The 72,089-nt window shown below is 41.2% G+C and overlaps 1 protein-coding gene across 1 annotated transcript; it reads left to right on the top strand.

Moving 5' to 3' along the window:
* The first annotated feature begins 48,733 nt into the window (after nucleotides 1–48,733).
* th (tyrosine hydroxylase) lies at nucleotides 48,734–71,806 on the top strand. Its single transcript, XM_021564247.3, has 13 exons — nucleotides 48,734–48,982; nucleotides 49,447–49,650; nucleotides 52,003–52,177; nucleotides 52,628–52,716; nucleotides 52,993–53,060; nucleotides 59,297–59,347; nucleotides 61,288–61,433; nucleotides 62,408–62,543; nucleotides 65,962–66,031; nucleotides 66,259–66,315; nucleotides 66,512–66,607; nucleotides 67,453–67,586; nucleotides 69,528–71,806. Exons 1-13 carry the CDS (start codon nucleotides 48,899–48,901, stop codon nucleotides 69,685–69,687), a joined length of 1,470 nt encoding a protein of 489 aa, XP_021419922.1. The 5' UTR covers nucleotides 48,734–48,898; the 3' UTR covers nucleotides 69,688–71,806.
* The last annotated feature ends 283 nt before the right edge of the window (nucleotides 71,807–72,089 follow it).

The following is a 72,089-nucleotide window of genomic DNA, read 5'->3' as shown; positions in this document are numbered from 1 at the left end:
TAACTTTCTAACCATGTGATGGCAGATTAATTTTTATCAGAACAAATTATCATAACGTATTATAATCAATAACATCAAAGGCTGCCCTGAAATCTAATAATACAGCTCCAACTATCATCTTATTGTCAATTTATTTTAGCCAGTCATCAAGTCATCTGTCAGTACAGATGCCCTTCCCTATATGTGTGCTGAAAGTCAGTACAAAAATAGCATTGTATTTGTTCAAACTAACATTTCTCCATCAATTTACTAAGAACAGGCAGCAAAGGGTGCTTTACTATTTTTAGGCAGTGAAATAAATTACTTTAGCTTCCTTTCACGCCTGTGAACACACACACTCCTTTCGGCTTTTGTTAAAGACATGGTAAATAGGGTCTGCTACCATTCTCAATAGTTTCCCATCTAGGTTGTCTATACCTGGTGGCTTATATTTTTTGATGGATAACAATAGCTTTTCCACCTCTTCCACACATACTTCACCAAATTCAGAACAGCAATCCTTCTTTCATTATTAGATCTTCAATACAAAAATACAGTATGATGGTTCACTGTTGAATGTTGTCATTTCACTTCTCAGTTTGTTCAATTTACCAGTGAAATAGTAATTTAAATAATTAGCTATATCAAAATGACCCATCAGCTTCAGTGAACAATGGATATTAATTGGCTTTTCTGCACATAATATAATTTAAGGTGCTCCAAAGTCTTTTTTTTTCCATAGTTTTTTCCATAATTTGTCTTGTTTTGGTAATATAATTTATTCCGTTTAATCACAATTTACAGTATGTCAACCAATCAGCTTTTTAAAATGTATTTTTTAAATAATAATTATACAAATCCTCTAAGTGCTGCATCTGGATTCTCCTCCTGATAAACATTAGACCAACATACATTTTTTACAGAGTCCTGAGAGAACATTTTGTATGATATCTTATAACTTTAATCCCTGCCTTTGATATTTTGGCTTTCCTTATAGATGATAACTAGTCAATGTTCAGGTCACTAGGAAAATACATTTCTCTGTTAGCATCAGAAACCTTATCCAGCATCACACACAGATGTTCCAGATAGTAACAGTTTGGACTTGGTGGCCTAAAGCAGCACCCTAAAAGAAGAGACTTCAGCTGAGGCAGGTGAACCTGCAACCAGAGCACTTCTACTTCATTTGTTATGAGATCCTCTCTGAGCTTTACAGGAATATTACTCGGAATATATACAGCAACATCTTCCCCTAGACATTCCTGTCTTTTCTATAGATGTTACATCCTTGTATTCCTACGCTGTATCATCAAAGGTGCTGTCTAAATGAGTCTCAGAAATGGCTAATATATGATCTAAGAATAGCAAATTACTAATCTCATTTTTAAAAATTCTGCAAGCTCAATTCTTTTTTAATTAGTATTTCTGTTTTTAATTTGGCGCTCTGCAATTTCACTGGATGTTGGCCAGGTGGGACGCTACCGTCCCACATACACTAGTTAGGTTAAGAGTGTTGGGCCAGTAACAGGACGGTTGCTGGTTCGAATCGTTAAGCCGATTTAGGGGAAAGATCTGTTGATGTGCCCTTGAGCAAGGCACTTTACCCTAATTGCTCCTGTAAGTCGCTCTGGATAAGAGTGTGTGCAAAATGACTAAAATATAAATATGGAATTGGTCCCCCCTTTGCTGCTACACTACATGGTCAAAAGTATGTGGAGGCTGCTGAGGGGAGAATGGTTCATAATAATGGCTGGAGTGGAGTAGATGGAATGGTATCAAACCAGCCATTATGATGAACTGTCCTCCGCTCAACAGTCTCCACTGGTGGACACATGCTTGTCGAACATCTCATTCCAAAATCATGGGCATTAAGATGGAGTTGGTCCGCCCATTGATGCTATAACAACTCTTGTGGGAAGACTTTCCACTAGATTTTGGAACATTGCTGCGGGATCTTGCTTCCATTCAGCCACAAGAGCATTAGTGAGGTCGGGCACTGATGTTGGGTGATTAGGCCTGGCTCGCAGTCAGCGATCCAATTCATCCCAAAGATGTTTGATGGGGTTGAGGTCAGGGCTCTGTGCGGGCCACTCAAGTTTTTCCACACCGATCTTGACAAACCATTTCTGTATAGACCTCACTTTGTGCACAGGGGCATTATCATGCTGAAACAGGAAAGGGCCCCCAAACTGTTGCCACAAAGTAGAAAAGCACAGATTCCTCTAGAGTGTCATTGTATGCTGTAGAGTTAAGGTTTCCCTTCACTGGAACTAAGGGGCTTAGCCCAAACTATGAAAACAGCCCCAGACCATTATTCCTCCGCCAACAAACTTTACAGTTGGCACTATGCATTGGGCCAGGTAGCATTCTACTGTCATTCGCAAAACCCAGATTCGTCTGTCGTACTGCAAGAGGGTGAAACATGATTCATCACTCCAGAGAACGCACTTCCACTGCTCCAGAGTCCAATGGCAGCGAGCTTTGCACCACTTCATCCGGTGCTTGGCATTGTGCATGTTGATCTTAGGCTTGTGTGCGGCTGCTCGGCCATGGAAACCCATTTCATAAAGCCCCCGACTAACAGTTATTGTGGTGACGTTGCTTCTAGATGAAGTTTGGAACTCGGTAGTGAGTGTTGCAACCGAGGACAGACGATTTTTACCAATTCACAATAGCATCACTTACAGTTGACCGGGGCATCTAGCATGGCAGAAATTTTATGAACTGACTTGTTGGAAAGGTGGCATCCTATGAAGGTGCCACATTGAAAGTCACTGAGCTCTTCAGTAAGGCCATTGTACTGCCAAAGTTTGTCTATGGAGAATGGAGATTTTATACACCTGTCAGCAACGGGTGTGGTTGAAATAGCAGAATCCACTAATGTAATGGGCTGTATACATACTTTTGTATATATAGTGTACATTAGCTCATTTATACCCTTTCCTGTGTAGCTTATCTAAAACTGAATTCAGAATGATAATCCGTTGTATTGCTGTCCTGTCAACATTAGGGGTAGTGGAGTGGGGTATTGAGGTTGGGCTCTCTGGGCCGAGTTCTGGTCTCTCTGGGGGATGTGTTGCTTTCTCTGGGTGGAGAACTGGGCTCTCTGGTTGAGGGATGGTCTCTCTGGGCTGAGTGCTGGTCTCTGGATGGAGTGCTGGTCTCTGGATGTTGTGCCGTTCTCTCTGGGCGGAGTGCTGGTCTCTCTAGGCGGAGTGCTGGTCTCTCTGGGCGGAGTGCTGGTCTCTCTAGGCGGAGTGCTGGTCTCTGGATGGAGTGCTGGTCTCTCTGAGCGGAGCGCTGGTCTCTCTGGGCGGAGTGCGGGTCTCTGGATGTTGAGCCGTTCTCTCTGGGTGGAGTGCTGGTCTCTCTGGGCGGAGTGTTGGTCTCTGGATGTTGTGCCATTCTCTCTGGGCGGAGTGCTGGTCTCTCTAGGCGGAGTGCTGGTCTCTCTGGGCGGAGTCTGGGTCTCTCTGGGCGGAGTGCTGGTCTCTCTGGGCGGAGTGCTGGACTCTGTATGGAGTGCTGGACTCTCTGGGCGGAGTGCTGGACTCTGGATGGAGTGCTGGTCTCTCTGGGCGGAGTGCTGGATTTTGGATTGAGTGCTGGTCTCTCTGGGCGGAGTGCTGGACTCTGGATGGAGTGCTGGTCTCTCTGGGCAGAATGCTGGGCCCTATGAGTGGAGTGCTGGACTCTCCATGGAGTGCTGGGGTTTCTGGGTGAGGTGATGGTTTCTCCTGGCTAGTTTTTATATATATTGTGTGTGTGTGTGTGTCTGTGTGTGATTCACAGGGGCATCACTAAAGAAGGGGATGTGTTTTTAATATGTTGGACTCGTTCATTGGCCTCAATGTGGTCAAGTTTACATTCATCTGTCAGAGACAGCAGATACTTTACTTTGAGAGGGGAGGAGAGCAAAGGAAATGAAACGAGGAGAGAAAAGAAGAGGAATCGTGGGCTGCGTCACAGAGTTCATAACCCTGTATGGTTCTTCTGCCTTTGCTGATATAATCCAGGGCCCATAGAGCCTGCAGGCATCTCCATTTTCTGCTTGACTTCAACCTGCAAAGGTTGAAAGACATTATCTCTCTCTGTCTGTTTCTCTCACACACACACATCTACACACACACGCACAAACACAAACACTATACAAACGGGGTGTTCAGGCTCACACACAGTTTCTTTCATATTTCCTGGCTCTCTTCCTCTCTCAAACACACACGCACACACACACCTACAAATAAATTCACCATTGGAGATGGTCAACACGTCTCTAGCCCCTTATCACCTTCCCTCCCTCGGCCACCTCAATCCCACTGGGGTATTGGCTTTGTGAATGAAGTGGCCAGACTCCCAGATGGCAGTATTGATATGACGAGGGGGACAGGTGCTGGGTTCCCTGGGCTGCCTGCCTACACATCCACAGCCTTCCATTAGGCTCCCTACTCATAACACGCTGGTAATGCTCTGTCTGTGCACTCTAATCAGAGACACACACTCTCCACGCAGGGTAATACAAAATACAAACACACACTGAAAGGCCATCAGACACACGCAGGTGCACACACACAATCTCTACAGTGGCACAGCCACGTCGGCCACATTTTCAGCCATTAGTCAGCTATCCACCACTAAGCAAGACATCATTCTGCACAAGATAAAAGAAGCACCCATTCACCTGCAGAGTTCAAACTAAAGGTTAGATCGCCCCAAAAGTCAGCTGGGGAAAATGTAGTCACTTTATCAGCTCCAATCCAATCTGCCCTCACAGCCCTTTGCAAATTAGATTGTGGTTGGGAAAAAAAGACACACACCAAACAAAAACCCTACAGGTTGATTTCTGTTCTGTCCCCCAACCAAAGCAGAAACATCAAGTGTTTTTTGTACCCCCAGCCGCTAACAGTTTAATGGCTAATATGATTAGGACGTGATGTATACTGCCCAGAGGCAGTGAGGGAAGTAAAGGGATTATCCATGTTGCTCGACTCCCATGCTGGCTGCCACAGCCAGAGTCCTGGTGCGGCTCGGGGCAAAGGGGTTAAGTCCTCCCCCCTGAACACACAGAATGGAAATGTTAAAGAGCAGCGCTGTGTAGCTAGAGGCGGAAGGAACGAAAGGCCTTTCCTTTATTTGGAGGGACAGATGAACGGAAGGAAAGAGATAAAACACAAATTGACATTAAGACATAAACCACAGAGATTTTCCACCCTGTTTGGGCTAATTTTCCACATGAAATTGGCATCTTGTTATTTCTTCTTCTTCTTGTTCCTTCCAAACCAGTATGGCATAAAAGGACGGGCAATAAAGAGGTTGACATTTACAGTGTTATACATGGGATCCATTTGTGGCTCCGGAGGCTGATATAATTCATTGATTAGTTCATTTGGAGAAGAACTGGAAGTCTACAAGGAGGTCTACAACAGAGTCTCAGCATATTTGATTAGCTATAAGTGCATGAACTCTGTATTCACTCTTCGATGAAGCTGTTAAATACAAGTTGTACAAGAAAACAAGAGAACACTGCAGTAGCCTAGTAGCCATTTACTGATCCTGACTGGAAATGGCCTCTGTGATTCAATCCCAGAAAATGAAAACAGCCTGTGTTTGATAGGGTTCAAAATAATTTTCTCTCTAAAGAAGACGCTGAATGAGAAATAAACTGATATTGGTCCATCCTCCCCCCATTTCTCTCCAACCAAAATCCATTACTAGAACTAGACAAAGATGACATTTTGAAACTGCTCAGAGAGAGCTTTAAATGTCCAGCCTACCTTTCCCATATACTAAGTAGGACCTCAGTAATACGAACAGTTCAGGAATGGAGGTCGTTATAATGTACATTACCAGTCACACACCTACTCATTCAAGGGTTTCTCTTTGTTTGTGTTAGAATAAGAGTGAAGAATTCAAAACTATGAAATAACACAAATGGAATCATGTTGTAATCAAAAAAATGATAAACAAATCAAAATATATTTTATACTGATGACAGCTTTGCCTTGATGACAGTTTTGCACACTCTTGGCATTCTCTCAACCAGCTTCACATAGAATGCTTGTCCAACAGTCTTAAAGAAGTTCCCACATATGCTGAGCACTTGTTGGCTGCTTTTCCTTCACTCTGCGGTCCAACTCATCCCAAACCATCTCAATTGGGAAGAGGTCTGGTGATTGTGGAGGCCATCACTCTCCTTCTTAGTAAAATAGCCCTTTCACAGCCTGAAGGTGGGTTGGGTCATTGTCCTGTTGAAAAACAAATGATAGTCCCACTAAGCGCAAACCAGATGTGATGGGGTGTCACTGCAGAATGCTGTGGTAGCCATGCTGGTTAAATGTGCCTTGAATTCTAAATAAATCACAGACAGTGTCACCAGCAAAGCACCCCCACAATATCAAACCTCCTCCTCCATGCTTCGCGGTGGGAACCACACATGCGGAAATCATCCATTCTGTGTCTCACAAAGACATGGCGGTTGGAACCAAAAATGTCAAATTTGGACTCATCAGACCAAAGGACGTATTTCCACTGGTCTAATGTCCATTTGTCGTGTTTACTGGCAAGTCAACTGGCAAGCAAGTCTCTTCTTCTTATTGGTGTCCTTTAGTAGTGGTTTCTTTGCAGCAATTTGACCACGAAGGCTTGATTCATGCAGTTTCTTTTGAACAGTGTATGTTGAGATGTGTTCTTTACTTGAACTTTGTGAAACATTTATTTGGGCTGCAATTTCTGAGGCTGGTAACTCTAATGAACTTATCCTCTGCATCAGAGGTAACTCTGGGTCTTCCTTTCCTGTGGCAGTCCTCATGAGAGCCAGTTTCATCACAGCTCTTGATGGCTTTTACAACTGCAGTTCTTGAAATTTTCCTGATTGACTGACCTTCATGTCTTAAAATAATGATTGACTGTCGTTTCTATTTGCTTATTGTAGAGTTTTTCTTGCCATGATGCAAAGGGTGGCTACTTTGAAGAATCTCAAATATGAAATATATTTGGATTTGATAAACACTTTTTTGGTTACTACATGATTCCATATGTTATTTCGTAGTTTTGATGTCTTCACTGTTATTCTACAATTTGAAAATAGTAAAAATAAAGGAAAACCCAGGAATGAGTAGGTGTGTCCAAACTTTAGACTGTTACTGTATGTGATCCAACTTAAATTGACTGTTTCTTCAATATGTACACACATAATGCTTGAGGGACATAAATGGCACTATTTGTGGAATGACCCAAGTCACAGGGATTCTACTGTACCATGGAGCTAGATTTTTGGTTCACTAGATATTTTTCATACTTTTACTAACAGTGCAAGTTGATAACCTATTCAACTGGACAATTAGAGAGAATTCTGAATACGGGACTGTTTGAATGGACTGAAATGAACAGCTTTGTGTGAGTAAAGAGAACAACATACTATGCTACTGGAGCTCCGTCCTGGTGGCACAGTGGACTAGTGGACCACTTCCATGGATAAAGAGTAGAAGATCACATGTTTGAATCTCACTGATGTCATTCTACAATACAACAATGAATGTGTTTGCATGATTAATGCCTAAGCGAATTCATTTCAATGTGTCCTCTGAAGAAAAACAACAACCTGGAAATGGTTCCAATAATTTTTTCACCATTCATTTTAGAGCTACATCATATGAGGTCTGTGTTTTGTGTAGGCTTACCCTGGCGTGACGTTTTGATAACTGTGTAAATCTTTCTCAGACAAGGTACACTGGCTACTTTGAAGAATCTCAAATATTAAATATAAAGTATGTGGACATCTGCTCGTTTAACATCTCATTCCAAAATCATGGGCATTAATATGGAGTTTGTCCCCCCCTTTGATGCTATAACAGCCTTCACTGTCCTGTGAAGGCTTTTCACGTTCTTCCATTCAGCCACAAGAGCATTAGAGAGGTCGGGCACTGATGTTGGGTGATTAGGCCTGGCTCGCAGTCGTTGTTCCACTTCATCCCAAAGGTGTTCGATGGGGTTGATTTCAAGGCTCTGTGCAGGCCAGTAAAGTTCTTCCACACTGATCTCGACAAACCATTTCTCCATGGACCTCGCTTTGTGCACAGGGTCATTGCCATGCTGAAACAGGAAAGGGCCTTTCCCAAACTGTTGTCACAAAGTTAGAAGCACAGAATTGTCAAAAATGTCATTGTATGCTGTAGCGTTAACATTTCCCTTTACTGGAACTAAGGGGCCTAACCCGAACCATGAATAACAGCCCCAGACCATTATTCCTCCTGCACCAAACTTTACAGTTGGCACTATGCATTGGGCAGGTAGCGTTCTCTTGGCATCCACCAAATCCAGATTCGTCCGTTGGCCTGCTAGATGGTGAAGAGGGATTCATCACTCCAGGAATGCGTTTCCACTGCTCTCTGAGTCCAATGGCGGCAAGGTTTACACCACATAGATAACTACCTTAGCATTTTTGTATAATTACTTTTTAAATTCCCCCTTACCTTTGTAGCAAACTTAGCTAACCTTAGGTCTCTCTGTCAATCAGAATCAAGGATGGTTCTGTGCAATGTACTGGATTGAAAACCCCTATTCCAATAAGCACATTTTATCATTTTCCAACCTCTGTGAGAGGCTTCTCTGTGGTCATGTGATAAGGTAAACTCTGTTTGCTAGCGGCTAACAATCAATTTAGGTTAGCTCAAATATATGTGGTTAACAAGGTGTTTATGAAAATGAGCTATATTACCACCAAATGTAATTACTTGTACAATACATGTTACCTTCCTTACAAGTAAAAAGAAAATCAGCATAGACTAGCACAATGACTATTGTGATCTTTTAATTGACATGTGTTTAGTGAGCTAGCCAGCTATTTTTTCATTAGGTGACATGCCAGCTAGCGTTAGCCCACCAGGGAAGGGATATTTAGCTAGCTAGTTGACATTAACTCACCGTTCGTGTAACCAGACTTGCTAGCTAAGATTAGGCCGGCACCATGGCAAGGGTAGTTGGTTAGCTAGCATGTCACCACTTAGAAAAGTTTGACTACACGAACGGTCTAGTTATCTAAATTAGCTAATATTGGCTAGCTAGCTCACAAAGGACTTGTGGGATCAATGTTTTCCCCATACAAAACACAGAAACGGTTTTGCTCCATGAGTGCTTTGTCATTTGACTAATCAAATGACCTGTGAAGTCAGTTAGAAATGTCAGCAGGGAAGGAAATTAAGCTAACCCGAGGCATTTACTTTTCAGACTGGGCTAGTAGACAGTGTGCCCAACTACCCTGACACAGCAGTGAAATTTTGCCTTTCCTAACATCGCCTGCCACAGATGTAGGACCTGAATGTAGAAATCGTGGTCTGCTGGTCAGTGCCCAAAATCCTTATGTTACATCCCTGCAGTCTAATCCCAGTCTATTATACCATTACTATAGTCAAGTCTGTGGGTTATGGTATTTTCATATAGATGTTACCATTTCAGTAATCAACTTAGCTAGCTAGCAACAGTAACTCTTACTAGCTACAGACCCGAGTGACAACACTTGGGTCTGTAGCTACCATTTTCCGGTGGGAAAGAGATATGGCCCTGTATTCACCAGAAAAGGTAGCTCATCCACCATGGCAGAATAGGAAGATCCAGACTGTTGATTGGGAAACGAGAACAAACAATGAGACATGAGGATTGGGTGTTGAGTATGATAACAAATGCGTTTTCTGTCCAGATAAAGATGGTGATCCAGGATGGAAAAAAGGATATACCACTGACCAAATGTCTCTTTGTTTTCCAGTACAATGGGTGTGCATCCCTTAGGCCATCCAGTGCATGGACATTCTGTGCCAATGTGTCAGACCAGCCTTTGTGATTGAAATTGCGTTTAACTACGTTAGTTGGCTGCTTGGAGCAAAACTTGAATGTAATATGTCCTATTCTGGGTGCCTATTGTTTGTGTATGATCTTTATTCATTGTTCACTTGTTTTTCAACAATGTCAGGGATGACTGGGGCCTTCAGCAAGTAAGACACAGGGGGTATGAAGCATAACATAACACATCTAAATAACATGTATATCTGTTATTTGAACATAACAGATCTACATTTCCACTGTGCCTATAATATAATGCGATGTGGATTGTGTTGTACTACTCAATGAAACTGAGGAGATGTACTCAGACCAGCCTTTGTGATTGAATTTACACTAACTACATTACTTTAGTTGGCTGCTTTGAGCCAAACTTGTATGCAATGTAACCTATTCTGGGAGTCTAGTGTGTGTGTGTATGAATATTTTTGGACCATTTCCTTTCCTGAAAAGAGGTACTGACAGGAGGAGCACTTTGAGTCTGTCAGAGGTCGTCACGCTGGATGGGGATGGTGAAGGAGGCTTTGGCGGTCCACACAACGAAGAAGCACATCTCCCTTCCAGTGATGTGGAACTAACCTTGGACCTGGTGCCAGTAAGGATGGTCTTCACGGAGGCTGTAAGACCCTCCCTCCTTGATATAGAAATTCTTTGACTTCATTGCCTCCTCCCCTCCTCTACACCATGGGGACACTTGACCTCCACCACTGCTGTGTTTTGTCCCTGACCATGACCCTGAGTCTGCCTGCCATCCTGTACCTTTGCCTTAACCTGGATTATTGACTCCTGCCTGCCTTGACCTGGCTTTGCCTGCCCCTGTTGCTACAATAAACACTGTTACTTTGAAAGTTTGCATCTGGGTCTTACCTTGATTCCTAATAAAATATATAAATATCTCTTACATCAGTCACAGTCAATTCATGAATTCTTATCTACCTCATCAATCTCATTCTGAACGTTGTAATATCCTATAAATCTGCACAAACCCTAGTCTCCATGATGAGTCAGCGATACACAAATTATTTATTTACTAACTAATGAAATAATCACACAGAAATACATAAACACACACACAGGAGAGGTTATACACTGAGTATTAACATGATGCAATGAAAAGTCCCTAGTGGACTAACCCAATATGACGGCTGGTTACACAATGAAAGGGGGTGGGGAATGAAAGAGCGGGAGGAGGAGAGACAAAGAAATGCAACTATCGTACATACAGTTGAATAATACGCTCATTGTAAATGTGGATATTTAGCACCCTAACAACCGCCTAATTTGGATTTAGAAGTGCAAAGTATATATTTATGCTTGTATGTCTTTGTCTTCTCGCTCTGTTGAAATCACCCGATCAGTCTGTGGTGAATAGATTGACAGAAAGTCTCTGGTTGTGTAAGTCTCCGGATGTTCACCAGAGGTCACCATGTCCTTTGTAGTCATAGCTTCTTGGTCTTGGAGTGTCTGTTATTACGTATCTCCCAGAGGTGTACCACGCGGTGTTCAGCAGGCCTTGTCCTTCTCTCTGTTTGTTTAGAATAGATATCCTAGAGATACCTATAGTGGTGAGAGGAAATTGTTCTTTGTCTCTCGTCTTCGGTCGAGTTTCCTAGGCTAACAGTGCATAAACAGCTGCAGACTGAGTGTTCCTGTGTAGTCTTCTTCTTCTTTCAGAGGGTCTTATCAGTTTTTGGTATTGTAGTTTCAAACCATTTTGCCATATCCAGCTTGTGCTGATTTTCTGCTGGTCTTTAGTTTTAAACCATTTCTCAGCCATGTAGCCACCGCTTCACACTGTCTGGTCCAATATGTTAATTCTTCAGCGAGTCCTTTTAAGCACTCGCCTTGGAGGGCAGTTCCATCCTGTTGCCATAACGTCTGTGCTCATGTGGGCGTGGTTACTGACTTATAAAAAGCATTATCTCATTTAGAAGGCCAAAATCCCAATTCATCTTCTTACAAATAGTTTCTTATTTAATCATATAAGTTCCACAACATTTAGGTGTAAATCTGATAACTGGGACGTATACATTTGTAGAGTTACCGTTATTTGGTTATACTGTCCTTAATGATATCACAAAACAACAACTTATTTGACATGATTATTGTTTAGAGCCCCACAAACCATTTACCACATTATTTACATTAGAAATGTTATTTCAATGTCCAACCTTTTTGATGTTACAGTGCTGCAAAATCTATTTCTGTTGTAACAAAGGGATTTTTAACTTCCATTTCTGCAGAGTGGGATAGAGAGTTCCTGCAAGGTATTTACGTCCGTCATAAAACTGTCCAACCTCCCCCTTCCTCTCTGATCCTCACCCAGGAGGGAAAGTCATGACACCGTCTACCTCCGTCTACCTGTGCTGTCCAACTGTTGCCTGCCATATAGCCTCCTGCTGCTCCACCAACAGCACCATGCCAGCCAGGATGCCGGCATGCCCCATGTGCCCTTGTTTTTAACAATGTCCGGTACTGACAGGGAGGGTAGCGGTTGTTCTGGCTCAGGTTCAAGGAGACATGCCATTCCGCTGAACCTGCACCAGAGATGGTTCCATAGCCACTGAAGATCCTTCTCTGTGGGCTCTCTGGACAGAGGGTTGTAGTCTTCGGCCGGGTACAAATCCTGCACTGACTGCACTTGGTTTTGCATGGCTGGCTTCTTCCACTCGCATTCCACATCTGTTCGGCCGATATTGTGAACCGCCAAAATAGGCTGTGTGGCTACACTTTTAAGCTCCAGGGAGACATTTTCATGTGGTAGAGAGAATCCCCGGGTCACCTATACAGACCTGCCAAGAGGGAGGAGGTTAAGTGACACATGCCTTTCAATGCATGACTTTGAACACCTCGAAATGCATTCATTGTAAGACATTTGCTATATAAATACAGTTTGATTGATGACAATACATGTCACACCCTGGTCAAAGTATTTTGTGTTTATCTTTATTTATTTGGTCAGGCCAGGGTGTGGCATGGGTTTTTGTATGTGGTGTGTATGTATGGGGATTGTAGCTAGTGGGGTGTTCTAGCTAAGTCTATGGCTGTCTGAAGTGGTTCTCAATCAGAGGCAGGTGTTTATCGTTGTCTCTGATTGGGAACCATATTTAGGCAGCCATATTCTTTGAGTTTGTCGTGGGTGATTGTCCTTAGTGTCCTGATGTCATTGTTCTGTGTTAGGTTACACAAGTATAGGCTGTTTCGGTTTTCGTTAAGTTTATTGTTTTGATAGTGTTTAGTGTGTTACTTCATTAAACATGGATTGCAATAGACACGCCGCATTTTGGACCGACTCTCCTTCTCATCAAGAAAACCGTTACAGAATCACCCACCACAAAGGGACCAAGCAGCGTGTCAACAGGCAGGAACAGCCCAAAGTGGAGTACAGTATGGACTATACTTCTTGGGAGGAGATAGACAGGTGGGCGGTCGACCCAGGGAGAGTGCCGGAGCCCGCCTGGGATTCGATGGAGCAGTGCGCGGAAGGATATAGGAGAATGGAGTTTGCGAAGCAAGCAAGGCGGCGCGGACGGAGGCCCCATAGTCAGCCCCAAAAATTTCTTGGGGGGGGGCTCAGGGAGAGTGTGGCAGAGTCAGGAGCCAGACCTGAGCCAACTCTCCCTGTTTATCGTGAGGAGCCAAGGAGGAGACCAGAACCAGAGCCGGTGTTGGAGGTGAGCGAAACAGAGACTGTGAAGGAGTTAATGGGGAAATTGGAGGAGAGAGAAATGAGGGAGTCGCTGTGTTGGTGTTTTAAACATGGAATTCGCCCGACGGAGCGTGTCGGGGATTTGATGGCACCTGGGTCAGTGCTCCATACTCGTCCTGAGGTGCGTGTTAGTCGGCTGGTGAAGATGGTGCCAGTCTCACGTACCAGGCCTCCTGTGCACCTCCCAAGCCTTGCACGTCCTGTGCCAGCACCGCTCTCAAGATCTCCAGCACGCCTTCACGGTCTAACCCATCCTGTGCCACCTCCACACCCCAGCCCTCCGGTAGCAGCTCCCCGCACCAGGCTTCCTGTGCGTGTCCTCGGCCCAGTACCACCAGTGCCAGCACCACGCATCAGGCCTACAGTGCGCCTCGCCTGTCCAGCGCTGTCGGAGCCCTCCTCCTCTCCAGCGCTGTCGGAGTCTCCCGCCTGTTTAGCGCTGTTAGAGCCTTCCTTCTCTACAGCGCTGCCGGAGTCTCCCGCCTGTTCAGAACTGCCAGTTAGCATAGAGCTGCCAGTTAGCATAGAGCTGCCAGTTAGCATAGAGCTGCCAGTTAGCATAGAGCTGCCAGTTAGCAAGGAGCTGCCAGTTAGCAAGGAGCTGCCAGTCTGCAAGGAGCTGCCAGTCTGCAAGGAGCTGCCAGTCTGCAAGGAGCCGCCAGAGCTGCCAGTCTGCAGGATGCCGCCAGAGCTGCCAGTCTGCAAGGAGCCGCCAGAGCTGCCAGTCTGCAAGGAGCCGCCAGAGCTGCCAGTCTGCAAGGAGCCGCCAGAGCTGCCAGTCTGCAAGGAGCCGCCAGAGCTGCCAGTCTGCAAGGAGCCGCCAGGGCCGCCAGTCAGCATGGAGCAGCCAGGGCCGCCAGTCAGCATGGAGCAGCCAGGGCCGCCAGTCAGCATGGAGCAGCCAGGGCCGCCAGTCAGCATGGAGCAGCCAGGGCCGCCAGTCAGCATGGAGCAGCCAGTCAGCCAGAGCAGCCAGTCAGCATGGAGCAGCCAGAGCAGCCAGTCAGCATGGAGCAGCCAGAGCTACCAGTCAGCATGGAGCAGCCAGAGCTGCCAGTCAGCATGGAGCAGCCAGTCAGCATGGAGCAGCCAGAGCTGCCAGTCAGCATGGAGCAGCCAGAGCTGCCAGTCAGCATGGAGCAGCCAGAGCTGTCAGTCAGCATGGAGCAGCCAGTCAGCATGGAGCAGCCAGAGCTGCCAGTCGACCAGACTCTTCCAGATCTGCCAGTCGACCAGACTCTTCCAGATCTGCCAGTCGACCAGACTCTTCCAGATCTGCCAGTCGACCAGACTCTTCCAGATCTGCCAGTCGACCAGACTCTTCCAGATCTGCCAGTCGACCAGACTCTTCCAGATCTGCCAGTTGACCAGACTCTTCCAGATCTGCCAGTCGACCAGACTCTTCCAGATCTGCCAGTCGACCAGACTCTTCCAGATCTGCCAGTCGACCAGACTCTTCCAGATCTGCCAGTCGACCAGACTCTTCCAGATCTGCCAGTCGACCAGACTCTTCCAGATCTGCCAGTCGACCAGACTCTTCCAGATCTGCCAGTCGACCAGACTCTTCCAGATCTGCCAGTCGACCAGGATCTGCCAGTCAGCCAGGATCTGCCAGTCAGCCAGGATCTGCCGAAACCACCAGCCAGCCAGGATCTGGTAGATTCATCAACCTGCCTGAGCTTCCTCTCACTCCTGAGCTTCCTCTCACTCCTGAGCTTCCTCTCACTCCTGAGCTTCCCCTCAGTTCCGAGCTGCCTCAGTCCCGAGCTGCCCCTCAGTCCCGATCTGCTCCTCAGTCCAGTGGGGTTCTGGGTGAGGACTACTAGGCCATGGTCGGCGGCGAGGGTGGACTATCCAGGGACGCGAGGAGAAGGGACTAAGACATTGATTGAGTGGGGTCCACATCCCGCGCCGGAGCCGCCACCATGGACAGACGCCCACCCGGACCCTCCCTATTGTTTTGAGGTGCGTTCGGGAGTCCGCACCTTAGGGGGGGGGGTTCTGTCACACCCTGGTCAAAGTATTTTGTGTTTATCTTTATTTATTTGGTCAGGCCAGGGTGTGGCATGGGTTTTTGTATGTGGTGTGTATGTATGGGGATTGTAGCTAGTGGGGTGTTCTAGCTAAGTCTATGGCTGTCTGAAGTGGTTCTCAATCAGAGGCAGGTGTTTATCGTTGTCTCTGATTGGGAACCATATTTAGGCAGCCATATTCTTTGAGTTTGTCGTGGGTGATTGTCCTTAGTGTCCTTAGTGTCCTGATGTCATTGTTCTGTGTTAGGTTACACAAGTATAGGCTGTTTCGGTTTTCGTTAAGTTTATTGTTTTGATAGTGTTTGTGTTTAGTGTGTTACTTCATTAAACATGGATTGCAATAGACACGCCGCATTTTGGACCGACTCTCCTTCTCATCAAGAAAACCGTTACAATACAGCTGTAGAATACTTAATAAACTGTAATTTTCACATGAGGACAAGTTCAGTTTTTCCATACGTTTTTAATTCTATTATCAATCATATAGTGGGAAGGATCCAATGAGACTGTGTGAATGCATGTACAACTCCGAATAAATAAATACTATGCCTTTGAAGATTTGTCTTGTCATGAAACTGCAATACAGGCTGGATGTCTAAACAAAGTATATTCTGGATGTCTATAGATTCTTTGATTCATTCTCATCAATGACAACATTCTAGAACTGAGTTGTCACTCATCGAAGTCTGGTATCTGGGGTAATCTGGTTAATGGTTATATAATTGATTAAGTGGGTCTTTACTTGTAGAATGTTGACAGCTGTACAGAACACATTGTATCCTCAAACTTAACTTAATAGCTACACTCAATGACACAGGATAAACTTTATCCCTCATTTTGACCCAGACCTAACCAGTAAATTGCCCCTCACTATAGCCGCACTTCGCCACATGGCCAGACTTAGTGGTCTTCTCCCCTTTAATGCTCTTACAGTGGCAAGAAAAAGTATGGGAACCCTTTGGAATTACCTGGATTTCTGTGTAAATTGGTCATAAAATTTGATCTGATCTTCATCTAAGTCACAAAAATAGACAAACACAGTCTGCTTAAACTAATAACATACAAACAATTATACGTTTTCATGTCTTTATTGAACACACCGTGTAAACATTCACAATGTAGGGTGGAAAAAGCATGTGAACCCTTGGATTTAATTACTGGTTGACCCCTCCTTTGGCAGCAATAAACTCAACTAAATGTTTTCTGTAGTTGCGGATCAGACCTGCAAAACGGTCAGGAGGAATTTCGGACCATTCATCTTTACAAAACTGTTTCTGTTCAGCAATATTCTTAGGATGTCTGGTATGAACTGCTCTCGAGGTCAGGCCACAGCATTTTAAATCGGGTTGAGGTCAGGACTGACTGGGCCACTCCAGAAAGCGTATATTCTTCTGTTGAGTCATTCTGTTGTTGATTTACTTCTGTGTTTTGGGTCGTTTCCTGTTGCATCACCCAACTTCTGTTGAGCTTCAATTGGAGGACAGATAGCCTTACATTCTCCTGCAAAATATCTTGAAAAACTTGAATACATTTTTCCGGGGATGATAGAAAGCTGTCCAGGCCCTGAGGCAGCAAAGCAGCCCCAAACCATGATGCTCCCTCCACCATAGTTTACAGTTGGGATGAGGTTTTGATGTTGGTGTGTCGTGCCTTTTTTCTACACACATAGTGTTGTGTGTTCCTTCCAAACAACTCAGAATATTTTTCCAGAAGCGCTGTGGAACATCCAGGTGCTCTTTTGTGGACTTACTGGACAGCAGTTGCTTCTTCCGTGGTGTCCTCTCATGAACAGCATTTTCGTTTAATGTTTTACGTACTGTAGACTTGTCAACAGAGATGTTAGCTTGTTCCAGAGATTTCTGGAAGTCTTTAGCTGACACTCCAGGATTCTTCTTAACCTCATTGAGCATTCTGACTGTGCTCTTGCAGTGATCCTTGTAGGATGGACACTCCTAGGGAGAGTAGCAACAGTGCTGAACTTTCTCCATTTATAGACAATTTGTCTTACCGTGGACTGATGAACATCAAGGCTTTTAGAGATACTTTTGTAACCCTTTCCAGCTTTATGCATGTCAACAATTCTTAATCTTAGGTCTTCTGAGATGTCTTTTGTTTGAGGCATGGTTCACATCAGGCAATGCTTCTTGTGAATAGTAAAGCCACATTTTGTGAATGTTTTTTATAGGGCAATATAGACAAGAACAATACAATAATTTGTGTGTTATTAGTTTAAGCACACTGTGTTTGTCTATTGTTGTGACTAAGATGAAGATCAGATAACATTTTCTGATTAATTTATGCAGAAATCCAGGTAATTCCAAAGGGTTCACATACTTTTTCTTGCCACTGTATGCTCATCCTTGAAAAATGCCTTAAGGTCTGAAATAGACACCAAAGTCAACATACTGTACAAACAATTATCTAGGCTAAGTAAAACAAATACAAAAATGTATCTAGTGCTCTGCTATCTGACTAGCTAAAATCTAGTCAGTGGCTTGCTAAGACAGAGAAAGTGGACATAAATTGTTGGATTGGGCACAGAAGGTGTCTGGGCACAAAGTCCTCTGATGGCGCTGGTGAACGGTAGCTGACATTGTCGGGCTAGAGATGATGTGTAGGCACTTCCTGCAGGAATTTGTAATATTGCTGAGGTCTTCTCTGTTGCTTAATAGCATTTTGAATGTTTGAGAGTAAATTGAGGGGATTATATTGAGAAAAGTCACCTTGTACGGGAGAGAACTACATGGTAATCAAAACGTCACACCAGGGTAAGCCTACACGAAACACAGACCTTCTATGAACCTATCTACAATTCCAGACGCAAACTTGACAAAATGATTGGAACCATTATCGGGTTTTACAGCTAGGTTTTATGGTTATTATGACGCGTCCACTGTGCCAGACTATACGTTTGGAAAGCAAATGGCTACTGCTGAGAAGAGAAGACTAATTTGTCAGTTGAAGCTACTGTACCATTTTTTTCTCAACAAGTTGGACGAACAACACTATTTTTCAAAGTATTTTGAGACTATCAACATTATGGTGAGAAGAAGCCTTGGCTACTCCTATGCATGCTATCTTAATGATTGGGTGAGTCAGTTCCACTGGAGAGTTGATTCAGTAGCCTACTATAGCCTGGAATATTTATTTATATATATATATATATATATATATATATATTTATATATATATACATTATGTATATCGTACAATATGTGTGTCTCCCTTCTTTTTATTGTCCCTAGGCCAGGTCAAGACCAAGGCAGGAGACATGATCAGAATCTATTTTAATACTACACAAATTACCAAAATGACACTGTCAAACAGATAAATATAAACAACCTGGGCCCGGTTTGCTAAAAGCATCTTAGGCTAAGTACATTGCTAGAACCATAGGATCCCAAATGACGTAGAATTGCATGAAATGCATTTATAAAAGGCCAAGATTTCTGCCTGATGTGTGTCAATCCTAAAACCACTTCTGCATGCCACTAGGCAAATGCGATGATAGAATGCATTATTATAAAGGGATTGTGTGTAGGCTACATCACTCTGTTCAATGATTTTTATGTGTTCACGAGGTTGACAGTAGAGTTCAAAAAGTACTCACACTCAAAACCAGGAAAAGGAATAACCCAAGGAGGCCGAGGTACAAAGTAATATCATTAATTTAATCCATGCTTGAAAGAATACATCAAGTGAACATGCAAGGTGCTATATAAAAATAACAAAGGAATGGAGCATATGTTTCTGCCTTCTGCCTTCATCAGTGCTGTACAAACAAATTAAAACACCTGCTGTGCGTAACAGGTACAAGCAGATAGTTGATCAGAGAATAGGGAGTCAATGCATATTAACAAGGATTATATATAAGAGTATCAAAAATGGACAATTCATATGTCACATATAATTAGGAAGAGACAACAGTCTGGGCTACATAACAATACCAGAAGCAATAGATATGAAATCCTCAAGTAGGCTATTTTGAGAGCATCAGGTACTGGTGGAATGTCTGCCAGTAAAATTATTTATAAAGTATTTATAAAGTATACATAGCTTGAGATGAGGCCACAAAAAATACTTAAATAATGAGTAGTAAATGGTTTATAAGGACCTATTTTAAATATCTTATGAATGGAGTAAGAATAATTAATAAATTATGAATAAACTATTTACTAGTCCACTATAAATGATTTATTTTGTGGAGTAATCATAAATGTCTACCAACAATTAAATTACATGATCAATCTTATCCTCTTACGGCAGGCAAAATACAGACAGAAAGTTCCACCATCACCAAACGTTCCAATTTAACCCTTTCTTTCTTATTCAATTGCAATGAAGGTCTGGCAGTATAGCGTTGAGGAGGAGACCTCAGCTAATAACTCCCATAAACCTTCTGACTCATCGCCACCGCGCCTCACACCAGGTATCGAGTCCACCTTTTGTTTGAAAAGTCGCAGTCTGGCGAGGTGATATCCCTCTTTCATTCACCCTGTCGTGTTTGTTCAATCACCTCTCCTTTTTCTGGAAGTCCCCGATGGTCCGACAACAGACACAGGGACGATAATTATGACAATTATGTATTGATTCGACAGCAGCATCGTGGTATTGTGCGCGTCAGTGTAATTGTCGGACTTCAGACGAGGTAATTGCAGCAGGCGGCGACCAGCTGGGCGATTATTTGTCCATCCTCCACATTTCTTTTCTCCCTCTCTATTGAATGCTGCGTCGTCTTTGTGGCGCTCATTAGAAGCGTTCATTGGATGAGAAGAGAAGGAAACAAATAAATACTCTTTTCATTCCAATCAGGTTGCATAAGTATCACAATAAGCATATCAGTGGGCTATAATACATTACTGTCATTATTGCTCTGTAGTTGTTGATGTATGATTAGTGATATAGTGGGGCAGAGAAAATGAGACAACATAAACACCCATCCCTCCTTTAAGTCCAGTGAAATAGTTTCTCCAAATGGTAATACAAATGAGTTACTTAAAATGTTTGCTGAGGGGGAACTAATCCTGTAAGGGAGAACTAATTGTACTTTAATTGTACACACACACACAAACACACACACACACACACACACACACACAGCACTTTTTCATTGGGCGATTGAGTGTATGAAAACAGAGAGACAGAAGGAGAGAGTGAAGACAGATTGAAAGTCATGAAAAGAAACAATCCTGGATTTTGCAATTGTCATTTAATCTCGCCACCATAAAGACCTTTATATATTTTGTCCCATGAAAATGACATGAGAACTGACCTGGTAATATTCTGTCATTATGCAAGCCTACCCAGTAAGAAATTGGAACTAATCATAGACGTCTACTTTTGGACCAAATCAAGGTCAGTCAAGATGGACTAAGTCTGGACCAATATTAGACGATAACTATTGGGCCAGTCAAGCCTGTCCTTGATTTGGCCCCGAAAAAGTTGTCTATGATTGGTCCAGATTTAATCCATCTGGACTGGTCCAAAAATCAAGGCCAGGGCTGACCAACTAATAATCAACGTCCATGGACTTCCTGTGTCAGTTGGTGCTCACTGGGTACTGTTCTAGCCAAATGATCACAACAACAATCACAACATGTCCTTTCTGTGTTTTTTCTCTCCTGTACTTTTTAGTCGAGGGGCTATAACCACAGATTGTCGTGATTGCTTCTGAATGTGTCAAAATACAGCTGCCAAGAGAAATGGGTAATCACACAAAGAGTGCTCCTCCATTGCCTCGATCTTGTCTCCACATGGGTAATTTGTCAGCCGATTGGCAGTGTTTTTGGTGGAGGGCAGGCAAGCAATGCTCAGTCAGCTACGTTAACTGCCATTGTCATGACCGTAGCATCCCCATGACCTGGCACACAAGTGTACTAGCAAGCTCTACATGGTTGGGGTCAATTCAGTTGTACATTCAGTCTTTTCATGAAGTTAATTTAGATTCAATCCATTAATTGAAAAATCCACATTGAATACAACTGACAATTTTCAAGTCACTTTCCTAAATTGACTAATTTTGAAAACTGAATTGAACCTCCCAACCCTTCCGTTCAGAAAAATATATACAGTGTGTCCTCTCTGTCCCCATTGACCATTGTGGTAGGTGGCCATGACTCCATCCAGAGGTTTTGTAGACCTGTAATTACTGATAAGTTGACTTGACAACTTGGGTTTGTTTTCTTTAACATACAATCTATTTTCTATCATATTTTCTTTATATCTGAAAGGGGTAGGGGGTAAAAAACGTGGTACATTAAAACCTACCTCGAGACCTAGTCATCGTTGCGGTGTTTTCTAAATTTCACCTACAGCTATGAAAATCGAGCCATGTGTCACAATCGCTGTCGTCGTGGAAATGACCGGACCAAGGTGCAGCATGGTGAGCGTACATTACTTTTATTTGATAAATGTCGCCAACAAAACAAAGAACAAGGAAACGACCGTGAAGCTTACTTAGGTTATAATGCCCCTAACAAAGACAACTACCCACACATACAAAAAGGAAAAAAGGCTGCTTAAGTATGATTCCCAATCAGAGACAACGATAGACAGCTGTCCCTGATTGAGAACCATACCCGGACAAAACATAGAAACAAAGAACATAGAGTTTCCCACCTGAGTCACACCCTGACCAAACAAACATAGAGAATAAAGGATCTCTATGGTCAGGGCGTGACACCATGCAACATGTACCGGCTTTAGGCATTCTGAAGCACAACGCTCACTTGGGTTTACCAATCACAAAGATTAACAGAAATGCTTTGGCATTTATTCAAATTCATTTTAAAATATAGATTACCTCACCTTGCCATTATAAAATGTTTTTCCTTGTAAAATTATTTGCAACAGTAGCACCGTCAAGACGGTCAATCTGACCATTTTTAATTTTGCAATTTCAATAACTTAATTTCAATATAAACTTTGAACCCACCTCTCCCTGACTTTTCCTAAATATGAGTATTTTACACTCTATTTTACACTAGAGATTAATATCATAACGGACATCAGGGATTGTAACATAATCTATTTCATGGAAACATGTCTCTCCTGGGATATACTGTCTGAGTCCGTACAGCCAGTTGGGTTCTCAGTTCATCGCACAGACAGGAATATATATCTCTCCTTGGAAGAAGAAGGGCAGGGGTGTATGTTTTATGATTAACTTCATTGGGGTAGGGGGCAGTATTTTCACGTCCGGATGAAAAGCGTACCCAAAGTAAAATGCCTGTTTCTCAGGCCCAGAAGCTAGGATATGCATATTGGTAGATTTAAACTCTAAAGTTTCTAAAACTGTTAAAATTATGTCTGTGAGTATAACAGAACTTATTTGGCAGGCGAAACTAACCATCCAGGAAAGAACATTTAAAGTCACTGTGTTTTCAATTATTTTTCTATGGGAAACTATATTTATGACGAACATGGTTGCAGTTCCTATGGCTTCCACTAGATGTCAACAGTCTTTAGAAATTGATTGATGTTTTTCTTTGGAGAAATGAAGAAGTAGGGCTGTTCATTGTGAGTGTCAAGCCAAGTGGACTCTTCTGTTTGGCGCGCATAACCAGGAGCTTGCTTCATGTTGTTTTTATCCGCTATTGAACACAGTATATTCCGTCTTAAATTTGATCGATTATTTACGTTTTATGATATCTAAGGTTGGATTAGGAACATTGTTTGAAATTTTTGGACCAAGTTTACAGGTAACTATTAGATACTTTTTAGTAATGTTCGGCGAGTTGGAACCGGTGTATTTCTGAATCAAATGCGCCAAATAAGTGGACATTTCGGGGATATAAAGGAGGAATTTATCGAAAAAGGACCATTTGTGATGTTTCTGGGAACTTTTGGAGTACCAACAGAAGAAGAGCTTCAAAGGTAAGGCATTTTTTTATAGCGCTATTTCTGACTTTCGTGTCGCACCTACCTGGTTGAAATATGTTTTTCATGTGTTGGTATGCGGGGAGCTGTCCTCAGATAATTGCATGGTTTGCTTATGCCATAAAGCCTTTTTGAAATCTGACAAGACAGCTGGATTAACAAGTTAAGCTTTATTTTGATGTATAGCACTTGTGATTTTATGAAAGTTAAATATATATAGTAATTTCATTTGAATTTGGTGCTCTGTAATTTCACCGGATGTTGTCGAGGTGGGAAGCCACTGATCCGAAATAAGTTAACTGCTCATGGTGGGATTGTGATAACATACAGGAACTCAAGTCAAGTACCCTTGCTAAGGACTATTCCACGCTGGTCTGACCAATCAGAATCCACGCTTCAAGATTATTTTAATCACACAGACTGGGATATGTTCTGAGTAGCCTCCGAGGATAACATTGGCGAGTACACTGATACGGTGACTGAGTTCATCAGGAAGTGTATATGAGATGTTGTACCCACTGTGACTATTCAAACCTTCCCAAACCAGAAACTGTGGATAGATGGCAGCTTTCGTGCAAAACTGAAAGCACAAACCATCGCATTTAACCATGGCAAGGTGACTGACAATATGGCCGAATACAAACAGTATTGTTATTCCCGACGTAAGGCAAACAGGCAAACGTCAGTATAGAGACAAAATGTAGACAGAATTCAATGGCTCAGACACGAGACCAATGTGGCAGGGTCTACAGACAATTACGGACTACAAAGGGACAACCAGCCACGTCGCGGACACCGATGTCTTGCTTCTGGACAAGCTAAACACCTTCTTTGTCCGCTTTAAGGATAACACAGTGCCACTGATGTGGCCCGCTAACAAGAACTGTGGGCTTTCCTTCTCCATGGCCGATGTGAGTAAGACATTTAAGGGTGTTAGCCCTCGCAATGGCTGCTGGTCCAGAAGGCATCCCTTGCCGCGTCGTCAGAGTATGCGCTACCCAGATGGCTGGAGTGTTTACGGACATCTCTCCCTATCCCAATCTGCTCTCCGCGCATGCTCCAAGATGTTCACCATTGTTCCTTTACCCAAGTAAGCATTTCACGGTAAGGTTGTATTCGGTGCATGTAACAAATACAATTTGATTTATTTGGGCCTCAGTCTGAGGTGTAGTTCACTCGAATGAACTTATCCTCTGTAGCAGAGGTAACTCTGGGTCTTCCTCATGAGAGCCAGTTTCATCATAGCGCTTGTTTTTTTTCGACTGCACTTGAAGAAACTTTCAAAGTTCTTGAAATGTTCTGCATTGAAGGATCTTCATGTCTTAACCTTTTCATACGTGAGTTCCGAATATCTTTAACGGTCGCTCCAGTGTGAGTTGTTTTTGTAATGTCTGTTTCCAACTCACACTCTCAAACACCTAGATCCCCTGAATGCAGCGCACTCTCCAGCCCACTTTCCAGCTCACACTCTCAAACGCATAGATCCCCTGAACCTAGCTCACTCTCCAGATCCCAATCACCTGAATTCTGATCACCTGTTCACACACCTGTATGTCATTATCACACACTATTTAGTTGAGTTATTTGCACCCCATCATTGTGAGTTATTGTTTGTTTTGTGTACTTCTATTTGGAATGCTGTGTTTCCCGTGATTTACTTCTCCCGTGTATGATAGTGAGGAAGGCCAAAACTAACAATGCCTTTTGCCTATTCCCTGCCTGTACTTTAACCTATCAGATTTCTGGTTATCAACCTATTGCCTGATCTCCCAGACAATGTTACTAGCCTTTTCCCTGCCTGTACTGTTGCCTTTTTGGACCCCCTGTGTATGACCTTCTGCCTGCCGCTGGACCCAGCTACTGTGGTTCTTTACAAATAAACACCTGCTGCGCCCTGCCCTTGAAACCAGCTCTCTGTCTCCCATCGTGTTCATTACAGTTTTATGCAGGTGATGTCAGAAGGCATTCACTGTTCCATAATGTGATTGTTACGCAACAGGTCAGTTAACACGCGCTGCCTGTTAATTATCTATAGGCAATGTTTCAACTTGTCAATTTCAAATAATTTTGTAACAAGTTGTATTTTCTAACAACAGTTTGAATTGAGGTGTGTTCCGCCTGCTCATTAATTCGCATTGAAGTAGTCCATTTCAGCATTGCAGACTATTAGGATGCACGAATTGGCACATTTTCTGGCTGACGCTCGGATTGTCTTCCTTGTTGTTTTCCTAACAAATAATAACTTTGGACATGTGTGCGTTCCTATCAAATTAAGTGCCTTATTTTCTGTATATTGTGTTGTTGTTTCTACTGTTGCATACAGTATTATGTATTGTAGCGACCCGCACAGACAGCTGTGTGTTATGTGCTAGGCTATTAGTGGGTTGTGTTGTACTTACCAGTGTTCACGGGGTCCGACATGCCAATCAACCTGCTATCTGCCAATCACGGGAATGCCTGGAATGTTCTGATGCCGGGCTTCCTGGCGGAGTGGCGTGGAGGGGGGTTGGGCAGGGGGATGGAGCATTGGAAGTTAAGACCAGGTTTAGCAATTGTTCTCTCTCTTACGTCTGGCCTTCACAAGAGAAGCTCACAGTTGGTTTGTGGGGTATCTTTCATTTATTTGGCGTTTGCTACGGCCAAACAGTAGCCCGTGTAAAGTTGGGTTAATAAACCGTCAATTCGTAAACTCAAGCCTCAGTCTGGACAATTGTTCCTTTATGATCTAGTCAGGTCATTACAGTATGTATGTGTGTATGTATGTATGGAGCATTATGTATTTACAGTTTTATTCACATGTTTTCAAGTACTGGTAACAAATAATGCATTTCGATTATTGCATAGAATGTAATGGACAACTATGATGAGGGTAAAATACTTTTTTGAAGGTTGTACTGCTTATAATGAGATAATGCTAAGCTATTTGCCAGCTATGTGTGGCGCAATGCATTCTGGGTGTCACATAAACATCTGTCAGACCAAAGATGTTATAATGAGGTGAAGGAATGGTTCACTCATCTTTCAGGTAAACTTCAGGTAAAGTGAATGAAGGGAAGTGAATCATCATAGACGGCACACCCCCTTCAACATGCATACTGCAAACAGACCAAACTCATCTTGTCTCCTCTTATTATCTTTGGTTGACTCGAAAAACAAACATGGCGGTGTGCACAAACTACCCATCCTCGGATTACTTTCAATTTCTAGAAAGGGTTTTACACAATTATTTCAATCAATGTTGAGCTGACCCGTGATGTGATGAATAATAAATAGTAATTGCTATTAGCTAATTCATATTGTGGTTTCTAGCAGTCGAGAGTTATCTAAATATGACCGCTTGTGTAATGCCAGTCTTTCCTCAGTTAGCGCTAGGACTAATGTAGCCTACGTTTTCCGGTTTGGATGATTGTGTGCTGTTGCTACTTCTGTGAAAGTCTGAACATTGCATCTAAAAATAAATTTGTCACATTCAGGACATAACTTTGTAAGGACTGTGTTTGTGCAAAATGATTCTGTGAAAAAACAGTATGGCCAGCTCAAATGCTGACTGTTGCATCAATCAAAACGTTCTAAATAAGCATTCTAATCAAACCGGTTGATCGTACGCTCCAGGGACCACTATAGACTGATCACACCCGTTTGTTGGTACATGTGAAAAGGTTAAAGTAATGATGGACTGTTGTTTCTCTTTGCTTATTTGAGCTTCTTCTTGCCATAATATAGACTTGGTCTTTTACCAAATAGGGCTGTCTTCTGTGTACCACCCCTACCTTGTCACAACACAACTGATTGGCTCAAACACATTAAGAAGGAAAGAAATTCCGCCAATTAACTTTTAACAAGGCACACCTGTCAATTAGTTGAAATGCATTGCGAAGCTGTCATCAAAGCAAATGGTGGCTACTTCGAAGAATCTCAAATATAAAGTATGTTTAACACTTTTTTGGTTACTGCATGATTCCATACGTGTTATTTTATAGTTTTGATGTCTTCACAATTATTCTACAATGTAGAAAATAGTAAAAAATTAAGAAAAACCCTTGCATGAGTACGTGTCCAAACTGACTCATCATGAGACCCAGATGCAGACACGTGAGGCAGATGGTTCAAGACTCAGAGATGAATTGAATATACAGGAAACTAGAAACAGAAGACAAAGGACAGTGAGACACAGGTTTTATCTTGGACACATGAAATGTAGGAAGGATACGGAGGGTGCGGGGCAACAGAAGGCGAACAGCAGCGGGGCCAAGGATATTAGAGATAGGGAAAGGGCTGATGAAACGGGGGGAAAGTTTGCAAGATTCCACCAGGAGGGGCAGATCCCGAGTAGACAGCCATACCCTCTGGGGGAGCCGCGGTTCGGTGGCGGTCCACCTGTAGACGATACCTGGAGGTGATCTTAAGAGTGGACCGTGCACTCTTCCAGGTACACCGACAGTGGCATACATACATATTGGCCAAGGGTATGTTGCCTTCCTCTTGCTCAGGGAAGAGCGAGGTCTGATAACCCACAGAGCACTCAAAGGGCAAGAGACCAGTGGCCGAGAAGGGAAGGGTTATCCGGGCATACTCCACCCACACGAATTGCTGGCTCCTGGTGGTGTTATTGGCCTGATTGGCACGCTCCGATTGGACGTTAGATTGAGGATGAAACCCGAAGGACAGGGTGGCCGACGGCCCAGAATCAGGACGAGAACTGAGGACCATGATCGGAGACTATATCGACCAGAAGTCCATGGATTCAGAAGATGTGCTTGGGCCCCTGGATAAGAGAAATGGGCCCATTCTAGGACCGGCGAATGGGAACAATCCGTGACGAAAAACCGGTCAGTCGGGCAACCTCAGGGTCCTTGCCTTGTGGACCAGGCCCTCGATACCCCAGACGAGTGTCGCTCGTTCACGTGAGAGGTAGCTAGTGTTCCTTTGCTTTTCTACATTCAAAGGAATTCTCCGGTTGGAACATTATTGAAGATTTATGTTAAAAACATCCTAAAGATTGATTCTATACATCGTGTGACATGTTTCTACGGACTGTAACGGAACGTTTGGACTTTTCGTCTGGACCTAGTGCTCGCGCCTCATGAAGATGGATTATTGGGCTGAACGCGTTAACAACAAGGAGGCATTTGGACATAAATGATGAACTTTATCGAACAAATCAAACATTTATTGTGGAACTGGGATTCCTGGGAGTGCATTCTGATGAAGATCATCAAAGGTAAGTGAATATTTAAAATGCTATTTCTGACTAATTTTGACTAATTTTGACTACACAACATGGCGGATATTTCTCTGAGCACCGTACTCAGATTATAGCATGGTTTGCTTTTTCCGTTAAAAAAATTGAAATCTGACACAGCGGTTGCATTAAGGAGAAGTCTTTAATTCTGTGAATAACACTTGTCTCTTTTATCAATGTTTATTATGAGTATTTCTGTAAATTGATGTGGCTCTGTAAATTGATGTGGAAGCAAAACACTACTGAACGTAACACGCCAATGTAAACTGAGATTTTTGGATAGAAATATGCACTTTATCGAACAAAACATACACCCCTAGACATAGGAAGTTTTAAACTCAGTTTTTCACAATTCCTGACATTTAATCCAAGTAAAAATTCCCTGTTTTAGGTCAGTTAGGATCACCACTTTATTTTAAGAATGTGAAATGGCAGAATAATAGTAGAGAGAATGATTTATTTCAGCATGTATTTCTTTCATCACATTCCCAGTGGGTCAGAAGTTTACATGCACTCAATTAGAATTTAGTAGCATTGCCTTTAAATTGTTTAACTTGGGTCAAACGTTTCAGGTGGCCTTCCACAAGCTTCCCACAATAAGTTGGGTGAATTTTGGCCCATTCCTCCTGACAGAGCTGGTGTAACTGAGACAGGATTCTAGGCCTCCTTGCTCGCACATGCTTTTTCAGTTCTGACCACAACTTTCTATAGGATTGAGGTCAGGGCTTTGTGATGGCCAATCCAATACCTTGACATTGTTGTCCTTAAGCCATTTTGCCACAACTTTGGAGTATGCTTTGGGTGTTTGTCCATTTGGAAGACCCATTTGCAACCAAGCTTTAACTTCCTTACTGATGTCTTGAGATGTTGCTTCAATATATCCACGTAATTTTCCTCCCTCATGATGCCATCTACTTTGTGAAGTGCACCAGTCCCTCCTGCAGCAAAGCACCCCACAACATGATGCTATCAGCCCTGTGCTTCACAGTTGGGATGGTGTTCTTTGGCTTGCAAGCATCCCCCTTTTTCCTCCAAACATAACGATGGTCATTATGGCCAAACAGTCCTATTTTTGTTTCATCAAACCAGAGGACATTTCTCCAAAAAATACACTCTTTGTCCCCCATGTGCAGTTGCAAACCGTAGTCTGGCTTTTTTATGGTGGTTTATGAGTAGAGGCTTCTTCCTTGCTGAACGGCCTTTCAGGTTATGTCATTATAGGACTCGTTTTACTAAGGATATACTGTAGATACTTTTGTTCCTGCTTCCTCCAGCATCTTCACAAGATGTTGTTCTGGGATTGATTTGGACTTTTCGCACCAAAGTACGTTCATCTCTAGGAGACAGACCGCGTCTCCTTCCTGAGCTGTATGACGGCTGCGTAGTCCCATGGTGTTTATACTTTCGTACTATTGTTTGTACAGATGAACCTTCAGGCGTTTGGAAATTGCTCCCAAGGATGAACCCGACTTGTGGAGGTCTCCAACTTTTTGTCTTGGCTGATTTCTTTTGATTGTTCCATGATGTCAAGCAAAGAGGCATTGAGTTTGAAGGTTGGCCTTGAAATACATCCACAGGTACACCTCCAATTGACTCAAATTATGTCAATTAGCCTATCAGAAGCTTATAAAGCCATGAAATCATTTTTTAAATGTTTTCCTAAGCTGTTTAAAGGCACAGTCAACTAACTTAGTGTATGTTAACATCTGACCCACTGGAATTGTGATACCACCAGGAATTAAGGTGAATTAAGTGAAATAATCACAATTGTTGAAAAAATGTATTCTGTCATGCACAAAGTTGATGTCCTAAGTGACTTGCCAAAACTATAGTTTGGTAACAAGAAATGTGTGGAGTGGTTGAAAAACTAGTTTTAATGACCTAAGTGTATGTAAACTTCTGACTTCCACTGTAGGTGTTGCTCTAGTCCAGATGTGTTAACTTCTTGCGTCGAGCCATCCCGGATCCGGGATCGTGACTACAGCCTCAAGCTCATTACCATAACGCAACGTTAACTATTCATGAAAATCGCAAATGAAATTAAATCAATATGCTAGTTCTCAAGCTTAGCCTTTTGTTAACAATACTGTCATCTCAGATTTTCAAAATATGCTTCTCAACCATAGCAAAACAAGCATTTGTGTAACAGTATTGATAGCTAGCGTAGCATTTAGCATAGCATTTAGCGTTAGCATTCAGCAGGCAACATTTTCACAAAAACCAGAAAAGCATTCAAATAAAATAATTTACCTATGAAGAACTTCGGATGTTTTCAATGAGGAGACTCTCAGTTAGATAGCAAATGTTCAGTTTTTCCTGAAAGATTATTTGTTTAGGATAAATCGCTCTGTTTTCTGCATCACGTTTAGCTACGAAAAAAACCTGTATCCAGGATTGTGTAAATCTATCCGCAAGCTCATTAGCATAACGCAACGTTAACTATTCATGAAAATCGCAAATGAAATGAAATAAATCTATTTGCTCTCAAGCTTAGCCTTTTGTTAATAACAACACTGTCATCTCAGATTTTCTAAATATGCTTTTGAACCATAGCTAAACAAGCATTTGTGTAACAGTATTGATAGCCTAGCATAGGATTATCCCTGGCATTCAGCATGCAACATTTTCACAAAAAACAGAAAAGCATTCAAATAAAATAATTTACCTTTGAAGAACTTCAGATGTTTTCAATGAGGAGACTCTCAGTTAGATAGCAAATGTTCAGTTTTTTCAAAAATATTATTCGTGTTGACAAATCGCTCCGTTTTCTTCATCACGTTTGGGTAAGAAATAAAAAAATAAAAATAATAATAATAAAAAAATTAAGTCATTAAAACGCGAACTTTTTTCCAAATTAACTCCATAATATCGACAGAAACATGGCAAACAATGTTTAGAATCATTCCTCAAGGTGTTTTTCACATATCTATCGATGATAAATCCTTCATTCCTCCTCCACATTCAGATTTGAAAAGCAGAGAAATAGAGGCAGATTTTGATATATTTAATACTTTTTAAACTTCTCAACTCTCAAATTTTTGCCCATCTTCATTCACTTTCATGGGACTTTTTGCAACATTCTAAATCTCCCCATCATGACTTCCAACATTCGATTCACTGTAAATTCAACAATGCAACTTCTGAAACAAATCGACTTTTGACACTACTTTGACGCCCCAGGCTGTGTAAGGGCTACAGTACCAGTCAAAAGTTTGGACACACCTACTCATTCAAGGGTTTTTCTTTATTTTTACTATTTTCTACAATCTAGAATAATAGTGAAGACATCATAATTAAGAAAAAAACACTTATGGAATCATGTAGTAACCAAAAGTGTTAAACAAATCAAAATATATTTTATATTTGAGATTCTTCGAAGTAGCCACTCTTTGCCTTGATGACAGCTTTGCACACTCGACATACCTGGAATGCATTTCAATTAACAGGTGTGCCTTGTTAAAAGTTAATTTGTGAAATGTCTTTCTTGCATTTGAGCCAATCAGTTGTGTTGTGACAAGATAGGGGTGCTATACAGAAGTTAGCCCTATTTGGTAAAAGTCCATATTATGGCAAGAACAGCTCAGATAAGCGAAGAGAAACGACAGTCCATCATTACTTTAAGACATGAAGGTCAGTCAATCCGGAACATTTCAAGAAATTTGAAGTGCAGTCTCAAAAAAAACATCAAGCGCTATGATCAAACAGGATCTCATGAGGACCGCCACAGGAAAGGAAGACCCAGAGTTACTTCTGCTGCAGAGGATGAGTTCATTAGAGTTAGCAGCCTCAGAAATTGCAGCCCAGATAAATGCTTCAAAGAGTTCAAGTAACAGATATATCTCAACATCAACTGTTGAGAGGAGCCTGTGTGAATCAGGCCTTCATGGTTGAATTGCTGCAAAGAAACAACTACTAAAGGACACCAATAATAAGAAGGGACTTGCTTAGGCCAAGAAACCTGAGCAATGGACATTAGAAATATGTCCTTAAGTCTGGTGAGTCCAAATTTGAGATTTTTAGTTCCAACCGCCGTGTCTTTGTGAGACAGGTGAATGGATAATCTCCACATGTGTAGTTCCCACCCTGAAGCATGGTGGAGGAGGGGTGATGGTGTTGGGGTGCTTTGCTGGTGACACTGTCAGTGATTTATTTAGAATTCAAGGCACACTTAACCAGCATGGCTACCGAAGCATATCATTTGTTTTCCAACAGGACAATGACCCAACATACCTCCAGGCTGTGTAAGGGTTATTTGACCAAGAAGGAGATTGATGGAGTGCTGTATCAGATGAGCTGGCCTCCACAATCACCCGTTCTCAACCCAATTAAGATGGTTTGGGATGAGTTGGACCATAGAGTTAAGGAAAGGCAGCCAACAAGTGCTCAGCATATGTGGGAACTCATTCAAGACTTTTGGAAAAGCATTCCAGGTTAAGCTGGTTGAGAAAGTGCCAAGAGTGTACAAAGTTGTCATCAAGGCAAAGGGTGACTACTTTGAAGAATCTAAAATATATTTTTGGTTACTACACAATTTCATATATGTGATTTCATAGTTTGAATGTCTTTACTGTTATTCTTCAATGTAGAATATTAAGAAAAACCCTTGAATGAGTAGGTGTCCAAACTTTTGACTGGTACTGTAGTTGTCAGCCAGTTATTGTTATGCAAAAGTCTGCCGTTCTCATGGTAATTGGCCGTTAATTAACATAAACATGTTTAGCATCTCCAGGCCTCCACTGATGTGTGCCCTTGGAACATCTACATTTAAAAATGTATATATATATATATATATATATATATATATATATATATATATACACCATCCAAATAAATCCATTATGTATTTTATTTATTATGATATGACGAAGAGCAGAATAGATTTGGCCTACTGTATGTTAGCCTATCTGGCTATGCGCAACGCCATAGGTTTGTTCATTTAGTGAACAAGATATGCTTAAGATATCCAATGCCATTCTATTCCAATGTATGATTTTATAATAAGAAAAATATAATTGAACTTAGCTGAATAAAATCCCAATGATATTTTTCCCATTAAGGAACGAGTATGCATATGAAGTGGCTATTTTGACATGAAACAGGTCCAATACAATAGAGCTATTTAGCAACTTTAGTTGTGAATGATAACATTTCGAATGACTTAGACATCAAAACATATATGGGCTGCATGATGCGACTACAGGCAATTGATGATTTCAGAAAGTGGCTAAAAAAGCTTGCGCTCTTGTCCTTGCTCAAGCTGCACATGCTATTCTCTCATTGAGTGATCATATGTTCACCCATCAGACTATTCTCTATTTAATCTTGTCTTTACTACTATGTCAAATTAGTTTTAATTTAGATTGGCCCATTATCAAATAGGCAGGAACAAGGGCAGGAGCAAAAATACATATCATCTGTATTCCCTGGAATAGTGAATGGTTCCTTTTTTTCAATTATGCCAGGTGGGCTACGAATATTTCACTCCAAGCATCAACCACTGTTTGAGGTGCATGCAGCCTCTCCCTGCACAACAGGCGATATCCGCCCAAACTCTGTATGACATGGGCTCTCCAAACCTGTTCCTGCAGCTACCCAGTGCTTCATTTGGAAAATCAAGTGAAGTATGTTCAGGAACATTAATCGTAATAGGTTTTAAGCAACTAAAAATATTTAATTAAACTATTGACAGCCCCTCTCTCTGCATGCTCCAGAAAGGAATGAAGGAGAGAGAGGAGTATATGGAAACGCATGTTGGTGAGATATTCTGTAGCTAAAGGTAATGTGTCAGCCTATTCATTATACAAATATAAAAATCAAAATTTGTAAGTTATTCTAAATCAAATACATTATAATTGTAGGCTAATTCTGTAAGCCGTCCTGCACAACCAATGAACCAACAGCATCGCTTAAGTATATACGCTCTCTCCCAGACTCAAGGATAGAAAGTTTGGAGTGTAGCATTAGGTAACCAGTCCATCCTGTATGCAGTCCATACAGTCCACACTCAAAGGCGGTTACAATAATTTGTTTAATTTTGGAGAACAGGATAGACCAGTTAGACCAAAGCCATCTTACATTTAAAAAAAAATTTTAAATTCTTTGTCAAGATAATCCATCCACCTGACAAGTGTGACATATTAAGAAGCTGATTAAACAGCAGGATCACGCTCTCCGTAGCCGATCTGAGCAAGACCTTTAAACACGTCAACATTCATAAGGCCGCTGGGCCAGACATGCACGGACCAACTGGCAAGTGTCTTCACTGACATTTTCAACCTCTCCCTGGCCGAGTCTGTAATACCTACAAGTTTCAAGCTGACCAACATAGTCCCTGTGCCCAAGAAAGCGAAGGTAAACTGCCGAAATGATTTCCGCCCGTAGCACTCGCGTTGGTAGCCACAAAGTGCTTTAAAAAGCTGGTCACGGCTCACATCAACTTCACCATCCCAGAAACCCTTGACTCACTCCAATTCACATACCACCCCAACAGATCCACAGATGACGCAATCTCAATCGTGCTCCGCACTGCCCTTTCACACCTGGAAAAAAGGAACACCTATGTGAGAATGCTGTTCCTTGACTACAGCTCAGCATTCAACACCATAGTGCCCACAAATCTCATCACTAAGCTAATGACCCTGGGACTAAACACCTGCGTTTGTAACTAGATCCTGGCCCTCATGACGGGCCGCCCCCAGGTGGTCAGAGTAGGCAACAACATATCTGCCACGCTGATCCTCAACACGGGGTGCGAAGCTTAGTCCCCTCCTGTACTCCCTGTTCTCCCACAACTGCGTGGCCAAGCAAGACTCCAACACCATCAATACATTTCTTGAGGACACAACAGTTGTAGACCACTGCTCCTGAGTTGTGCAGTGGTCTAAGACACTGCATCTCAATGCAACAGGTGTCACTGCAGTACCTGGTTCAAATCCAAGCTGCATCACATCCAGCCATGATTGGGAGTCCCATAGGCCAGTGCACAATTGGCCCAGCGTCGTCTGGGTTTGGCCGTGGTAGGCCGTCATTGTAACTAAGAATTTGTTTTTAACTGTTCAAATTAAATAAAGGTTAAATTAATTGTTGTGATCTACCCTTAGAAGCTTTTGTTATGTTTCTTTATTTGTAGTAATTGCAAAAAGAAGGAGACATGTTCAAGTGATAACATATACCATAAAAAACAACTATTATCTATACCATAAAAAACAAACCATCATGTAACACTTTCTCTACTACTACTAGCTTATACTATTACAACCATCACAACAACTACTATTGTATTTATTTATTATTTAACATTTAATTAACCAAGCAAGTCAATTGAGAAAACATTCATATTGACAATGACGGCATATCAAGAGCCAAAAAGCACAAACATTGCTAGGCACAGACAACAACACGAAGGACAAAATGGAAGATACATTTTTTTCCCATACGCTCAAAAAGATTGTTTTGCACAAATTTGTTTACATCCCTGTTAATGAGAATTTATCCTCTGCCAAGATAATCCATCCACCTGATAGGTGTGGCATATCAAGAAGCTGATTAAACAGCATGATCTACACACAGGTGCACCTTGTGCTGGGGACAATAAAATGCCACTCTAAAGTGTGTAGTTTTGTCACACAACACAAAGACACAGATGTCTCAAGTTTTGAGGGAGTGTACAATTGACGTTGGCCAAGTCAATACAGATAGCAGCACAATATTGCTTAGAGTCAAGCGCAGTGCTGACATCATTTAGAACCTTTAAGGTTGCAGTGACACATCCATAACCTGAGCGGAAACCAGATTGCATACCCGAGAGAATACTATAGACATCAAGAAAGCCAGTCATTTCATCATTGAATTAAGTGAAATAAGAATCCTGACTTATCGAAGTGGTGACTAAAGCGCTTGGAATACACATTAAGGGGCAGGGGCAGCTGTGAGGAGGATGGTTTATCCTTTCACTATTTTCCAGAACTTCTTGGGGTTAGACCCACAGAGAGAGAACTGCTCCTTAAAGTAACTGACTGTGATAGCCTGACAGCCCGAATACAATTATTTGTCATTTACCTGAACAAAAGCCAGTCAATCTGAATATTTGTGTGCCGAGGCTTTCGCCAAATGGTGTTCCTGAGGTGGAGTAACTCTGCCAGATCACAGTCAAACCAGGGGCTGAACCTGTTTTTTATTCTCATTTTCTTTATGGCGGCGTGCTTGTTAAAAATACCACTGAAAATATAAAAAAAGAAGGTCCAACCATCTTCTACTGGGGGGGATCAGGCTGATTCTATACCATTTTCCAGCGGCCAGTTCATGAAGGAAGGCTTGCTCATTAAAGTTTTTCAGCAAGCGTCTATGACAAATCAGGACAGGTTGTTTATCTGAGCAGCCATTACGAACAGTGACCACTAAGGTCATTACAGAAAACATCAAAGTGATACCTATTTGTGAGGATAACATCAAGGAGAGTAGCCTTTTCTGGGTGTTTGAGGTCATACCTTGTGGGATTGGTAATGATCTGAGAGAGATTTAGGGAGTCCCATTGTTTTAGGACTTGGCCAGGTGTTTAACCTCTACGGCATTGGTGTCCCTAAACTGAGACGGTTAATTCTAACGTGCGCTAATGTGACAAGAATGACGTTGTAAGTAACAGTAAACATTCCAGGACATAGAGATGTCTTATATGGGCAGAAAGCTTACATTATTGTTAATCTAACTGCACTGTCCAATTTACAGTAGCTATTACAGTAAAAACTTTCCATGCTATTGTTTGAGGAGAGTGCACAACAACAAAACACTTTTATCACAGCAACTGGTTTGATACATTCACCTCTGAAGGTAAATAATGTACTTACATTCAGTAATCTTGCTCTGATTTGTCATCCTGAGGGTCCCAGAGATAAAATGGAGCATCATTTTTTTTTTTTTAAAGCCATTTTTATATTCAAATGTAGGAACTGGGTTCTACAATTTGAACCCCTGCTGTCTCTGGCTCCACACTCACCCCATCTCCGGCATCTAGATGTGTGAAAATTGGTGTATAAGCTAATGATCTAGCATGTATGACATTCCTGGGAGTGTGTAAACTTACATTTTGTACTACCATACAATTTTTGTATGTTCTCTATAGTTATGTACTTGAAAATGTATCAATTTACCAATTTGGCACATTTGTGCAGACTTGATACAGAATAATGTGCAGTATTGCAATGCTTCACTGGATCAGTCTGAAACTTTGCACACACTGCTGTCATCTACTGGCCAAAATCTAAATTGTGCCTAAACTGCAATATTATATTAGATCAAATCAAATCATATTTGTTACAACCTTACAGTGAAAGGATACTCTCGATGGTGCAGCTGTTTTGAGGATCTGAGGACCCATGCCAAATCTTTTCAGCCTCCTGGAGGGAATAGGCTTTGTTGTGCCCTCTTCACGACTGCCTTGGTGTGCTTGGACCATGTTAGTTTGTTGGTGATGTTGACGACAAAGGAACCTGAAGTTCTCAACCTGCTCCATTACAACCCCGTAGATGAGAATGGGGGCGTGCTCGGTCCTCCTTTTCCTGTAGTCCACAATCATCTCATTTGTCTTGATCACGTTGAGGGAGAAGTTGTTGTCCTTGCACCACACAGTCAGGTCTCTGACCTCCTCCCTACAAGCTGTCTCATTGTTGTTGGTGATCAGGCCTTCCACTGTTGTGTCATCAGCAAATGTAATGATGGTGTTAGAGTCGTGCCTGGCCGTGCAGTCATGAGTGAACAGGTTGTACAGGAGGGGACTGAGCACGCACCCCTGAGTGGACCCCGTGTTGAGGATCAGCGTGGAGAATGTGTTGTTACCTACATTTACCACCTGGGGGGCGGCCCGTCATAAGTCCAGAATCCAGTTGCAGAGGGAGGTGTTTAGTCCCAGGGTCCTTAGCTTAGTGATGAGCTTTGAGGGCACTATGATGTTGAACGCTGAGCTGTAGTCAATGAATAGCATTTTTACATAGGTGCTCCTTTTGTCCATATGTGAAAGGGCAGTGTGGAGTGCAAGTGAGATTGCATCATCTGTGAATCTGTTGGAGCGGTGTTCAAATTGGAGTGGGTCAAGGGTTTCTGGGATAATGTTGTCAATGTGAGCCATGACCAGCCTTTCAAATAATTTCATGGCTACAGACATGAGAGCTACGGGTCGGTAGTCATTTAGGCAGGTTACCTTAGTGTTCTTGGGCACAGGGACTATGGCGGTCTGAATGAAACATGTATTACAGACTCAGACAGGGAGAGGATGAAAATGTCCGTGAAGACACTTGCCAGTTGGTCAGCACTTGCTCGGAGTACATGTCCTGGTAATCCGTCCTTGTGAATGTTGACCTGTTTAAAGGTCTTACTCACACCGGCTGTGGAGAGCGTGATCACACAGTTGTCCAGAACAGCTGATGCTCTCATGTATGTTTCAGTGTTACTTGCCTCAAAGCGTAGGCTCGTGTCACTGGGCAGCTCTCGGTGGTGCTTCCCTTTGTAGTCTGGAATAGTTTGCAGGCCCTGCCACATCCGACGAGTGTTGGAGCAGTGTAGTACGGTTCGATCTTAGTCCTGTATTGACTCTTTGCCTGTCTGATGGAGGGCATAACGGGATTTCTTCTAAGCTTCTGGGTTAGCGTCCCACTCCTTGAAAGTGGCAGCTCTACCCTTTAGCTCAGTGTGTACGTTGGCTTTAATCCATGGCTTCTGGTTGGGGTATGTACGTACAGTCACTGTGGGGACAACGTCCTCAATGCACTTATTGAGAAAGCCTGTGACTGATGTGGTGTACTCCTCAATGCCATCGGAAAAATCCCAGAACAATCCCAGAAATTATGTCATGGCTTTAAAAGCTTCTGATAGGCTAATTGACACCATTTGAGTCAATTGGAGGTGTACCTCTGGATGTATTTCAAGGCCTATCTTCAAACTCAGTGCCTCTTCGCTTGACATCATGAGAAAATCAAAAGAAATCAGCCAAGACCTCCACAAGTCGGGTTCATCCTTGGGAGCAATTTCCCAATGCCTGAAGGTACCATGTTCATCTGTACAAACAATAGTACGCAAGTATAAACACCATGGGACCACGCAGCCGTCATACCACTCAGGAAGGAGACGCGTTCTGTCTCTTAGAGATGAATGTACATTGGTGCGAAAAGTGCAAATCAATCCCAGAACAACAGCAAAGGACCCTGTGAAGATGCTAGAGGAAACAGGTACAAACTATCTATATCCACAGTAAAACAAGTCCTATATCGACATAACCTGAATGGCCGCTCAGCAAGGAAGAAGCCACTGCTCCAAAACTGCCATTAAAAAGCCAGACTACTGTTTGCAACTGCACATGGGGACAAAGATTGTACATTTTGAAGAAATGTCCTCTAGTCTGATGGAACAAAAATAGAACTGTTTGGCCACAATGACCATCGTTATGTTTGAAGGAAAAAGGGGGAGGCTTGCAAGCCGAATAACACCATCCCAACCGTGAAGCACGGGGCTGGCAGCATCATGTTGTGGGGTGCTTTGCTGCAGGAGGGACTGGTGTACTTCACAAAGTAGATGGCATCATGAGGGAGGGAAATTATGTGGATATATTGAAGCAACATCTCAAGACATCAGTAAGTTAAAGCTTGGTTGCAAATGGGTCTTCCAAATGGACATTGACCCCAAGCATACTTCCAAAGTATGCTAAATGGCTTAAGGACAAAAAAGTCAAGTGTTTGGAGTGCCCATAACAAAGCCCTGACCTCAATTCCTAGAGAAAATGTGTGGGCAGAACTGAAAAAGCATGTGCAAGCAAGGAGGCCTACAAACCTGACTCTTGGTTACACCATGTCTGTCAGGAGGATTGGGCCAAAATTTACCCAACTTATTGTGGGAAGCTTGTGGAAGGCTACCTGAAACATTTGACCCAAGTTAAACAATTTAAAGGCAATGCTACTAAATACTAATTGAGTGTATTTAAACTTCTGACCCTCTGGGAATGTGATTAAAGAAATTCAAGCTGAAACAAATAATTCTCTCAACTGTTATTCTGACATTTCACATTCTTAAAATATAGTGTTGATCCTAACTGACAGAATTTTTACTAGGACTAAATGTCAGGAATTGTGAAAAACTGAGTGTAAATGTATTTGGCTAAGATGTATGTAAACCTTTGACTTCAACTGTATGTGAGAATGCTGTTCATTGATTACAGTTCAGCATTCAACACTATTGAACCCTCCAAGCTCGACACCAAGCTGAAGAGAATGCCTTATTGCAAAATTGCATATTGAGAAACACCCTGAGTGTCATATCTTATCTGGAACATCAAAGCGTCTTCCCAGGCCCTGGAGAAGAATTGGTCTGAGCCATAAGAAATCACTTCAAGAATGTTTTTCATCAATCATGATAATTGTTTGGAGTAGTGTGTCTCACTTTGGTTGCATGCCTCATAGGTGCTTTCTCACCAATAAGAAACTCACAAAATGAAAAGTAACAAACACGAAACGTCCAGAGAGCGCAGTCACATTTCAGAGTTTTACACTCAGTGATGTGTAATATGTTAAAAAGTAAACCACATTGTCATGCATGATGATTATACAACTATACAGCACAACCTCTTGACGAAAACATTTTCACAGAACACTTGTGATAGACTAATATTCTACTGATACGCTTACCTTAAAAACCATACACCAGGTCCCCATTGTTTTTTAGACAGTCAGCAACTACCTGACCCTAATTTCCCTGCTGTTTTCGAAACAAATCACCTCTTATTTCTAAAACAAAGATTTGCTTTCTGTTTTTTTTTATATTACACAACTCTGTGCTGAGGTCAGAGGAGCAGTGTATTGATGCAGTGGTTAGTGTTCCCTCCAGCAGTGACACAAAGCCCTGTCACTCTACAGAATGGTGATTAGATTTAGCTTTTCTCTAATGGCCCCCTGTCCTCCATCCACCACCTGCCCTGGGGCCACACTAAAACCACACGAGGCTGCAATAGCCAGGACCTCAATCTACTCCATTGATGTACCGTATCTCCTTATCATTATATTTTCATACCGTAGCATGAGGGGACCTTATTTAAGCAACATCGTATGGTTAGAACATGTGGTTTACTCATCTTCGTTGTGCATAACATGGGCCTAATCTCGGTAAACACGGAACTTAAATCTCAGGTCATTTGGTCAGATACTCAATTAAGTTTGTGTTCTGGAGACGTGTTGAAAGTAGATCCACAAACTCAACACACTTCCAGCACTTCGGATGGGGTCATTGGCAAAGTGTTGTTTTTTTACCAGGCGACTGTTGTGACATGTTCATTTAATAAAAATGATGTAGGAGGGGTCCGTTAAGGTTGGGTGGTCCTTCCAGGGGCACACTAGAAAACTTAATTATTAAATTATGAAAAATATTTATAACATTCCACCCATGAGGTCACTAGTCATTTGCCTGCAGGAAAGACTACTGCTTTCTGATAAATGGTGTCGCCATAGTCATAGTCAAGAACTTGCAGGAAAGTTGACTGTACAATCTACTTCCTGCTGTTTAGGGAGAGGCATGATCTATTTCTATAAAAGAAGACTACTTAAATCTCAGCTTCTTAACTAGCTCATGCGTATGTTTTTAAACTTGGACGAGGAAACTTTCCGCATCAAATCCCTACCCCCAGTTTAAGCACCACCTTCGCCCAATCCATCGATTGGGCAAAGGTGGATTGGGCGAAGGTGGTGCAGGATTTGGCGAAGGATTGGGTGAAGGTGTTGCTTAAACTGGGGGTGGGGATTTGAAGTGGAAAGTTTTCTTGTCCATGTTTTTTTTTAATCAGGTTTTCCTATGTCAAACGTTTTTATTTAATTGCAGTGTTCTGCGATGTCTATAAAGAGTAATATTGGGATTCAAGTTAAAAATGTAATACATGTAAACTCGTTGTCGGGTATCAGGCCTACCACTGTTGTGTCCTCAGCAAACTTAATGATGGTGTTGGAGTTGTGCTTGGCCACACAGTCGTGCGTGAACAGGGAGTACAGGAGAGGACCAAGCGCGCACCCCTGAGAGGCCCCTGTGTTGAGGATCAGCATGGCACATGTGTTTTTGCCTACATTTACCACCTGGGGGAGGCCCGTCAGGAAGTCCAGGATCTAGTTGCAGAGGGAGGTGTTTAGTCCCAGGGTCCTTAGCTTAGTGATGAGCTTTGTTGTTGAGTGCTGAGCTGTAGTCAATGAACAGCATTCTCACATGGGTGTTCCTTTTGTCCAGATGTGAAAGGGCAGTGTGGAGTGCGATTGCGATTGAGATTGCGTCATCTGTGGATCTGTTGGAGCGGAATGCAAATTGGAGTAGGTCAAGGGTTTCCGGGATAATGGTGTCAACGTGAGCCATGACCAGCCTTTCAAAGCACTTCATGGCTACCGACGTGAGTGCTACAGGGCGGTAGTAATTTAGCCAGGTTACCTTCGCTTTCTTGGGCACAGGGACTATGGTGTTCTGCATGAAACATGTATTACAGACTCGGTCAGGGAGGTTAAAAATATCAGTGAAGACCCTGCGGCCTTGTGAATATTGACCTGTTTAAAGGTCTTGCTCACATCATCTACTGAGAGTGTGATCCAGTGGAGGCTCCTCAGTTGAGGAAGGGTAGGACCATCCTCCACAGTGAATTTCATAAAAATGAAAAAGTTATTATTTTTAGATAAAACGCTACTCAATATATTCACGTCATCAAATAATAGATTAAAACACACTGTTTTGCAATGAAGGTCTACAGTAGCCTCAACAGGAACGTGGTGTAGCCGGAGGACAGCTAGCTTCCATCCTCCTATTGGTACATTGACTTCAATACAAAACCTAGGAGGCTCTTGGTTCTCACCCCTTTCCATAGACTTACACAGTAATTACTTCTGCAGGACGTCTTCCAACATATCAGAGCTTTTGTAGCATGAACTGACATGTTATCCACCCAATCAAAGTATCAGAGAAGGAACCTAGAAGTGAAAGCATAAGCTACAGCTAGCTACTACTGCAGTGCATAAAATATGGTGAGAAATTGTCTCAGAGAGAGAAAGACAAAAGTTGAACAGTTTTCAACAATTTACTTTCTTCAAAAATTAAGGAGAAGCAAGAGAGAGCGAGTGTCACTTTTTTTTAACCTCTCTGAGATATGTGGGCGTCCCACCTCGCCAACAGCCAGTGAAATTGCAGGGCGCCAAATTCAAACAACAGAAATCTCATAATTAAAATTCCTCAAACATACAAGTATTATATACCATTTTAAAGATAAACTTCTTGTTCATCCAGCCACAGTGTCTGATTCCAAAAAGGCTTTACGGCAAAAGCACACCATGCGATTATGTTAGGTCAGCGCCTAGCCACAGAAAACCATACAGCCATTATCCAACAAAGGAGAGGTGTCACAAAAGTCAGAAATAGCGTTAAAATTAATCATTAACCTTTGATGATCTTCACCGGATGGCGCTCCCAGGTCTCCATGTTAGACAATAAATGTTTGTTTTCCAAATACCTCCTTTTTGTTCACGCATTTAGTCCAGTAATCCAAATGCACAAAGCGCGCTCACAAAGTCCAGAACGAAAAGTTTAAAAAGTTCCATTATAGTTCGTAGAAACATGTCAAACGATGTATATAATCAATCTTTAGGATGTTTTTATCATAAATCTTCAATAATATTCCAACCGGACAATTATTTTGTCATAAGAAAGGAAAGTGAAAGGAGCTCGCGCTCACGGCCCACGCGCGATAAACAACTCAAGACTTTCAACCTGACCACTGGTTGAAACAGCTCTTATTCGCTCCCCTTTCACAGTAGAACAACTTTCTAAAGACTGTTGACATCTAGTGGAAGCGGTAGGAAGTGCAATCTGATCCCATAGACACAGTATATTGGATAGGCAATCACTTAAAAAAATTACAAACCTCAGATTTCCCACCTCCTGGTTGGATTGTTCTCAGGTTTTTGCCTGCCATATGAGTTCTGTTATACTCACAGACATTGTGTTAACAGTTTTGGAAACTTTAGAGTGTTTTCCTTCCAAATATACTAATTATATGCATATTCCAGCCTCTGGGCCTGAGTAGCAGGCCATTAACTCTGGGCACCTTATTCATCCAAGCTACTCAATACTGCCCCCGTTCCCAAAGAAGTTTTAAACTTTCAGTTTCAATGACTTCGTTAGCAAATGCAGCTGGCTAGTTGAATTACTCAAACACCCGGTTCAAACAGAGGGATGCTATGTTAGCTAGCTGGCTATGACTATCCAACACAACACTGGAACTCTTCCAAGTCCTGGTAAGCTTTTGGTTTTATTAATTGCAACCGGGGCCTGCCAGTGTAACTGCTTACTGACTATACACTGTAACGTTACTGCATTATTGTGTGTTTTTTTGCCTGGTCACATACAGCTGATGTGTTGTTCATTGAAGTCCACAAACAAAGGGAAAAGGTGAGAGGAGGAGAGTGCACAAAGGCTATAATGAATTCAATGTGGCTGCTATGAAAGTGAACTGTGTTTATAAGGGATCCGGGGTGTATTCATTCCACCAGTTCTGTTGAAAAAAAATTCTTAAACGGAAGCAAAGAAAGAAGGGTAAAAATACCTGGATTTGTCCAATAGAAATTCTCATTTGCAAACTGTTGGACTAATGATTACACCCTAGATAAGCTAGATGCAGGCAAGAGTGTGCAAGGCGGTATTGAATGTGTCACTGTCTGTCATCTCAAATTTTTCTCTCGGCCTGTGTGCACCTACATTGTAAACTTTCATTCATAGGTTAGGTTTTAGCAACCTCATGATGGGTATAGGGAAAATGTGAGTATCATGTAGTAGCCTAAACCTATCGATGTTACATTGAACTGAGTGAATGGAATATGAATGACAGTCATCCAACAGGCTGCAATAAGGCCATGCTCATGAAAAAAATGTTTGTCCTCTCTCATCATTAACAGCACTGACAACCACTGGTGTGATCACACAGTCGTCCTGAACAGCTGGTGCTCTCACGTCTGCCTCAGTGTTGCTTGCCTTGAAGCGATCATAAAAAGGCATTTCGCCCATCTGGTTGGCTGGCGCCACTGAGTAGCTCGCAGCTGGGTTTCCCTATGTAGTCCATAATAGTTTGCAAGCCCTGCAACATCCGACGAGTGTCAGGTGTAGTAAGAGGAATCAATCTTAGTCCTGTATTGATGCTTTCCCTGTTTGATGGTTTGTCTGAGGGCATAGCGGAATTTCTTATAAGTGTCCGGATTAGTGTCTCGCTACTTGAAAGTGGCAGCTCTAGGCTTTAGCTCGGTGTGGATGTTAACTGTAATCCATGGCTTCTGGTTGGGATATGTGGGGACGATGTTGTCAATGCACATATTGATGACGCCGGTGACTGAGGTGGTATACTCCTCGATGCAATTGGATGAATCACGTAACGTATTCCAGTCTGTGCTAGCAAAACAGTCCTCTAGCGTAGCATCCACCTCATCTGACCACTTCCTTATTGAGTGAGTCACTGGTACTTCCTGCTTTTGTTTTTTTTCTTGTAAGCAGGAATAAGGAGGATATAATTATGTTCAGATTTACCAAATGGAGGGTGAGTGAGAGCTTTGTATACATCTCTGTGTGTGGAGTAAAGGTGGCCTATAGTTTTTTTTCCTTTGGTTGCACGTGTGATACACTGGTAGAAATTAGGTTAAAATAGATTTAAGTTTGCCTGCATTAAAGTCCCCGGACACTAGGAGCACAGATTCTGGATGAGCATTTTATTTTTTGCTTATGGCCTTATACAGCTCGTTGAGTGCAGTCTTAGTGCCAGGATCAGTTTTTATTTTTTTAATAAACCTTTATTTATCTTGGCATTCTCTAAACCAGCACCTGGAATGCTTTTCCAACAGAATTGAAGGAGTTCCCAAATATGCTGAGCACTTCTTGGCTGCTTTTCCTTCACTCTGCGGCCCAACTCATCCCAATCCATCTCAATTGGGTTGAGGTTGGGTGATTGTGGAGGCCAGGTCATCTGATGGACCACTCCATCACTCTCCTTCTTGGTCAAATAGCAGTGTGGAGGTGTGCTGGGTCATTGTCCTGTTGAAAAACAAATGATTGTCCCACTAAGTGCAAACCAGATGGGATGGCGTATCACTGCATAATGCTGTGGTATCCATGCTGGTTAAGTGTACCTTGAATACTAAATAAATCACAGACAGTGTCACCAGCAAAGCACCCCCAGACCATCACACATCCTCCTCCATGCTTCATGGTGGGAACCACACATGCAGAGATCATCCATTCACCTACTCTGTGTCTCACAAAGACACAGCGGTTGGAACCAAAAATCTTAAATTTAACTAATCAGACCAAAGGACAGATTTCCACCGGTCTAATGTCCATTGCTCGTGTTTCTTGGTCTATGTAAGTCTCTTCCTCTTATTGGTGTCCTTTAGTAGTAGTTTCTTTGCAGCAATTCAACCACGAAGGCCTGATTCACGCAGTCTCCTCTGAAAGTTTGATGGGGAGATGTCTGTTACTTGAACTCTATGAAGCATTTATTTGGCCTGCAATCTGGTGTGACGTTAACCCTAATGAACTTGTCCTCTGCAGCAGAGGTAACTCTGGGTCTTCCATTCCTGTGGCGATCCTCATGAGAGCCAGTTTCAACATAGTCCTTGATAATTTTTGCAACTGCAGTTGAAGAAACTTTCAAAGTTCTTGAAATGTTCCAGATTGACTGACCTTCATGTCTTATCAAATAATGATGGACTGTAATTTCTCTTTGCTTATTTGAGCGGTTCTTGCCATAATATGGACAAGACTTTTAGCAAATAGGGCTACCTTGTCACAACACAACTGATTGGCTCAAATGCATTAGAAATTCCACAAATTAACTTTTAACAAGGCACACCTGTGTGCAATGCTGTCATCAAGGCAAAGGGTGGCTACTTTGAAGAATCTCAAATATGTCATATAAAATATAACAAACACTCTTTTGGTTACTACATAATTCCATATGTGTTAATTCATAGTTTTGATGTCTTCACTGTTATTCTACAATGTAGAAAATAGTAAAACATAAAGAAAACCCCTGGAATGAATAGGTGTGTCCAAACTTTTGACTGGTACTGTATACTGAACAAAAATATAATTCAATCTTGGTTTCATTAGCCTAGAGAATCTCATGGTCTGAGATTCCTTTAGGTGCATTTTGGCAAACTCCAAGCGGGCTGTCATGTGCCTTTACTGAGGAGTGGCTGCCATCTGGCCACTCTACCATAAAGGCCTGATTGGTGGAGGGCTGCAGAGGTGGTTGTCCTTCTGGAAGGTTCACCCATCTCTACAGAGGAGCTGATTCAGGTGTGGCCAATTAGTGGACGCGGCCAAAACACTAATAATATTATTAGAACCTTCTTTGAACATTACTAAGGATTTTAGGGGGGGTTTATGGAAAGTTTTCTTAATGTTCTGAAAACAGGACTTTAAATTGAACCACGAGGAAACCTGCAGAAAAGATTATGCTAAAGTCTTAGAATTCCCACAGAAGAAGGTTGTTTCTTTACGGTCTCTGAATAATTTGAGAATATTACTTTAAATAGAACCATGAAGAAACATGTAGCAGACTTTATGGGAAGGTTATATGCAAAATAACCATTGAACAAACATGCTCTTACCAAGCTCTAAGAAACATATGGTTCTCAGAACATTATGTGCTAGCTGGGTGCTATGGATTATATTTCTATGGCAGCAGAGCAAGAAACTGTTCTATATTTGGTGCATGTGCTGCCCATGTTCATCAGTGTTCAGACAGGAGTAGTCATTTAATTTTGTACACATTATTTCAATTTATCAGGAGGTGCTGCAGAAACTTCAGCACCCCTACTTCCCGCAGCTATGATTGGAGATCAATATTAATGTTCTTGCTACATTAGGATACCAAAACGAACCCACACACTTTTAAAATGCCACTTTCTCTGTTACATAATAATCAAGGCAAATATGGGAACATGTGTCGGATGCTGTGTTGTTTGATAAAGAGAACGGGATGCTTGACGTCAGGAAGGACAAACAAATCCTCCCCCCTCCTCAATAAATAAGACAGACACGTTCTTCCGCGTGGGGGAAAAAGACACCAGGCGCACCAAGCAAAGTCAACGCAGTGCAGGGAGCATCAATAAAATACGCTCAGATACACAGACACTCACATTACACACGCATACAAAGACACTATTTTACACACTCCAGAATCTGATCATGCCGATTTCAAGCAGCTCTTCTTCCTCAACGAAGAGTATGCGCAGGGCAGCGTCCGAGCTCGAGAGGTCTGATTCTGTTACGGTAAGGAGTAACGTTCTTATTACCATTCCATTTAGACCTATCATACTCAACTTTTGAGTAGAAATGGTCAAAACTATTGTTATAAGTGTCACTTGCTAATCTTTTTAAGACTTTTTTATGTTGCCTCAATGCGCGCAGAGAGCCTGGCTCCTTGGAGAGGGCACTATTATGCATGAGCGGTTGGGTAAATGGTAACTTTTTATAGGAAAATAACTTATTGTGGTTTAGCAGCTTGGCTTTTAAATCACTAAGACTAAGCTATGCTTCAGGTTTACTTAGACTGCATTGGTGTTCTTATGCGTGTTTGGAGATGTAAAATGGTTCCACCGAGGTAAGCAAGGCTCTATGGGCTGTGTCTTGTGCGCTGTCGGTGGTCGAGATACATGTGTTCGAGTTTAAATATGTTCACAGACATAACAGTAAAGCTGTTTTAAATCCAAAATGTTGCTCTTTTTTTGGCGCAGTCTCCAAGATTCATTGGGAGACGACAAAGTTTGATCGAGGATGCGCGGAAGGAACGAGAAGCAGCGGCAGCCGCGGCAGAGGCGGCTGAAGCGACTGAACAGATCGTGTTTGAGGAAGAGGATGGAAAAGCTCTGCTCAATCTCTTCTTCACGCTGAGAAGTTCCAAGACACCAGCACTGTCACGCTCTCTCAAGGTGTTCGAGGTAAGTACAAACGAGCTAGGCCTTTTTCTGTATTAAAGAGCCTAAATAGGATTTGGGATAATTCAAAAAATGATTTAAAGTGAAACGTTTAACTTTGAAAATAAACAACATCGAATTTAACCTAATAGTCTACCAATTAACACAAACCAACACTTGTTTTTGTTCAAATGGAGAGTGGGATACATATTTTGCACAACTTATATTTTGTATGAATATACGGGAAAATAGGAGATATTCAAGAAGGCAATTAATTCGGAGTTGTAAAGGTGTGAGAAAATGTTGTAGCCTAAGCCTATTAGTGCTTGCTCTCAGCTCTTCTTGTTAATTTTTCCAGGCGACAAGGCAGCATCACTGTGTCTATTATGTCATTATGGTCCAGGAGAGGCAACTAGGTAAATTCGAATGTTATGGCAAATTATGCAGAGCAGATTGTTGGAGCCTTGAACAAAGGTGTCAAGGATTATTCCTAAATATATTTCCTAAATGGGAATGATTCTATGGCGATATTGTTTTCGTGGTGTATCTTATACTATCAACAACAACTTGTTTTAAAGTATAGTAATTTCTTATCAAGGGAAAATAAAATATCCCTGAATTGTCCACATCTTAAAATGTGTGGGCTAATCTAATCAAGCCAAAACGAGTTAATTTCAACGTCATTTCAACACCACCAAAAAATCTGTGATGATATTGAATCAACGTGGGAAACTGATTTGATTTGCCAAAAGTCTTCAATGTCAAGGAATTTCGTCATTTTTTCACTTAACTGTTAAGGTAAATCCAATGAAAGGGTAACATTTTTCGTTGATTTCACGTTGAATTCACGTTAATTGACAACTGAACCAAATGTAAAACAAAACTACATGTTGAACTGATGTCAATGCCCAGTGGGTCATGATTGCGTTAAAGTATAATCTTGTTTTAATTCAATTGTAGTCTCATAAAGTTATTTAAAATTACATAAATTATGTTGACATTTAAGATGAAATCTTTGTAGGAAATGTAATCCTATATTACCAGCCTTGAGATTTTTTATGTTCCTGATAGGTCGCTATTTCATTGGGTGTGGATGTAGAGAACCTAGAGGAAGCTGCCTGGTACAACAGCATGAGATCAAATGTTGCAAGCAAGTTTGTTTAAACACTTAAGAGCATGTAATCTCCCTTTCTGCCTTGATCAGACCATCAGTGTCGTTGCGTTTTGGTGCAAAATTATAATAAAAAATGTTTTAAAGTATTGATGCATCTACACTGTGGGTCTGATAGGTCTGATAGAGGCGTTAGTTGCCTTGCGTTTGTGAAGAAATCCTGCACTGACGTGTAGCTAGCTATGTGATAGCTCATTTCTGCAGTCGAATGACCAGAAGCCCCTTATGGGTGGAACTTTATTAATCTTTTTCATAATTAAAAAACTTTAACTACGAAAATCCAGAATTTCTATGTCAAACGGTTTGGTTATATTTCAGTCTTCTATGATGTATATAAAGTGTAATATCTCCTCACTTCCTTTCCTTCACTGCAAGAACAAGCCAGATGAGAACCAGTCTAATGATGAGATTCCACCATAAAATAATGTTCTCAAGTCTTTTCTAGGTAGTGCCGATGAAGGGGTGGAGACGAGGAAAAAATTTTAGCAAATGAGAGTGCTTGACAGAGTGCTTGACAGACATTTCCTATTTTCTAGTGCAGATGCAGTGGTGGTGTAAACCTTAGTTAAAATACTTTAAAGTACGAGTTAGGTAGTTTTTTGGGGGGTATCTGTAGTTTACTATTTATATTTTTTACAACTTTTACTTCACTACATTCCTAAAGAAAATAAAATACTTTTTACTTCATACATTTTCGCCTGACACCCATTTTGAATGCTTAGGACAGGAAAATGGTCCAATTCACGCACTTATCAAGACAACATCCCTGGTCATCCCTACTTCCTCTGATCTGGCGGACTCACTAAACACTTTTTTTTTAAATATAAATGTCTGAGTGTGGGAGTGTACCTCTGGCTATCAGTAAAAAAATTAATTAAAATGATGCCGTCTGGTTTGCTTAACATAAGGAATTTTAAATGATTTATACTTTTTCTGTTGATACTTAAGTATATTTTAGCAATTACATTTATTTTTAATACTTAAGTATATTTAAAACCAAGTAGTTTTAGACTTTTACTTAAGTAGTATTTTACTGGGTGAATTTTACTTGAGTAATTTTCTATTAAGAAATCTTTGCTTTTACTCAAGTATGACAGTTGGGTACTTTTTCCACCACTGTGCAGATGAAGGGGAGTAGACGAGGAAACGATAGATGTTTGAGCAATTGAGAAGAGCCTAAGAGATATATATGTTGTGCCTGATAGACGTTTGAAGCTAAGATCCACCACCTGGAAACACGGCCATGCAGGAAGCCCCGGGACAGCCTGGAGGGGCTGGAGTACTTTGTTCGCTGCGAGGTGCACCTGTCTGATGTCAGCACCCTCATCAGCTCCATCAAGAGGATAGCAGAGGATGTCAAAACCACCAAAGAAGTCAAATGTAAGAACCTTCAATAATTTCTGCATAATGCACTTTATTAAAACTGTACTAGTCTCACGAGCACAGGTGAGAACACATAATGCTGTGGAACTCGATAGCTGCTTCTGTTTAAGCCTCAAGTGTAAGACCATCTAATATTGTATAGCCAATGTATGACCCAAATGTAACCTAGCTGAACCATCTTCACACTCACAAAATCTCAAAAAGTGTAGTTGAATGTTCCTGTTGAATCTCAAGACTTGATTGTCTGGTCACCTCCTTAGATATAGCCACCTTTGCACTGTAGCTGCTATTGAGTTGACCAAGGCTATTCATCTACGATAGATGGCAGGCTTTGTCCAAACATTTGTGTGCATTACGTCTTTTGCAGTGACAAGAACTAAAGATACACATGGAAATGGGAGCATGTTTGTAAAAAAACAAAACAACATCTTTATGGTCTTTTTACAGTTCACTGGTTCCCAAAGAAAATCTCTGAGCTGGACAGATGTCACCACCTTATCACAAAATTTGATCCAGATTTAGACCAAGAACACCCAGTGAGTGAATGAATGGAAACAATCACTCTAGCTGCTTATGTAGAGAGAGTGAGAGTGAGAATATCATTGTTATTACACTGTTATTACATGATTATTAAACAACGTTTTGGGCGCAACTCACAAGTTTTGACTGTCGTTGAGCCTACATCAGATAATAATCTTATTACATTGCTATAACGATGCCATATTTCTAATAACAGTATAATGACACTAGATCAAATGTGAAACTATAGATATTGGGTCACTACTCATGTTTTGTGTGACGGTTTTGTACAGGGATTCACAGATCCCGTCTATCGGCAGAGGAGGAAGATGATTGGAGACATTGCCTTCAGATATAAACAGTAAGCCAGAAATAATTATACCGTGACTCATTACAACATTTATTCATTTTAAACATAAGCCCTAAGAAATCAGATTTCTAATTTCACGAATTAATATATATAGATATTTCAATATACTGCTATGTAGCAGACCTGGGCAGAAAATACTCTAGTTGTATTTTGTAGTTTATTTGAAAATACAGTACAAACTGGAGGTAGTTGAATATAGTTTATATCATTTGAACAAAAAGGCAACTATTTTCTTTGATAATACATGTCTCAGAAAAACAATTTTAAGGTACTTGAATATGCAGTGCATTCGGAAAGTTTTCAGACCCCTTGACTTATTCCATATTTTGTTAGTTTACATCCTTATTCTAAAATTGATTAGTTGTTTTGTTTCCTTCAATCTACACACAATACCCCACATTGACAAAGGAAAAACAGGTTTTTAAACATTTTTGCTAATTTATTAAAGATAGAAATATCACATATACAGTGCCTTGCGAAAGTATTCGGCCCCCTTGAACTTTGCGACCTTTTGCCACATTTCAGGCTTCAAACATAAAGATATAAACTGTATTTTTTTGTGAAGAATCAACAACAAGTGGGACACAATCATGAAGTGGAACGACATTTATTGGATATTTCAAACTTTTTTAACAAATCAAAAACTGAAAAATTGGGCGTGCAAAATTATTCAGCCCCCTTTACTTTCAATGCAACAAACTCTCTCCAGAAGTTCAGTGAGGATCTCTGAATGATCCAATGTTGACCTAAATGACTAATGATGATAAATACAATCCACCTGTGTGTAATCAAGTCTCCGTATAAATGCACCTGCACTGTGATAGTCTCAGAGGTCCGTTAAAAGCGCAGAGAGCATCATGAAGAACAAGGAACACACCAGGCAGGTCCGAGATACTGTCGTGAAGAAGTTTAAAGCCGGATTTGGATACAAAAAGATTTCCCAAGCTTTAAACATCCCAAGGAGCACTGTGCAAGCGATAATATTGAAATGGAAGGAGTATCAGACCACTGCAAATCTACCAAGACTTGGCCGTCCCTCTAAACTTTCAGCTCATACAAGGAGAAGACTGATCAGAGATGCAGCCAAGAGGCCCATGATCACTCTGGATGAACTGCAGAGATCTACAGCTGAGGTGGGAGACTCTGTCCATAGGACAACAATCAGTCGTATATTGCACAAATCTGGTCTTTATGGAAGAGTGGTAAGAAGAAAGCCATTTCTTAAAGATATCCATAAAAAGTATTGTTTAAAGTTTGCCACAAGCCACCAAGCCACAAACATGTGGAAGAAGGTGCTCTGGTCAGATGAAACCAAAATTGAACTTTTTGGCAACAATGCAAAACGTTATGTTTGGCGTAAAAGCAACACAGCTCATCACCCTGAACACACCATCCCCACTGTCAAACATGGTGGTGGCAGCATCATGGTTTGGGCCTGCTTTTCTTCAGCAGGGACAGGGAAGATGGTTAAAATTGATGGGAAGATGGATGGAGCCAAATACAGGACCATTCTGGAAGAAAACCTGATGGAGTCTGCAAAAGACCTGAGACTGGGACGGAGATTTGTCTTCCAACAAGACAATGATCCAAAACATAAAGCAAAATCTACAATGGAATGGTTCAAAAATAAACATATCCAGGTGTTAGAATGGCCAAGTCAAAGTCCAGACCTGAATCCAATCGAGAATCTGTGGAAAGAACTGAAAACTGCTGTTCACAAATGCTCTCCATCCAACCTCACTGAGCTCGAGCTGTTTTGCAAGGAGGAATGGGAAAAAATTTCAGTCTCTCGATGTGCAAAACTGATAGAGACATACCCCAAGCGACTTACAGCTGTAATCGCAGCAAAAGGTGGCGCTACAAAGTATTAACTTAAGGGGGCTGAATAATTTTGCACGCCCAACTTTTCAGTTTTTGATTTGTTAAAAAAGTTTGAAATATCCAATAAATGTCATTCCACTTCATGATTGTGTCCCACTTGTTGTTGATTCTTCACAAAAAAATACAGTTTTATATCTTTATGTTTGAAGCCTGAAATGTGGCAAAAGGTCGCAAAGTTCAAGGGGGCCGAATACTTTCGCAAGGCACTGTTCATAAGTATTCAGACCCTTTAGTCAGTACTTTGTTGAAGCACCTTTGGCAGCAATTATAGCCTCAAGTATGATGCTACATGCTTGACACACCTGTATTTGGGGAGTGTCTCCCATTCCTCTCTGCAGATCCTCTCAAGCTCTGTCAGGTTGGATTGGAAGCGTTGCTGCATAGCTATTTTCAGGTCTCTCCAGAGATGTTTGATCGGGTTCAAGTCTGGGCTCTGGCTGGGCCACTCAACGACATTCAGAGACTTGTCTCGAAGCCCCTCATGCATTGTCTTGGCTGTGTGCTTAGTGTCGTTGTCCTGTTGGAAGGTGAACCTTTGCCCCAGTCTGAGGTCCTCAGCTCTCTGGAGCAAGTTTTCATGAAGGATCTCTCTGTACTTTGCTCCGTTCATCTTTCCCTTGATCCTGACTAGTTTCCCAGTCCCTGCTGCTGAAAAACACCCCCACAGTATGATGCTTCCACCAACTTGCTTCACCGTAGGGATGGTGCCAGGTTTCCTCCAGACGTGACACTTGGCATTCAGGCCAAAGAGTTCAATATTGGTTTCATCAGATCAGAGAAGCCTAACCCTGACCCAAACCCTTTCTCATGGTCTGAGAGTCTTTAGATGCCTGTTGGAAAACTCAAAGCGGGCTGTCATGTGCCTTTTACTGAGGAGTGGCTTCCATCTGACCACTCTACCATAAAGGCCTGATTGGTGGAGAGCTGCAGAGATGGTTATCCTTCTGGAAGGTTCTCTCATCTCCACAGAGGAACTCTGGAGCTCTGCCAGAGTGACCATCGGGTTCTTGGTCACCTCCCTGACAAAGACCCATCTCCCCCAATTGCTCAGTTTGGCCGGGTGGTCAGCTCTAGGAGTCTTGGTGGTTCCAAACTTATTCCGTTTGAGAATGATGGAGGCCACTATGTTTTTGGGGACCTTCAATGCTGCAGTCATTTTTTGGGACCCTTCCCAGATCTGTGCCTTGACACAATCCTGTCTCAGAGCTCTAAGGACAATTCCTTCGATCTCATGGCTTGGAACCTTAAATATACAGGTGTGTGCCTTTCCAAATCATGTCCAATCAATTGAATTTACCACAGGTGACCTCCAATCATGTTGTAGAGACATATCAACGATGGTCAATGAAAACAGGATGCAGCTGAGCTCAAACAAATATAAATAAGTTATTTCAGTTTTTTATTTTTAATAAATGAGAAAACATTTTTTTAAACCTGTTTTTGCTTTGTCATTATGGGGTATTGTGTGAATAGTAACAGTGGAACCAAACAATTTGTTTGAGGGGTTCTGTTCAGAACGAAACGATTGGAAAATAATTTAGGTTCCAACCCCTCCATAAGATTGTGGAAATTGCTTTATAATTGCATAATAATGGAGTTATAACATGTGGAATAAGGAGAAGTTACTATTCCTGTAGAGTACTGTATTGCTCATTGCTATGCAATTACCAAAGTGTTAGGTAACATGTTAATAAACTGTTGCTCAAGGTTATTACAGTTTAATTACACAGGCGCCAGACCAGTTTGTTAAGTGTTACTGAGAACGCTAACAGTAACAAAATATGCCTATTAAGTGTCAAAAGGAAACTAAAAATCCCAATACTAGGGCGTCAGGTAGCCTAGTGGTTAGAGGGTTGGACTAGTAACTGAAAGGTTGCAAGATCAAATCCCGAGCTGACAAGGTAAAAATCTGTCGTTCTGCCCCTGAACAGGGCAGTTAACCCACTGTTCCTAGGATGTAATTGAAAATAAGAATTTGTCCTTAATTGATCTGCCTAGAAAAATAAAGGTAAAACAATTTTTTGAAAATACTGCCTTCTTGAATCAATTACAGCCAAGGTAGGTTGAAAATCATGTTAATTTGTATTCTGAGTAAACAATCCCTTTTAAGACGGTATAGTGTGTGTTTGAAACAAGAACATTTACCCTCAGATGGAGCTTTTTACCTTTTCAGTGGCATAGTAGTTGAGCGTCACAACTTCCTTATACTTATCTGTACAAAATATAATGGGTTAGGGCCTACCCTTACCGAGTGGCGCAGCGGTCTAATACACTGCAATGCAGTTCTTGAGGCATCACTACAGACCCGGGTTTGATCTAAGGCTGTGTCACAACTGGCCGTGACAGGGAATCTCATAGGGCTGATCCCAATTGTCCCAGCGTCGTCTAGGTTAGGAGAGTTTGGCCGGGGGTGTTTAATTTGTGTCATCGCACTCTAGCGACTCCTTGTGTATGCTGAGCACTTGTTGGCTGCTATTCCTTCACTCTTGTGGTCCAACTCATCCCAAACCATCTCAATTGGGTTGAGGTCGGGTGATTGTGGAGGCCAGGTCATCTTATGCAGCACTCTCCTTCTTGGTCAATAGCCCTTACATAGCATGGAGGTGTGTTGGGTCATTTTCCTGTTGAAAATCAAATGATAGTCCCACTAAGCGCAAATCAGATGGGATGGCGTATCAATGCAGAATTCTGTGGTAGCCATGCACGTTAAGTATGCCTTGAATGTATAAAAGATCACTGACAGTGTCACCAGCAAAGCACCCCCACACCATCAAAACACCTCCTCCATGCTTTATGGTGGGAACCACACATGCAGAGATCATCCGTTCACCTTTTCTGCTTCTCACAAAGACACAGCGGTTGGTGGAACCAAAAATCTAAAATTTGAACTCATCAGACCAAAGAACAGATTTTCACCGGTCTAATGTCCATTGCTCAGGTTTCTTGGCCCAAGCAAACCTCTTCTTATTATTGGTTCACTTTAGTAGTGGTTTCTTTGCAACAATTTGCCCATGAAGGCCTGATTCACACAGTCTCCTCTGAACAGTTGATGTTCCTGTTACTTGAAGTCTGTGAAGCATTTATTTGGGCTGCATTTTCTGATGCTGGTAACTCTACTGAACTTATCCTCTGCAGCAGAGATAATTCTGGGTTTTCCTTTCCTGTGGCGGTCCTCATGAGAGCCAGTTTCATCATAACGCTTGATGGTTTTTGCAACTGCACTTGAAGAAATGTTGGCACATAGGCATTGACTGTCCATGTCTTAAAGTAATGATGGACTGTCATTTTCTCTTTGCTTATTTGAGCTGTTCTTGCCATAATATGGACTTGGTCTTTTAACAAATAGGGCTATCTTCTTTATACCATCCCTACCTTGTCACAACACAACTGATTGGCTACAACACATTACAAAGGAAAGAAATTCCACAAATGAACCTGTTGATTGAAATGCATTCCAGGTGACTACCTCATGAAGCTGGTTGAGAGAATGCCAAGAGTGCAAAAAAAGCTCTGAAGAAGGCCGTGAGGCCGATACGTAAAAGCTTATTAAAGAGTAGTGATACTATCAAGAGCAGTGCGCGGGTTTCTTATTTTTTCTCATTTTATTCAACTGTTACCATGCATTAGCAAAAAAGATAGCTCAGATGTGCGAGTGCCTTTTGAATTAAAATGTTCAAATATAAAATATTTGTTGATTTGTTTAATACTGTTTTGGTTACTACATGATTCCATATGTGTTATTTCATAGTTTTGATGTCTTCACTAAAAACCCTTGAATGAGTAGGTGTGTCCAAACTTTTGACTGGTACTGTATATATAAATGGTTAGACTTTATGGAAATGGACATTGAGGAGAATGGACATTTACAAAATGTTCAGATAGAAATGTATTGTGTATATCAATTATGGCTGTCCTATAGATTGGAATGGTTTATTAGATTTGGTGTGCTCTATTCATTGTATTTCTATCTTAACATGCAGTTCCAGATACAGTACTGACATAATTTTTTAAAAGTAGTTACTTTATGAGATTTTTATTAAAAAACAATTTTAAAGTAGTATTTTGCAGGGGGGATCTCTATTCAAATAGTTGTGGTCACCTCAAAAGTAACTATTTATTTCCCTGAAAAAATAGTTTTACACAAAGAAAAGTTAAAACTATAGTATTTCTAGGTCTGCCATTTAGAAATACAAATACAAAGAGTCTTGAAACTTTCACAGTAAATGGAGACGATTGACTACTTAAAATGTCATGTAAAAATCATCAAAAAAGTGGATTCAAGGTTTATCCAGGAATAGGAAGCTACAATGATGTATATCTACTAATTTCATTGTTCTCTTTGTCAGAGGGGAGCCCATCCCCAGAGTAGAATACACAGAGGAGGAGATCGGTACATGGTGAGTGGCACTAGCATGATATTCTCTGGTAAAATCAGTGATAAGTTTTCAAACCTTAGTCAGTGATAGGCGTGTGGATATTAAACATTTAGGTACATACAAGTGTCTTATATCGGTTGAAAGCTTAAATGCTTGTTAATCTAACTGCACTGTCCGATTTACAGTAGCCATTACAGCGAAAGCATGCCATGCGGTTGTTTGAGGACCGGTTTCATAAATTCACAAATAGCGATTAAATATTCACTTACTTTTTGAAAATCTGCCTCTGATTTGTCATCCAAAGGGTCTCAGCTATAACATGTAGTGTCGTTTTGTTAGATAAAATCCTTCTTTATATCCCAAAAAGTCAATTTAGTTGGCACCATCGATTTGAATAATCCAGTCGTTCAACATGCAGAGAAAGGAATCTGAAAATCTACCGCTAAACTTTGTTTAATCAAGTCAAAATATGTTTCTATTCACTCCTCAGATACTCTAAAATGTAATCAAGCTATAATATTTCTTACGGAAAGAGTGATGTTCATCGTGCGCCCAAACACGAATTTACAAGACTGTGTCCCCGTACTAAAACTGATATTTCTTATTTGTTTTGGAAGTTACAAGCCTGAAACCTTGAACATAGACTGCTGACACCCTATGTATATGTAAGCCATAGGAATTGCATCCTGAGAGCTAGAATTCAGTATGCCCCTATACTTTCCATTGTAAGAGCATGGGCTCTCAAAAAAACATTCTGGTTGGTTTTTCTTTGGATTTTCTCCTACCATATCTATGGTGTTATAGTCTCCTACATTATTTTAAAATGTCTATCAACTTTAAAGTGTTTTCTTTCCAATGGTACCAATTATATGCATATCCTGGCTTCAGGGCCTGAGCAACAGGCAGTTTACTTTGGGCACGTTAGTCAGGCGGAAATTGAGAAAAAGGGGGTCTAGCCCTAATTAAGATAGTGTTAGACCATTGAATTAAAGCTTAGGCAGTAGCTTTTCGAACTACAATGACTCTTCACATCTCAATACTTATCGTGCAAGGGTTATTTATTGTATTCTTTCTGTTATGCTTCAGCCCTCTGTTTACATGTCCATTTGCACAAAGATGTGTTTATTTCATACTATTTATGATTTTGTGAGTGGTAAAGGTTATTTAATGGTTATTTTCCTGATTTGCCACGGATGGAGGGTGCTATCAAGCCATCTAGAGTAAAAGCTTTTGATCGTTTATGTGCAAATGTCACAGATTAAAGTCAATTGCCCAGATATCATGTCAGTCTAAAATGTCAGTTCATTGTTTGACTCACTCCACCAAACGGAAACATTGTGTTTGAACAATATAAAAACCTTTTCAAAAAAACCTTCAGGTCCCTCGACCGAACTTCTCCGAAGTGACTGTCAACCATCTGGTACACGACTTGTTCTGCATCCCAAATGACAACCTATTCTCATATCGTGCACTACTTTTGACCAGAGTCCTATGGGCCCAGTTCAAAATAAGCAAAAGGGTGCCATTTGGAACGTAGACTTGCTCATGGATAACCCGATTATAAGAGAGTAAACAGTTTTGTTTTGGAGAGATTTATAGTTGACCTAGAGGACAATTTGCTGCCATAACTCAATCAAAGAGAGGCCACACATTCAGCTCACCATTCTGGAAATGGGTTATACAGAAGTTTTCTCTTTTTTAATGTATATATTTGGACTTCTATGACATTTCTGTCTTGAAAATGCAGAGAAATCAATCCTTTTCCCATGACGACTCACAGTTGTGTTTTAACATTTCTACATTTTCATCTGCAATTTTATCTGCAATTTTATCTACACAATCTACACAATTATATTTGTTTCCATCATGTGTGTTCACCTTCTGGTGTGTGTGTATCCATGTGTGTGTGCGTACGTGCATGCATGTCTTTGTGTTCTCCCACGTGTGTGTGTGTTGGATAGGAGAGAGGTGTACTCCACCCTCAGGGACCTGTACACCACCCATGCCTGCAGTGAGCACCTGGAGGCCTTCAATCTGCTGGAGAGACATTGTGGATACAGCCCTGAAAACATCCCCCAGTTGGAGGACGTGTCACGCTTCCTCAGAGGTACTCATACATGCCACCTATTGCAGCCATTGAGCTTCTCACAAGACGCATGCGTCTCTCTGCAATTTCATTGGCAACTCCAGCAATAATTTGAATGAATGTGCTGTGAAAAATGTTTTCCTCAGTCAGCTGAATGCGCCACTTAGTTCATAGAACCATGGTTACGTTAGTAACCTTTGCTATTAGCGGCTGGGACAAACAGAACAGTAACAGTGGTTTCTAGTGCTTTTAGCGCATCTTGAAAACAAAATATTCCTACAAATTTGGCTCTAGTTTTTGACCCCATTCCTGAAAGCTAAGATTCTCAGGAATGTGTTTGTCTCTTCTGTTTTTATCTATCACACAAGCTGTGCAGGACTAGAAGAGACAGAGAATAATCTGTACAGAATGACTGGGGGAAAATAATTGATTCTTCACAAAAGATCATACACAAAGATCATCATCAACTTTTTCTTTTTGAGAAAATGGCAATAAGGCCAGATTCAAAAGATTCATACAATGATATTTAAAAATGTGTTTCTAATACTGCAACTTGAATGAAAGCTTGATGGTCCATGTTAACAGTATCTTAAATATCATGTAAGAATTCATTTGATATCATGTATGAATCAATTTCACTTCATGACCCCCCCAATAAAGTAGCTCCCTCAGAAATATTAGTGTCTACTACTGACCTATAGCATGTTCAATACAGCCCACTCCTGATTGAACATTAGATACATGTAAGTGCAAAGAAGTGGATATTCAACCTGCGTAGGGGTCAAAAATGGTAAAGGTTAGGGTTAAGGTTGGGTTTAGAGACAAAAGTTACGTACCGCAGTCATACATTTTCTGTCGGCTGAATACACACTACCTAAGTTCCACCTCTTGGTAGATGCGTAGTCATTAGTACCAATTGTCATTGTCACTGTCTCCCGGCTTTTTCTATTTTTTCTTTCTCTGTCTCGCTCTCACTCACTCACTCTCACACACAGAGCGAACAGGGTTCCAGCTGCGTCCCGTGGCAGGTCTTCTCTCCGCCAGAGACTTTTTAGCCAGTCTGGCCTTCCGCGTGTTCCAGTGTACCCAGTATATACGCCACGCCTCTTCTCCCATGCACTCCCCTGAACCGTGAGTACTACTGTTTCACCATGGCCATATTCAGTATGCAAACATTGTAGAAAGTTGCAGATAGAGATGTCATGAATAGAGCTGATGTGATTCCTAATTCTACATGTTATATTTCTATCTTAACATTGCACAACATCCTAGTTCTCCATACCCCGGTTAAAAGATAGCTGATCTACATTTTTCTACATTGTTTTGGATACAGTGCAACTTTTGGTAGGTAGTCTGCTGTCAGGCTTCGACTGTGGTACAGCAAAGCCAAATCAACCTGTGCTAATGGTTCTCACAGGGGAATTGAAATGATAGGCTATAATGACTTTGCTCAAGATCATGTATGCCGCAAATGACATGCAACTAACTATAATGTAACAAATTCCACATCAGCCAATTAAAAACGTTGACGTACTGTAGTTGGACTTGATCGAGCAGTTTTTCATGAAAGCGTTCCTAACAGAAGTTCTGCTAATCAAAGTTACGAAATCACGTGTGTTTAAATGACTGGTTAAATAGCTCACAATGTAGTGAGCCAAGCTCCTGATCATATTCGCAGTTTGCAACAAGGGTTTGAATCCCAGATGAAATTATTCATTTTTTTATGTACAATTACATTTGTGTTATTGTGTTGCAAAGGGAAGTGCAACACCTTGATAATTAATAATAATAATACATTTAATGAGGCATCTTTCTTCAGCCCTGTAGACACACGGTTAATAATCCTGTTTATTACATATATTGCACAGACGTGTATATTTAACTGTACAACATTGTACATACATTACTAAAATTGATCTACAAACATCACAAATGCATTATTTGACTCAAGGACCAGCAGGAGATAGTTTTTTCTAATTTGAGTCGCGTAGGGGACTTGAACCCACACAACACGTTTTGGAGCATACCCCCTTGCAATTCTCTTTGACCTCTCATCAACGAGCTGTTTTTGCCCAAAGGACTGCCTCTGACTGGTTGTTTTCTGTTTGTCGCACCATTGTCAGGAATCCCTAGACACTGTCGTGCGTGAAAAGCCCAAGTGGGCTGAGATACTGAAACGGGAGTGCCTGGCACCGATGATCATACCCCACTCAATGTTGCTTAGGTCACTCATTTTGCCCTTTCTAACGTTCAATCGAACAGTCTCTGAATACCTTGATGCTTGTCTTCCTGCTTTATATAGCAAGCCACGGCCACGTGACTCGCTGTAAGAGCAAACCACTTTCGTGAATGGGGTGCTTTACTTAATAAACTGTGTATCTAAAAAAAAAATGGGCAGGCGTTTCTTTAAATAAGATTTGCTGTACAATTACAGGTCAAATGCAAACAGTCAGCAATAATCTAATGAATTCAGGGTTTTTGAAATTAGTCCTAGGCTAAATATAAGCCTTCCACAACCATAAGACCCAATAATAATGTCATTATTTCATCAAAATAGTTGAGCCTGCTTTTCTGCAGTACTGCCCTACTAAGCAAAAAGGCAGTAACTGCTCATAGCGAAAAAATGATTTTATTTACCTTGGTTTCATAGTAACCTTATGCAGTTACTGCTAACATGACCCCCATTTTCTCCAAAACACAATACAATAGAGGCAGCATACTTGTCCAAATGATTAAGCATGTATTTAATGTAGCAAAAAGTTAGAGCATAACCTGTAAACCCATGTTATCCTTATGGAGAAACTCGGATGTGTCAAACTACATGAACATGTGAGCGCAGAGAGAATAACTCTGTGGCTTATCCACCCCAACCTCCCCTCGACGACCTCATCGAAATCGGTGTGTCTCTGTGTGACGAAGAGGCCACAATATGTCACAAGCATGTTGAAATCACTAATTGTCAGGCTTCATTCTGGGCCTACTTTTTGCACAGTCGCTGCGGTATGTTAGGGAGCATGTGGCAGCTCCCTAACGATTGATAAGGATTTTCATAGGGAAAATGGACGGTCCCTGAGATACAGTATCTCAGAAACCAAGTGCCCTGGAAACTTTATTTTTTTACTTCCCTGAGACCAGGCCTTGGGGCGTCGACCTGAGGCCATCTGCCTATTTTAATAGCACCCGTGGACGTCTAGTAAGGGACCGTCCATTTGCCCTATGAAAATCCTTATCATACCTCGTTAGGGAGCTGCCACATGCGTCCCTTATGTAGGGTTACAGATAGGTAGGGCAGAAAACTGATCTGACTTTCAAGTTTGTCTATGACAATACCATTTTGTTAAAAAAACACCAAAAACCATTTATAGTGCAGCAAATTCACTAATAATGACTAACTTCTTGTAGGCATTATATAGAAAATTAACCCAGGTCTCCTCAACAATCTCTCAAGCACAAGCCCACGTGCTAGTGAGCAGCCAGCTAATTTTTATATTTCAAGTGTATCCTACTTGGATCTGGTTGCTAGCTAACAAGGCACAACAGTTGAATTGTTATGAACACACCCTTCTGTCCGTCTCCTACTGTTTGAACAGCATGATAGCCTGTCCACTTTGTTCATGTTGAAATCGAGTGGCCTACCTTATTTCTCAGAATGAGAATGTGTTGCCAATTCCTTATATAATTGTGTTTTATAATAATATGGACCCCGAAACACATTATGAATAATTCGGTTAGACCTTCTATTGGACCATACCTCAAATGTGAACAGCGAGTTGAAACCGCTATCACTAGCCACTTTAAACAATGCTACCTTATATAATGTTACTTACCCTACATTATTCATCTCATATGCATACGTATATACTGTACTCTATATCATCGACTGTATCCTTATGTAATACATGTATCACTAGCCACTTTAAACTATGCCACTTTGTTTACATACTCATCTCATTTGTACATACTGTACTCGATACCATCTACTGTATCTTGCCTATGCTGCTCTGTACCATCACTCATTCATATATCCTTATGTACATATTCTTTATCCCCTTACACTGTGTACAAGACAGTAGTTTTGGAATTGTTAGTTAGATTACTTGTTATTACTGCATTGTCGGAACTAGAAGCACAAGCATTTCGCTACACTCGCATTAACATCTGCTAACCATGTGTATGTGACAAATTAAATTTGATTTGATTTGATTTGTCAGTGGGAACCGCTTGCCAATTTCCTGCAATTCTACAAAGTTTGACATGACTTATTATGCATCTCTTGCAGGGTATTTTGAAAGATTTCAAAATAGTATTTAAACTCAGGTCTGCAGTCCAAACAGCTCTCTGTCCTGGATCATTTATTTATCTTAATTTCTCTCTTTCCATACCTCTCTCTTCCTTATCTGCACCTTCTTAGATCGAGACAGCATCATGCACTTTCTGTATGATAATTGTAGGAAATATGTTCTGGGCATCTTATTCTCACTTTCTGTCTCCATCTCCTGTGTGACTGTGAGCATTTAATCATCTCATTATTTTTGTGATGTTGCAATAGGGACTGTGTGCACGAACTCCTGGGCCACGTCCCCATTCTGGCTGACCGGGTGTTCGCCCAGTTTTCTCAGGTGACAAATTCTGTGGCTTTATTGATTCTGATGTATTGATTGTGAAGATGGACATTTTTAACCCAATAACATTTATTAAAGGAGCAGTTCTAAAATGAGAGTTGGGCCTCTGGCCTGCACCTTGACTTGAGCTGTCTACCCATCACCCTCTTGTCTGCTTTGTATACCATGAACCAAAGATGATACTCTGTCATGCTTTACTAACAGAGATCACATGTGTCTTGTAGAACATCGGTCTTGCTTCACTGGGGGCTTCAGAAGAAGATATTGAGAAACTGTCAACGGTAAGTTTTGTTGTTGCAACATGGCTTTGATTATTCCTGATCCCTTATTTGCTTCCTACCACACATGCAAAACATATGAAGTGTAAAGCTGTGGAAACATGACAAATTTAGAAAGCATGTCTCCTGTGTGTGTGTGTGTGTGTGTGTGTGTGTGTGTGTGTGTGTGTGTGTGTGTGTGTGTGTGTGTGTGTCTCAGCTCTACTGGTTCACGGTGGAGTTTGGTCTGTGTAAACAGGGTGGCATTGTGAAAGCCTACGGGGCAGGACTCCTCTCCTCATATGGAGAGCTAGTGGTGAGTACATGGTTTTAGACATGGAGTATTCTCTTCCTCTCTCCAATCTAAAATCATACCATATCTTAAAACCTCTACGGGATCGGTGACCCCCCCATGGGACGGTTGAGTTAATGTGCGCTAATGTGATTAGAATTACGTTGTAAGGAACAAGAACATTTCCCAGGACATAGACATATCTGATATGGGCAGAAAGCTTAAATTCTTGTTAATCTAACTGCACTGTCCAATTTACAGTAGCTATTACAGTGAAAGAATACCATGCTATTGTTTGAGGAGAGTGCACAGTTATGAACTTGAAAATGTATCAATACATCAATTAGGCACATTTGGGCAGACTTGATACAACATTGCACATACATTGCTGCCATCTAGTGGCCTAAATCTAAATTGCAGCTGGGCTGGAATAATATGTGATGGCCTTTCTCATGCATTTCAAAGATGATGAAAAAAACTGCACATTTTTTTCTCTGTGATATCTTTTACCAGATCTAATGTGTTATATTCTCATACATTAATTTCACATTTCCACAAACTTCAAAGTGTTTCCTTTCAAATGGTATCAAGAATATGCATATCCTTGCTTCAGGTCCTGAGCTACAGGCAGTTAGATTTGGGTATGTCATTTTAGGCAACATAAAAAAGGTCAGATCCTTAAGAGGTTCATCTTAGATATAAGCCACCATAATATAGACAACATAATGGAACAGAATAAACCTCCCCTAACCTAATTTTCAATTAAATGTTGAATTACAGGAATATCCAGACGTCCAGACATTAACCACCCCCCCCCTCTCTCTCCCTCTCTCCCTCTCTATCTCTCACTCTCCCCCTGTCTTGCCCAGCATGCTCTGTCAGATGAGCCAGAGAGGAGGGAGTTTGACCCAGAGGCTGCTGCCATTCAGCCCTACCAAGACCAGAACTACCAGTCTGTATACTTTGTCTCTGAGAGCTTCACAGATGCCAAAGAGAAACTCAGGTAACAGACCAGACACACATAGGCCGTGTCAGAATACCCATACTTATAGGCTAAATAGTAGGCTTTTTTGGTATGCAAAAATATACATTTAGAAAACGTAGTATGCCAGGATGTCATACTCATTTTGGCTTTACATGAAGTAGAATTCACTGCACACTATTGAGGAAGAGAATCATCCATTCAAAGCTGAATGGAAAATTAACAAGCGCGATTGCACATTAGATGATGCCTTCTCAGTATGGATGAGTGGAATGTTGATATTTGTTGTTTGCTGAATACATTTTTATTAAACAGTACATACAAAATAGTATGTAGTACTATAACTACACCAGTAGAGGCTGGTGAGAGGAGCTATAGGAGGACAGGCTCATTGTAATGGCTGGAAATAAATGAATGGAATGGAGTCGAACATGTGGTTTCCATATGTTTGATTTGTTTGATACCTTCTATTAATTCCATTCCAGCCATTACAATGAGCTGCCCTACTATATCTCCTCCCACCAGCCTCCACTGACGTACACAGCATGTAGTTTTAGTAAGTAGTAGGCAAGACAGATTTCAGACACGGCCATTGACACACGAATGCATACACACACAAGCGCACACGTACAAGCCGTATAGTCCGGGCTCACACTAGATGTATTATTTTACCTTACATCAGTTTTTGTTTTAAACCTGATCTACCTGCTAGCTTCTAGAAAGCCAGCATCCCGGAGTCGCCTCTTCACTGTTGACGTTGAGACTGGTGTTTTGCGGGTACTGTTTAATAAAGCTGCCAGTTGAGGACTTGTGAGGTGTCTGTTTCTCAAACTAGACACTCTAATGTACTTGTTCTCTTGCTCAGTTGTGCACCAGGGCCTCCCACTCCTCTTTCTATTCTGGTTAGGGCCAGTTTGTGCTGTTCTGTGAAGGGAGTAGTACACAGTGTTGTACTAAATCTTCAGTTTCTTGGCAATTTCTCGCATGGAATAGCCTTCACTTCTCAGAACAAGAATATACTGATGAGTTTCAGAAGAAACGCCTTTGTTTCCGGCCATTTTGTGCCTGTAATTGAACCTACAAATGCTGATGCTCCAGATACTCAATCAGCTGTGCTAACATAATTGCAAAAGGGTTTTCTAATGATCAATTAGCCTTTTAAAATGCTAAACTTGGATTAGCTAACACAACGTGTCATTGGAACACAGGTATGATGGTTGCGGATAATGGGCCTCTGCACGCCTATGTAGATATTCCATTAAAAATCAGCCTTTTCCAGCTACAATAGTCATTTACAACATTAACAATGTCTACACAGTATTTAGATAAATTTTATGTTATTTTAATGGACAACATTTTTTGCTTTTCTTTCAAACACAAAGACTTTTGTAAGTGACCCCAAACTTTTGAACGGTAGTGTATATATTTTGCTTGTCTTATTTGCCATGTATGTGTGTTATTCAGTGTGTTTCTATGGTCTAATAGCAGTAAGGCGAAATGTAATATTATAAAAAAATATATATTTTGTATACCTACAGGTGTCCTAAAATTCCAAATCAGCTAAATGGTCCATGTTATTACTAACTTAAAACAATTATATATGTTTGGTTAGTCGATATCGCTCTCTAGAGGCTTAGACTGTAGATGGTTAATATGTAGTTGCAGTGCAATGCAAATCAGTTTTCTGTGATTCAATGCATATTGAATTAATGTTTCTTGTAGTTGGCCTCTACTGAAGAAAAGGTGAACCCTTTATATCCATATTGCCAGATACAATAAGAATGATGAGAATGTTGTCATTGAACTTTAGGCAGGCAGGCAGGCAGACAGGCAGACAGACAGACAGACAGACAGACAGACAGACAGACAGACAGACAGACAGACAGACAGACATTGACCAATCAATAGATATTAGACTTTTTATACATTGTATATTTATTTGCCTTGTGTTTTTCCTGACAGATCGTATGTGGCTGGAATTAAGAGGCCGTTTTCTGTGCGGTTTGACCCCTACACCTACAGCATAGAGGTCCTGGACAATCCCCTGAAGATCCGAGGAGGCCTGGAGTCTGTCAAGGATGAGCTGAAGATGCTCACAGATGCCCTCAACGTGCTCGCATGATGCACAACAACACTGCTACTGCTACTGGTCCCACTCTGTGCCATTTTGATGTGTGACATAACCATTGTTCTCTTGTGCTTTATGTGGCTGGCTAAGTGGCGACCTTGAAACCTCTCACTGGACTTGTTTGGTTTATTTGATCTGGTGATGTCTCTAAGACATCAGGTGCAGGTGGGTGGGCATTATCCATTGGTACCCATGCTTCCTAAAGTCAGGATTCAATCTGATCGCGCTTTGTAGACAATGAGGCGTTTAAAGGCAGTTTTCCTCCATTGGTGGAGACTGCATTCATCTCAAATGTTGTACACACTCCCCTCCATATTTATTTGGGCAGTGAAGCTAAAAGTTTTCATTTGTCTCTATACTTGAGCATTTTGATTTTGAGATCAAATGTTTTATGAGGCAACAGCACAGAATGTCACCGTTTATTTGAGGGTATGTTCATACATATTTGTTTTACCGTTTAGAAATGAAAATACTATATGTATCTCGTCGGCCCATTTGAAGGTGTCATAAGTATGTGGACAAATTCACGTATAGTGTATTAAAAGTAGTCAAACATTTAAGTATTTGGTCCCATTTTCCTAGCATGTGACTCCACAAACTTGTTGGATGCATTTGCAGTTTGTTTTGGTTGTGTTTCGGATTACGTTGTGCCCAATAGGAACTGAATGGTGAATAATATATTGTGTCATTTTGGAGTCAGTTTTATTGTAAATAAGAATAAAATATTTTTCTGAACACTTCTAAAGGAATGTAGATGCTATCATGATTGCGGATAATCATGAATGAATCCTGAATAATGATGAGGGAGAACGTTACAGAGGCATAAATATCATACTCCGCCACCAAAAAACTCCCGTTATTGGTAATGGTGAGAAGTTAGCATGTTTTGGGGGTATGGTCTTTCTCACTTATCATTATTCAGTAGTCATTCACGATTATCCATAATGGTAGCATCCACATTATTGTTGTGTTCATAAACATACTCTATTCTTATTTACAATAAAAGTGATTCCAAAATTAACAATTCGGCTGCGTTTGATGAATCTGATCAGGTCTGAAAAAGATCTGATGAGAGAAGATCTGATTTTGATTTGGTCAAAAGACCAATTAGTGGAAAAAAGATCAGCGCTGGGCTACCTGTTTTAAACACAACCTACATTATTCACCATGCAGTTCCTTTTGGGCACAGCATAATCCAAAACACAACCAAAAGAAACTGCAAATGTATCCAACAACTTTGAAGAGTCACAAGTTTGATGTACAGTGTAGGCATTGCGTGCTAGGACTATGGGAACAATTACTAAGCTTCTGATCACTATAATAGGCCACAAGTAAATTTGTCCAAATACTTGACACCTTCAAATGTTGGGACTTGATACATAAAGTGCATGAAAAAAACACACCAAAAAAATAAAATGTTCTGTACTGTTGCATCAAAACAATTGATCTCAAATCCAAAATGCTGGATTATAGAGACAAATTAAAAATGTAAACTTCACTGTCCAAATAAATACAGAGGGGAGAGTATGTCACTTCGATCTGAAATTATTTTTAAATGGCGCATTGTCGACAAAATGCAAATTTTGTGCACAAGGAATAGGGCTAAAATGCAGGGTTAATGTAGGGCTAAGGCAAGGTTGTGGTTTGCTACTCACATGTATTATGCTTTCAAACAAAAGTCTCAATGCAAAGTTTCACCTCACTTTAATAGTTTGGTATGAATTCAACAAAATATGTAAAACGCTAGGAAAATGACCAAATCCAAGCAGTAAAATTATGAATGTAATAAAAGTAGGGAAACTGGACATGGTATAATGATAAAAATGAAAGATGTTTATGTAAATTACTGTAATATTGAACCAGGGAAAATATTGAAATCATTAAAAAGAAATCACCCTGTTTGGAATAAAAAAATATATATTATTGTGTGTATAAAAATGTTCTGTGAATTGTAAGCATTGTGCTTGTTGCGATCTAATAGCAGAATAAAAAGAAAGAACTGTATCTGATGTTATATAAATATATTTATGCTTGCCCACTGAGGAAGTTATGAATGCACATTCTCTGTAAAAATATCAATATAAAAAAAAGAAATAATCAGACATTAGCATTACCTCTGGGTGTCCATTCCTGACTCAATAATCTCAAAGAAAAAGGGATTCCTCAAAACAAAAACACACCTATACAGTACATTTTCTAGTGTATTGACTATCGCTTTGACTATTCTTCTCAAATTTAATCCTGCTATTATGACGACATTTTATTAAATAAATAAACATCATACATACCAACAAAACACAGGAAAAGAACAAGATGCACACAGTGTTATTGGTTGTTTGAATGCGAGCATTTGATCAAATGTATGCAATATCATAACTTGTTTTCTCTGAAACATT

Source organism: Oncorhynchus mykiss, chromosome 2, assembly GCF_057628025.1.
Source record: "Oncorhynchus mykiss isolate SJ-2025 chromosome 2, ASM5762802v1, whole genome shotgun sequence".
NCBI classification, from domain to species: domain Eukaryota; kingdom Metazoa; phylum Chordata; class Actinopteri; order Salmoniformes; family Salmonidae; genus Oncorhynchus; species Oncorhynchus mykiss.
The sequence above is the reverse complement of the archived record's forward strand: the minus strand, read 5'-3'. Positions and strand labels throughout refer to the sequence as shown.

Bases quoted from the DNA above. Each gene is read 5' to 3' on its own strand.
- th (XM_021564247.3), top strand. From the start codon at position 48,899: ATGCCGATTTCAAGCAGCTCTTCTTCCTCAACGAAGAGTATGCGCAGG. The intron at 52,717-52,992 runs GTGAGTGAATGA...GGTTTTGTACAG, and splicing joins ATTTAGACCAAGAACACCCA to GGATTCACAGATCCCGTCTA. The intron at 62,544-65,961 runs GTGAGTACTACT...ATGTTGCAATAG, and splicing joins CCCATGCACTCCCCTGAACC to GGACTGTGTGCACGAACTCC.